The sequence below is a fragment of the Enhydra lutris genome, unplaced genomic scaffold (genome assembly GCF_002288905.1).
Source record: "Enhydra lutris kenyoni isolate GAN:26980312 unplaced genomic scaffold, ASM228890v2 scaffoldscaffold16, whole genome shotgun sequence".
Classification (NCBI taxonomy): domain Eukaryota; kingdom Metazoa; phylum Chordata; class Mammalia; order Carnivora; family Mustelidae; genus Enhydra; species Enhydra lutris.
The window spans coordinates 20,310,745-20,382,833 of NW_019154100.1; positions in this window are offsets into that span (position 1 = coordinate 20,310,745).

Sequence of the window (72,089 nt, forward strand, 5' to 3'; positions counted from 1 at the left end):
GAAATGGTTTGTGTTCCAAAACCGAGTAGTGGCTGAGAGTAGAGACAAATTGCATGGCTTATTTGGAACCTTGAAAAGTCCCACAAAGAAACTATTGCTTGCAAAGGATATAGAACGGAGAGGAGAGGCACCAGACCAAGATGTTTCATCACCAGAGAGAGAAACAGGTTCCAAACAGTGGCGGTCCACAGAGAGCTGTTGATGGCCATTGTGTCAAAGTTCTCATTCTTACTTTTCTCTGACAGGGAGCTGGCATGCCTCTCAGCTGTGTCAGGAAATGTGTTTTTGACATTTGAGAGGTGAGAAGAGAGTCAGGAAGGAGACATTGGGACCTTTTAAATGATTACACAACTTAAGCCAGATTCTTATTCTGTAGAAACAGTCATATTGAGTTATTATAAGTATGAAAATCTGGTTCCACCGTTTATTGTAGTCTCTGAAGAACTTAACATTTCATCTTATTTTAAATAGCAACAATAATGTACTTCACCTGCATTTAGCATTATAAAGTAGATATTTCATGGAATTAAGTAACTGGAGTTTTATCCTCTGATATAGCCTTTAATATTTATAAAAATCTTTATGATTACTGTTTTGGAATTATTTTATGTTCATATCAGCCACATTTGGCCAGTTCAAAAGGCAAATTGTGCCCTTATCCCTTTATTTCTAGATTCAACATAGTGTCGTGGAGTGAAAAAGTAAGTTATAATTCTGTTGAGGTTGGGTGTTATTTCAAGTTTAGTTTACAAGTTAATTAAAACTGCTTCAGAATTAGGTCAGACTGTTGTGCATTTGCTTTTGTGCAGTAATTTTTGCCTCTTGCTCTGTGAAAGGTTATGGGCTTAGTACAAGTAATCCCCTCCTCTCTCTTCATACTCTGTGATCAGGATGTAAACAAGAAGGGTATGCTGATTCAAGAAAACCATTTTTTCAAAAGGGCTACTGCCTGCTCTGCCCCATATGGACCTTTCAAAATAGTGGCCACAATTTTGGTTGGTCACAACAGGCTGGGAAAGTCTTCTTCCTAACAAGACACAAAGGTGGTATATGACAGTCAATCCCTAAGTTCAGCCAAAGACTGGTTAGAGATGAATTGAATTCACCCTCAACAGTTTTCTAAACAACCAAATTCAACTTTTAAGTTAAAAGAAATAAAAACAAAACAGAACAGCAAACAGACACAGCTGTTTACCTGCTCACTCACTGGAATATGGTCAGAGAACAGGGTCATACAGGACCCCCTTTGGTCTTCAGTCTGGCTTTGAGTCTTCACTTCCAGGATCTATACTGGCCCACACATCTTACAGACCCCCATGCTGCTCACTTCCTTGAACCCGAGCCCATATCCTCGTTGCAGAGTGTTTTATGTCTGCAATTGCTCAAATGCCATCTGTGAAGCGTTGAGCTATTGTACCTGTATTTCTACTGGCTCTAGTTATTTCTCTTCCTATTTTCTATGGCACAAATAAGTGCACTTTTTGGGAAACAGATGTTTTTTCAATGTGAATGATTCTGCTAACACTTAGCAAAAATCTATCTACTCCGAAAAGCCTTTTGCACTTGGGGTAAGTAGGATTTCATTGGCCTTCCTCAATTTGAGCAGGAAAAGTTAGGTTTTCATTTGTATATTTCCTGGAAGGAAATTTCTTTCTTATATTTCTCACAAAATTTTATTCTCAGGATGTCTCCTGCCTTTTGGTACTAAATACTCAGTAGAAGAAGCCTTTTGGTACTAAATACTCAGTAGAAGGGATTAAGATTGGTCTGCTTGTTTTCTAGATGGTGGTTTTGCTAGGAGGGTAGAAGTTGTATCTATCAGGAAGCTGGTCCTTAGGAGCTGCTTCAGAGTTTCCTGAAGATTAACATTGTTAACTGAAGAGTAGTAGTAGGATAAATATTGGCTACTCTTTTGGTACCCTGGACATAGTGTTGGTGATATGTAGGGACAATGGGGTAATATGTAAAATGAATAGGACAGTGTATGACACACAGTCTGTGCTATCTAATTATTACTGCTGTTGTTATTTGTATCTCTGAGCCTATAATGGAACTACTTATGTAGTAACCAGAGAACATGTATTTTCCCCGAAATAGGCTTATCATGGAACTCAAAGGAACAATTAGTGTTACCCCTGTCAGAACTTCAACTTGCCAATTATAAGACTCTATCTAATGAGAAAAAACTTCCCTCTAAAATTTTTCTCCGTGTAGTGCTTAGAAGTACTTTATTTGCCCTTTTTCTTCACAGAAAGTTTTCTCATGGAGGCTTTTTAGATGTGGCTTACATCTCTGAAGGTACAGAGGTGGTAGTGGAAGGAATAGGTGCCTGCTTTAGGTCACTCTCTTTATCTGTTATGAAACAAGGTAATATTTCAAATAGGCACAGCAGATAAAGGAACAATGGCACAAATGGGCTGATGTTTTATTTGAGTCAGTGGCAACTTGAAAGGTTTATTGTGACATAGCTAATACAGGTCTGGATTCAGAGTCTGAAGATTTAAGGGTTGTTCCTAGCTTCAGCTTTCTCTCCGTCACTTAACCTTTGTTTCTCTTGCTTAAGAAGAGTGTATAATTACTAACCCAAACCAAGAAGGGACAGAGGAATAGTTAATTATGTAGAGGTTTTGAGTATTGAAATTCTCAGAAAACATACTCTTTAATTACTACAGTTTCCCTGTAGTACTTGAAAAATGTTAATCATTTCCTTGCTCTCCAGAGTTCTGGATTGTGTTCTGTTGGACCCCATCAGTTATAACCCTACATCTTCCAAAAAAAAAAAAAAACCACACAAAACTTCAACATGAATATTATGAGGTGACAAGGTAATGAAAGCAGATAAAGCCTGCATCTAGTCAAGAATTTTTTTTTTAAACTTAACCATTTTGGTTTTGATTAGAGTTTAATAATGCCCTTTACAATTACAGGGTAATAAATAACTGATATTTATGTGATACTTTATTGTTTTGAAAATGCTGGCACATGTTATCTCACTTAACCATCTTTATGTGAAATTGCCTGAGGAATTTGAATTTCAGAGCTATTAAGTGGCTTGCCCAAGGGCACACAACTGGCAAGAGGTAGACCCAAACATGGACTTTCCAGCTGCAACTCCAGTTCTCTTCAAAGTCCACCATGGTTTCATCAAAGACAAAAAGATGTTGTCCCTCAGACTTGTATTGATGAACATTCTCATCAATATGTGCTCTACTAAGGCAAGACCTAATAGTGAAATTAATAGTAAAATAATGGTTTGGTCTTCCAGACAATCATCCCAACCACCCCTTCCCCCAGTCCCCTTAACCCCAAACTTTCTATTTACCTCTAATAGGCAAAATACTCTAATTCTTAATTTACTTGAGAATTATGTGGATAATGCCCTCATGTAATATGAAAAATGAATTTGTTTTTTTTTTAATACAGTCTAGAATTGACACTTTTTAACATGATGTTCTTATGTATCACAAAACAAATTCTCAAACATATTTTGGTTAAGAAGTGGAGAAGTGATTTCAATTATAATGAAGCTGGGAAAGCTGTAGGCATCATTGGTAATTAAGTCCAATTTGACATGTTTATCCTTTAATGTAAACAATGTTACCTTATCCAGTTTCCTTAGTTCTTGATATTTTACTGTGTTTCACCTCTTCAGTCTACTTACTGGTATTGATTATTAAACACTTAGCTCTTTAAACTGGGGGAAACTCTATAGAGCTGTCTCATTTGTTTCAGATATTTATCTGTGAGTTACCACATATATTGTTTCTATGAGCTCTGTCAGTGGAAAGAAATGAAATGGCTGCCATGAAGTCATCTTTGCTCTGTGTTTGAGGATGATTCTCTTTTCCTTATCTGACTTTAGCCTTGTAGAAGTGCCATCATAGCAATGTTCAGTGACTTCTAAGAAAATACAAATTCCAGGTCTGCTAGACTTCATGCAATGGATTTTCCTTTCTGGTTTGGCTTTACGTCTTTATTATACTTCACACATTTCCGAGCAGACAGGAGTTCTGGCTTAGCCCTTATCAGAACGCCCATTGCCCTGCATTGTAATTGGCTGTTCACTTATCTGTTTCTGTCTCTAGACTGCAGACACTTGTAGGAAGAAGGCTTTATTTTGTTAGAATTCCACTCCACTCCCCCAGCTCACAGAGTGGTATCTGACATAGCACAAGTTATTCATTAAATGTTTGGTGAATAAATGAATGAATATCAGATCAATGAATTCAGATAGCATCCCCGTTCTTCCATTCCTTGGGCTGTTTTCCTTGGGCATGATGCTCAGTATCCACCTAAAAAATGGAGACAATGATAGTATTATTCACAGAGATCACAGTAAGAATTAATTAGAGCATTCACTTGAAGTTTTTATATTGTGAAGTACTCTTCATAAGATGATTGTGCTGATTACCGCACGTTTGTATCTGCAGGTTTGCTTCCCATAATTATATCAGAACTACTTTTTTGCTGAAGTTCAGGTCTGGTTTATTACATCTATTAGTAATGTAACTAGCTTGTATGCTTCAATTTCTGCTCTTTATTCCACAGTGCACCTAGATAGATTAACCACTGAAATATTAGGTGGGATGGTCAGTTCTTCACTTCATACTTTTCAGTAGAGGTTTGTCTGTCTGGTACACTACCACATCCCCAACTCCCAGGCCCATGCCTGATATCTGCGCTTATAAGCCTCTGATAGTTATGTATCCAGTATTTGGGGGCCTCCAAAGAAGGGCACAAAAATCTTTCATCACATGCCTCCTGTGTATCTTCCCAGCCACCATTCTCACTCCAGCAAGAGTTGGATACCTGTCCAGGATTGTAGTAGTAAGAACAGTGGAGAATTCCCCGAACAGGCTATGCTCCTTCACACCTTAGTGCCTTTGCATATGCTTTCCTTTTCTTCCCAGGATGCAGTTTCCCTCCCCTGCCAGGGCACTTGACAAATGTATATCCCTTAAAATTCAGCTTGACTTTAGACTCATCTTCAAAGCACTTTCCTTTCACCCAGCAGAGTTTTCCTGGTTTGAGTTCTCATAGCACATTGCGTGAAAGCATGTCTATACAGTATGCAAAGAATTTATAATAATTGTTTGCATATGTATTCTCTTCACTAGATGATAGGCTCTTTGTGTGGAGCTGAAATGTAATGACTGTATTCCTGGCACCTAATGTGGCACTTGATACTCCATAAGCTCTCAGTAAATGCTTCTGAAATGAATTATTAGACAATCTTTGTAACTGTAGTTTTATTGGCAACAGTATATTCTACCATATACTTCTACCATATAGATATATATTCTACCATATATTCTACCATATACTTCTACCTTATAGAATTTACTCCACTATTCTGCTGTTGGAAACTTTAGAGATTCCCAATGCTCTGTATGTAGATTCTCAGTTGAATTTTTCACTTAGTGTAAATTCTCAGACAATGTGAATATTGAAGAATAAAGCTTCTGATAAATAATGCTTTGCAATTGTTAGGTTAAGTTAGAAAGGAAAACAAAAAGCACCTTTGCAAGCCTATTCACAGGCAGGTACTTTGCATACATAGTCACATGCTTAAACTTCTTAGTTATCTATGTAAAACATGGGGCCTTTATGTACACATTGGCTTTAATTTCTGTAATGAGTATATAAAATAGGAACCAAAATTGCAAAATGAGTAACTAGCATGACTAGGCAATTCATAGAAGAGGAACTATGAATGGCTTTCAAGTGTATGAAGAGATGCTCAATCTTACTAGCAATGTAAGAGATGCAAATTAATATATCAAAAATCACCATTCACCTCACTCAGAATAGCAGAAATTAAGACAGGGAGTCACTAGCAAACATTGGCAAAGTTTTGGGAAGACCCAATTTTTTGTACTGCTAATTAAAGCATAGACCTAAGTAATCTGGAAAGCAATCTTACAGTACTTAGCAAAATTAAGTCTTGTTTCTTACAGTATTATGGTGGTAGTAGGGAGGTGAAAGAAGACTAGATGTCTAATGCAAGCACACTACATAAGAAATGTGATAGATTGACATATTACAATGCAGCAGTTAGAATGACATACAATAATATAAATCATAACAGCATAATATTGAATGAAGGTAGGATAGAGAATGCGATTCGTACTTACTCTTTCTAATATGCTGTTTTCTTTCTTGTGCTTTAATAGTTAGTGAGATCATATGATTATAGTTTTGTCTTACCTTGTCCTAGCAAGGCAGAAACTTCTTTAGTAATGTTATGTAGTCATGTTACAAAGCTATAGGTATTTCTTTTTTTAAAAAGATTTTATTGATTTGTTTGAGAGAGAGAGTGAGAGAGAGCACAAGTGGGAAAGCCAGGGGGAGCCTGCTAAGCATGGAGTCCAACATGGGGTTTGATCTCAGGAGCCCAAACTCATGATCTGAGCCAAAGGCAGATGCTTAATTGACTGAGCCACTCAAGCTCCCCATTTCTTCCTTTTTTTTTTTTTTTTAAGATTTATTTATTAGAAAGAGAGAGAAAGCATGGGGGGAGGGGCAGAAGGCAAGAATCCTCAAGCAGACTCCAAGCTGAGTGTGAAGCCTATTGCAAGGCTCTATTCCAAGGCCCTGAGATTATGACTTAGGCCAAAATCCAGGAGTTGGATGCTTAACTGAGAGGAGGGAGAGAGAGAGGGATAGCGAGAATGCACACAAGCAGGAGCTTATGGGGCAGTGAGGGTCAGAGGGAGAGAGAGAGAAGCAGGTTGAGCAGGGATCCTGACTTGGGGCTCGATCCCAGGATGCGGGGATCACAACCCGAGCTGAAGACAGATGCTAAACTGACTGAGCCACCCAGATGCCCCTATAGTTATTTCTTAAACTACTACATAGCAAAATGAATTTATTTAAACAAACAAACAAAAAAAACTAAGGTAGTTTTTTTCCCTCTACAATGTGATTGTGAGATGCTATTCTTTCCTTAATATTTAAAAGTATATTATAAAAATGTCAGACTACTACATTTATAAGTATTTTTCTTCTCTCTGAGAAGGAATGGAAGTCAAAGGACTAAGGAAAAATAATTATAAAATATTTAAAGTTCCTGGTTTATTTGAGAATCCAAGAGATTACTTGTTTACTTTTCTGTGGTATTTTTTACATAGACTACTTTGGTAAGTGTTTTCCATTTCTGTTAAATGTGAGTTACCAAAGGTATTAAACTAACCGAATTTAAACTATCTTAAGGGTAAAATAGAAAGCAAAGACAGAGCATAATGAATGAAGGATGAGTGAAGGGTACTACAAAGTAGAGCATCTGACACCTAATTTTTTGGACAAATCTAGAAGTTTAATATATCTCACTGTTTCTGCCATTTATGTTTTTCCAATTAAAAGTTATTATGGATGGAGATGGTCCAAAGGTAAACTTCGAGTTGTAAAATTAAATAAGCTATGGGGATGTAATGTATGGCATGGTGACTATAGTAATACTGTGCTATATATTTGAAAGTTGCTAAGAGAGTAGATTTTAAAATTTCTCCTCATAAGAAAAGAAAATTGTAACTATGTGAGGTGATGGATTTTAGCTAAGCTTATTGTGGTGATTGTTTCTCAATATACACAAATACTGAGTCATGATATTGTATACCTGAAACTAATAAAATTTTATATGTTAATTATATATCAACAAAAAAATTATCATGGTTATTTTCAACTGGTCTATTTTATTGACTCTGAGATGTATCCAAGGTAAGTAAGTCCTGTGAAGCCTCCCTCCTAAATATCTTTATAATTAATCTCCTCTGTTTTACCCTAAATTCTTTAACTTCTTCCTTGGTTTACTGTAATGGCTTTCTTTTTCTACAGTCTCTCCTCACTACAATCCATCTTCCCAGTTATCCTTTTTTTTTTTTTTTTAAGATTTTATTTATTTATTTGACGGAGAGAGAGAGATCACAAGTAGGCAGAGCAGCAGGCGGTGGGGGGGGTGGATGCAGGCTCCCTGCTGAGCAGAGGGCCCAACGCTGGGCTCGATCCCAGGATCCTGAGACCATGACCTGAGCCGAAGGCAGAGCTTAACCCATTGAGGCACCCAGGAGCCCCTCCCCAGTTATCCTTTTTTTTTTTAAGATTTTATTTATTTTATTTGACAGAGAGAGATCACAAGTAGACGGAGAGGCAGGCAGAGAGAGAGAGAGAGAGAGGGAAGCAGGCTCCCTGCTGAGCAGAGAGCCCGATGCGGGACTCGATCCCAGGACCCTGAGATCATGACCTGAGCCGAAGGCAGCGGCTTAACCCACTGAGCCACCCAGGCGCCCCCCAGTTATCCTTTTTAAAATTGTCACTGAGTTCCTAGTTTCCCATTCCCTGCTCACTTTCTGCTTCAACTTCTGGCATACTTCTTCCTCTGGGCTCTCTGTGCCTAAAATCATACCTTCATCTGGTGAACGCAATGTGTTTACCACCCAACAGAAAACATTCCTCCCTCTCTGAAGATTTTCCAGGAAAAGTTGGGCCCATCCTGTGTGTTTTCATTGTGCTTTATCAGTGCATCTATTATAGCACTTATCTCAGTAAATTATACACATTGGTGTTGGAGTCTATCTTCCAAGGAAGAGCCCTACATAGACTGGCAGGGCTAGTATACATATTTAATATTTGTGTCCTTAGAAAACAATTGGGGTAGCCATCTTCCTTGGAAATGAAAAATCCCCACAATTACTAAATAATGAGAACCTTTCTTTGTGAGAACTGGGGTATCTATCGATTTACCTATGTATCATCATTTTATCTTTTATCAGTTTTTTTTTTTTTTCTGAAACAAGAGATCAGAATAGGTGATGGAGAAGGATATTTTAAATCCTCCCCCCTCCTTTCCCCAAATATATATAGGAACCAAATCTACGGATGTGCTTATGTCCAAAGCCTAAAGTTACTGATTTACATCGAAGAATACTGTTATTTATGCCAAGGGTCTTTCACCTTAAAATTAGCTTAATTATAGAAAAATTGGGCTGAGGACTTCTAAAGTCACAGCCATCGATATACAGAAAGGGAGTCAGATGTTTGAAAGTTCCATTGAGTTCTTTTTAAAATACCATGATTGTGTTACTTTATAATGAATTTAGATTAAAAATACAACTGTAGGCATGAAGGAATGTCCTTACTATTACTGTGATTTTGAAGTATAAACAAAATTGGGGATCAACCCATTAACTTTCTTATACATTGGTCCTATTCTAGCTCTCTTTTGGGTATAAATAAGACATTGTTTTATGTAATTTGGAAAGTTCTCTATAACTTTCATGGGGAAGATTTTTTTTTTCCTATCATTTGTTTAGACAAAAAGACAAAACTGGTAAATTTAGGATTCCTTTGTGGAAAGTCTCTGTAAATGAGACTAATGAATCTTGATTCAATAAACTTGAATGAATATGTATTTTGTCATAGTTGAATGATCTAAGTACTCTGAAGTCAGATGTGCTTTCAAAATACTCCCATAAATGTAAATTCTTAATTATGACCATTTTTTAGGGTATTTATCTGTCTTCTGGTGGTTGTTGCTACTTTGGCCCCTTTTATATGTTTTGGACAGAGAAGGAAACACCATGCTTGCATTCCTGTGGTTGCTATAGTAATGGAAAAACACTACAGCTGTGATTGTAGACTTGAAGGAAAAGACTGAGGTAATTTCAGCCCTGGAGACTTAGTAAATATTAATTGTGAAGAAGAAAGCTCTTGGTCTCATTCTTTAATACCATATATATATATATATATATATATATATATATATATATATATATATATGCCAGAAGTCATTACACTGAGATAAATTGTGACTCAATATTACTGCCTCTAATTGCATTCCAAAGGTAGGTTGAAATGTTAGCTAAAATTCTAAGCAGTAGGATTTTGCTTTCAATTAAATGCACTCTGGCTAGAGATGATACTCTGTGACACAGAAGGAAGAACTATGGTTTGATTTTTAAAAAGAAAAGTTGTAGATTCTCTCACAGAACAAAGAACTACAGTTTTCTCTCAGGTGCTTCTTGAGTAAATGTTTTGCTGAATCAGCATTCCATATGCAAGTGCTCTTTGGATGGCAGTTGTGGGTTCCATACAGACCAGACTCAGAGAAAATTCCTTTCTGTATTGCATAGAGCCCAGACATTGTGACATCCCAGGGTAAAAAAGACTGTAATCATAGTTGATGCCCAGTAAATGTTAACTCCTGTCTTTATTGTAGTTATTATTATCATTGTTGTCTTTAAATATCAGGTGTTACATTATCGCTGCTTTAGTTCCAGGGATAGCAATTTGAAAAGGGATCAGGGTTCAGAAGTTGAAGGTGAAAGTCAGGTGTCATAAAGACAGTACGAATGCCAACCTAGCAGGTGGAAGGACCTGACAGTAGTGAGTAGGTCTGCTGTTTACATGGGTTTTCATTAGCAGATATATATTCATTGAGTGTATATGATGTGTTGATCATTACCTTAGGAATATGGGTACAAGGAGATGTAAAACAATGATCTTTTCTGCCCAAAATGGGATCACAGAGGATTTTGGATTATATTACTGAAAATTATACAGTAATTATAATATATCGATATATTACTATATGTCAGTAATTTATATTATTTATATACTAATAATGATATATCTTATATCTCTACATTAATATTAATATGATGCTATATTATATTTCTATAACTATAGTATATATATGTATATCTGTATATATATAAATAAAATGTTACTATATATACACACATATACTGTTCTTTTACCATTATTTGAGAAGCATCACTCTGGAGGTAGGTATAGGGTGTATATATAAGCACAGAGGACGGTGAAATGGAATGAACACTTTATAGAAGCACCATTGAAATTGGTGGTTGGGAGTGGACTCTGGAGTCAGTCTACTTAGACTTAAATCTCAACCTTGCCATTTCTTCCCTGTGTAATGGTGGTTGTTATTTAATATCTCTTTGTCTCTGTTTCTTCTCACATAAATGTAGTAACCTAGTACATAGGATGTTATGAAGATTGTGCTTGCTAGAGATGGAGATGGAATGAATATATGTCTGCCGACCAATCTATCTGTCATCTTCTGTATTAGTACAGTACCGGGCATATAGCAAGGGCTGTATATATAGCAGTTGAGCTGTTATTGTGATAAAACGTGGGCCAGTAATATTTCTACTGGCAAACAGTTTATTTACATTAAGCCCAGGCCTTCTGGTTCTTTGGCTTCAGTGGATCTGTATAAGAATCTATGGGTCCCATAATGAATATCCTTTTAGAAACAGTGTGTAGATTACTTATACATTCTAATCTCACTGGGGTTGTTCTGGAGAATCATTAAACACTGTTTAAAATAATCCTGTTCTCACGGTCTTGAAACAGATTATGTAGAGTGTACAAATTCAAAGCAGTTTAATTAAATATAATGCAAATAAGAAAGGTTACTATTGAGACTTTCAGGGGTTTTGTTGTTGTTGTTGTTGTTTAGAGAGAGAGCCTAGTGAGAAGGAGGGAGGGGCAGAGGGAGAGAGAATCTTAAACAGGCTCCTCGAGCAGCACAGAGCCTGACGTAGGACTCAATCTCACAATCCTGAGATCATGACCTGAGCTGAAATAAGAGTCAGACACTTACCCAAATGAACCACCCAGGCTTTCAGTTTTAAGTATGAATTCGTACTTATTTATGGTCAGTGTATCTCTTATTTATTTTTTTCCAGTGCATCTTTTAAAATATGGCATATCCTTTCCAGTTGGCAGACATAAACATCTTGTTATACCTTATTACTTCCTCGAGGCCCATAGGAAAATCTGTGACTGGTATAAATCTATATTTTAATGGACATTTCCCAAATATGCCCTCTAAGTATAAGAGATGATACTTCTCCATTTCCTGAATTATAATTCAGGAAAGGTAGATGTGCCTGTGCTGTTACGACCCTATTATTTTTACTGCTCCTATTGTATAGGAACAGTGAACTGGAGGTGGGCATTGTTCTCACATTCCTGCAAGACACGTCTGATTTGATGTGCATTTACTAGTCGTAAGTACCCTTAGGCATTTTAGATTAAAAAAAAAATTGATGTATAGAGGACTGAAGAATATTTGGCCAATGATTTCAAGGTCCAATAAAGCTTAGCAGAGTTATTGCACTCAGGATTTAATACTTTGTCTTTCAAGTCTCATAAAATGATTTAGTTTTAATAGATCCTGGAGACATTTATGTCACACTTAATTGATTCCATAAATTCAATTTATGCGAGTCTAATTTATAAGGTAGAATGCAAATTTACTTTCCTCTGCAAAGAACTTCAATGGCTCCTAATTACTTATTGGGTAAACTCCAAATCTGTTGGAATTCTTTGCTCCATGATCTGACTCAAGCTACTTCTCAACCCCATTATTACGTTTTTTTCTAAATTCATGACCTTCAACTGGAGGGAAAGAAAATGCCGCTTAGGCCCTCAAGTCCTCCAGTTTTTCCAGTAAGGACTTTGAAATTATTGGAAATGAATCCTCCATTTCTTTTGTGTTCAGTCCTCCCGTGTAAGTCAGGTGTCCTCCCAGGTTGAGTCAGGTAGCATTTGATAGCAGTTGGTGGGTTTGATTAACTAACGATTAACTTGTATTCACATCTCATATACGTGGTCCAGAAATACATCTCGCTCTTAATTAGACATAGCAGTTCTTCATTATGCTGTCTTTGTATTGTTTAGCAGGAAGCTGTCAGTTGCTAATGTGCATTTCTTCATTTTGGGACTAATAATGTCCTCAGGGTTTTCAGGGACTCAGCATTCTTTTTAACCCTTTCTTGAAGGAAAAGGGTATCATCTGTCCTATTGCAAAAATTGAGCCTCTGTGGAAAACCTCAAATGTGTTGTGTTGTTGCAGTAACATAGAATTTTTTCTCTTTTTCTGGTCTATGTCAAATTATTTTTTTTTTCCTGTTGACCAATCCTTGAGATTGACTTTGAATTATTTTCTTTTGTCTGAATAGTTCTTCTGTGCTGTTTAGCAAATATTTATTCTCTTTAACGAGGTGGAGATTATAGAAGCATCTTTAAAACTCATCCACTTTCTGCATTCTGTAAAACTCTTGAATCATTGTGAGGGAGTCCTTTGCAGTCTTGGGTTTCAAGAATGGCTTCCCAGACTAGATTCTTGTGAAGTAATTCTTCAAGGATACGTGGAAATATTTTTCAATGAGAAAGGAAAGGAGGAGTTGCACGTGGAGGGAAGAGCATATTCAGAGACAGAGGAGTTGATTAGCAATGTGGCATCTTTGGGTCCTCCAAAGGGCTGGTTTTGTCTGGAGCTTATGGAACAGTGATTGTGGTATGAGATGAGACAGGGGATGAAAGCAGGTGCTTGGCAGGAAGGACCATGTATATCATATGAGGGACTTTAAACTTCATTTGAAGGATGTCAGTCTTGGGACTGATGATCAGTCTAGAATGAAGGGTCTTGCTAGATACAGGAAGATAAGACAGGAAGTGACGCAGAGGTCCCTGCGATGACATCCTGGAATAAAGCAGGAACAATGGTAATAAGAGATTTTTTTAGAAATTTTTTAGAAATATTCTTTAGAAATAAAGAATATTTTATTGGTTGAATCAGTAAGAATTAGTGGGTGACTGGATGTTGGTCAGGAATGTATTTCCTTAAAAATTTTTTAAGTTACTTTTAAAAATATTAAAATTTCATTATCGCATCTGTAGTAACACAAAACTTCCAAGTGGAGTTAATGTTATTTAACCTCTGTGTATCTCAGTTTGCTTATCTTTTTAAAATATTTTAAAAATTGTAGTAAAATACATATTGCATTAAACTTACCATCTCAATGATTTTTAAGTGTACAGTTCATGCTAATTACCTTCAGGTTGCTGCGTAATCAATCTCCAAAACTCTTTTCATCTTGCAAAACTAAAACTCTGTACCCCTTAAACAGCAGCTCTCTCTCTCCTTCCCGCCCCCCAGTCTCTGCCCTGGCAACCACTGTTCTACTTTCTCTTTCTAGAATTTAACTGTTCTAGGTACCTTATATAAGTGGAATCATGCATTATTAATATTTTTGTAGCTAGCTTATTTCCCTTAGCATAATATTCTCAAGGTTCATCCACATTCTAGCAAATGGCAGAATTTTCTTCCTTTTTAAGCTGGATAATATTCTAGAGAAAGAGTGTGTGAGTGTGTGTGTGTGCGCGCGTGTGTATTATATATCACATTTCATTGAGCCACTCATCTGTCCACAGACTCTGGTTGCTTCTACCTTTGGGCTCCTGTGAATAATGCTCTGGGTGTATCCATTTGCTTATCTTTAAAGTGCAGATAACAATAGCACCTATGTCCTGGGGGGATTTGTGAGAATTAATTAGTATTTAACATAATGATTTGCATGAAATAATTACCTAATGAACTTTATTATTTTCATTCTCTGGGTGAGAAAGATGGAACTACAGATTAGGAATAGGGGAGGGAAGGAGAGCACTAAACTAATCCAGCCTGACTGGGGAAACAGGATTGAAGTTGTGAAGTCAGGGCACCCTTCCATCCACTTCCCCCACTTCTGCTCTGATCTATTTCCAAGCTTACCATACAGCAATTTCATTATTCATAACTGCTTTTGATGTAAACCAAAGTTTGATTTTTAAACTAAAAAGAGGATCACATTGCAAAGTATTTTGGATGCTGAGGAAAGGTTATCTTACATGAAATTTTAGGCTTTTTCATTTTATGATTCAAGCACATTAGTGGTTGCAAGACCTGAAATAGACACATTTCAGTGAAAAAGCAGCTTAAGTGGTAGTTGCTTTCTGACAGATGGAGGAATTTAGTTCATATCTAAATATGAGCTTTGTTTATTTTTATCAGATTACCAGCTCTGCAAATTGGATTAATGTGTAATTTTAAGTACAGCAGGCGTAAAACTTAATAGATGGATTTTATATTTCTAGCATTTCCATCTTATTATTTTTTAATTTTTACAAAACTGATGTTGGGCAATAACGTATTTTTACTCTTTTTTCAAAACTGCCATATCAAATAATGCTATCGCTCTGATAGACTCTTTGAAAGAAATTGTCTAGGATCACATTTGCCTAAGTTCTTGGAGCTCACAGGGAGAGAAGCTCAAACTGTGCTTCTAGGAGTTTGGGGGGGTGGGGAAGAAAAAGAAAAAAAGGCCTTGGTGTTTTCCCATTCCCAAACCCACATGATTTTAGATCTGTGTTCAAGGTCACTGTTGGACCCTTTAACAAGCTCAGCTCTGGGCTTAAGGCCAGTGATTCCTGGGCCTCTGCCATCAGTCTGTCTTTTGGACTAGGGAATAGAAATCTTGAATTCAACATCTATGTAATCCCTTCCTCTAGCTTCGTGTGTCCCTATGCAACTTTTTTAGTTTTCCTTGTCATCTGGATATCAAAGTGACATCTTTTGGCACTTCTGGGTAGCGGTCCCTCAACTAATGACGTGTAAAGGTGTAAGGACCACCGCACTCCTTGCCCCTGCTCTCCAGCATCAGAAGAAAAAGTCTCCTGGGGGGGAAAGACAGAAAAGAGCATGAAAAAAAAATGGTTGCAGTAGAGTTTGAAAAACACAACTGAATATGTCTTTCCGTTAGGTAAGTTCAGAATTTTACTTTGGTTTCTAATTTGAAGGAAAACTGGCAACATAGCCCAGGCATAACAAATAGAACCGTGTCATACTGCAGAGTGAACATACATGATTTCACCCAGGTCCAAGCTCTGTCCCATTTCTTGGGAAGTCTCTGTTTGAACACCAAGGTACACACTGTGAAGGACTGAGTGGGGAATACCCTCTGTTCTCTGTGTGTTTCCCCATCGTGGGAGGTGTGTGGTCAGAGCCTGCCTGCCTTCTTCGGCCTGTCGAAGGATTCTTTTCCTTTGGTGCCCGCAGTTCTCGGTCAGGCTGCCTAAAAGGAAGAAGAGGTAGACCAGAGTGGTGGGCAGCAAAGTGAAGTTTATTGAGCAATGGTACAAAGTTCCCAGAGAGGGAGTGGACCTAGAGGGTTGCCAATTTGGCGCTTTAAATCTAGGGGTTTTTATGGGCTCTTTGGTGTGGGCTGTTTTAATCTGATTAACCCTTCATGTGCCTGTCACCCAGTCAGGGTTTTGTCTACCTATCAGGGAAAGCATGGAGGGCTTCTTCCAGGGTGATGCTTCCTAGTGTTCAGGACCAGGAAGGCTGGGGCCACCACTGCAGTAAGACATGCAGGCCAGCAGCAGGCCACCAGATCAAGGTCTTTGTTTAAATATGCTCCTGGTTGTTGACTTGGCCTCAGGGGCCTGGATAGGAACAACCAAAGCCATTGCCTTCCTTTCCTTTCCGTCAGGTACAAGTTGTAAGTCTTTCCAGTAAGAAGACTTAGAGCTGAGGCATTGAGTAAAGTCTAGAATAACAGGATGGGGTCTTTTTCCTGTTAAGGGTTGTTTCCTCTTGCCTGCCTTTCTTCTGACTATCTGTCTTTATTACCGCTCACTCCAGCTGTCCTACAGACTTTAGTAAAAACAACTGAAATGCTTTTCTTTCCTTTCTTTTTTCTTTCTTTCCTTTTTTCTTTTTCTTTTTTTTAAAGATTTTATTTATTTTGAGGGAGATTATGAGGAAGGGCAGAAGCAGAGGCAGAGGGAGAGAGAGAATCTCAAGCAGACTCCACACTGAGCATGGAACCCAACTCAGGGTTCCATTCCACAACGGTGAGATCAAGACCTGAAGTGAAATAAAAAAATCAGTCCTTAACTGACTGAGCCAACCAGGCGCCCCCTGAAGTGCTTTTCTGAGACATTCACAGCCCTTAGATGATCTAAAAACTGTTAAACATAGGTGTGATCCCTGCTAACTCCAAGACCTAATTGTGCAAATCTTTACTCGTGGTTGCAAGTTATACCTGGCAAAATGTAAATTTTCCCTGTAGAGTGGGAGCCTTATCAAACCTACGTGGCATAGGCATTCTGGGTGCAATCAAAGGCTTTAGGGATAATTTACAGTTAGAGTTAAATGGACAACCACGAAGCAGAATCTCCATTTTGTCAAGAGGGAAATCACAGTAATTATAAGAGTATCAAAATGGCAGATTCAGGGGCACCTGGATGGCTCAGTCCTTAAACGTCTGCCTTTGGCTCAGGTCATGACCCCAGAGTCCGGGGATCCAGTCCTGCATCCGGCTCCCTGCTTGGCGGGAAGCCTGCTTCTCCGTCTCCTGCTCCCCCTTTTGTGTTCCCTCTCTCGCTGTGTCTCTGTCAAATAAATAAATAAAATATTTTTAAAAAATGGCAGATTCATTGAATGCAATTCAATTATGATTCTATTGATCAAGAAATATGAGGTTGCAATTTGTTGGTATGGATATATGAAATAACATTTTATATTTTTGAAATCAATGAATAAAGATTATGAAATTGATTTTAAACATCTGAAATAATCTGGAGCTAGAGATCCTACCTAGTTTCCCATTTTTTGAATCAGTCTTATTTTAGCTGACTTCTGGCCTCAGTCTGTGTATAATACTCAGTTGTAGAACAATTAATTCAGACTTTAATGGAAATTCATTAAAAAATGCACAAAACTAGCTACAGTGCCATGTACATATTTTCCATACAACAGTCTATATTTACTGCCTATTTGCTGTCTTTTAAGCACTTTCTATGATTTTAAGGAGAATGTTGTGTTTTGTTTAAAAAATGGACATAAAAATAAGCCTAAAATGATTATCATATTAATTTTTTAGTCATAGTAATTATTACAATCCTAGAAAAAAAATATTTGGCACTTGTATCTGAAAAATGCTTTATTAACTAAATTTCTTTTTCATTATGCTTTAGTAATTATTCTCAGTAATTAAAGATTGTCTTATTGCTACAGGATAGCAAAGTGAATGTTAACAGATTAATATTCTAATTCTATAATATATATCAATCCTTTATGTATACTAATTTAATATTTTACTGAATGTGCACATGCTTTGCAAATACTCTCTTAAATTTTAAGTTTAGTTTAAAATTTGCGTGCACATTTTCAGAACATCTATTGATGAAACAATAAATGAAGGTTAATTTATTATTTAGTAATCTTTGGTAATTTATTGTTTAGTTTTATTTGACATATTTGTTTTAATGTATTTGCCATTATCATAAAAGTAATTCATATTTATAAAATTTAAAAAATATGAAAATAAATAGAAATGATAAAAACAGAAAAAATAGAAAAATAAAAAGAAATTAAAATCACTTATCACTTTAATAACCAGATAATATTTGGTTAGCATTTAGATACGTTTTACATGTCTTCCTAAGTAGGATAATCTTTTTTGATATCCATGGTTTCTTATCTCTACTGATCTAAATGTATTATGGATATGATATTGCTACAAATACATACATATATTTTTCCTGTTCCTGTGAGGCAAGACGATGCATGTCTAGAGCCATATAATATAACTTTTCTTTATTTCTCTCCTTTCCCTTGACCCCATACTCACACAGCTGATTAGGGTGGGTAAGCGGTCTAACCAGGGCCAACTACATGTTCATTTGGGGTATTTGGAATTGGATTAACAGATTCCAGCCAGTACTCCTTGGTCTGTTGAATAGAGGGAAACCAAACCTTTTCTGACATGTAGACCAGAAGGCAGAGGCAGTCAGGTTGCAACAGGCAAGGAGGGTAAGACAAACCAACGGAAAGGAACAGAATTCAGAAATAAGGAGAGGGTTCTAATTACCATGAAGGCCATGGTTAATGTAAATGATTAAAAAGCTTTTAGTCTCAAAGGGTATATACATGCTCCAGAAGAACTTCTGTTCCTCATATTTTCTGAGTCTTTCCTTGAAAAACTGAAGGCGTATATCACTGTCACTGCCTTAGGTATGAAAATGATGAAATTCCAATTCTTTCAACAAATCCAACAAATATTTATTGAGTGCCTAATGTGCAATAAGCACTATTTTAGGTGCTGACACTATAGGAATGAAAAAAATAAATACCTGCTTAAATGCAAAGTAATATTATTGTTGATGCCTGGGGACACCTAATAAATAACACTCCCCTTTCCCCAGCTGATTTGAAAACAACCAGTAGGCACAGGAGTTGGGAAAACTGGAGATTAAAATGTGTCCTGAATTCCGGACAAAACTATGGAGAATATAGCTTGGGTTGGTGGAAATAACAGGCTTCATATCACTGTATCCAATCTTCAGCACAATTACCTGCACACGCACGAGAGATTGTGGAAAGACAGAGGCCACCACCCCGAATATTCCTTACCAAGGAACATTGGACAGGATTCAGAAGGGCTGGGTGATGTATTCTTGGGTTTTCCCTCATAACTTTATCCTTCAGACAGAGGAAAGTATTTTACTCTAATAGAATCTTCTTCACAGAGAAACAAAAGAACTGGGGAATGGAAATTCTCCCCTAATGATATTACTAATAATCCTATACTAAGATTAAAAATAAAAAAGATGTTGTCATGTTGCTGCCTCATTTAACCTTACAATTTATTATGTGGCTTTTACTCTGGAATATTTTAGCTACTATTTGCAGACTCCTGCGTAGCTTTTCTTAAATGTAAATATGGAGTCTACTTAGAAGGTTGATAAAGAGGAATAGGAGGAAAAGCCAAGAAGAGTATCTGTATGCTACAAATTAGATATATATTTACTTAAATTGTGTAATAGGTTTGGGGTTTGAAGGAATACAATAAATGTTACTTTTGTTTTCCTTCTGAGTTTAAAGCCAATTTAGAGATAGACACAAACCATTTAGACAGATGGATATCACAATATGAGCTTAATGCAGATAAATGATATGTTACAGGATGTGGCAATGATAAAATACCTATTGTTGATCTTCAGAATTAGGCTTACCCACTAAGTTACAGACAGCCTTAAACAGCCACAGACTTTCCTCCATGGGAATTCTTGTCTTGTAAAATGTGTGGCTTGGAAGAGCAAACCAGAATGCCTACTCATTGTAGACAGGGAGGTTTTCAAAAGGAAGTAAGGTGAGGAGGTGGAGTTGCTCCTGGTCAATTTCTTGTTCCACATCTTCTCAGTCATGTACATCTTTCTATCCTCTGCTTCTCTCCTAGAGGATAGAGAGAGACTGGAAATGTTCAGTGGAAATCTTATCTTAGGGAAATTTGAATAGTGAGGGATAAATATTTCTTTCTAACAGCACATAAACTTAAAACTAAATTCTGGGGAGATATGCTGATAGGTGGCTTTTCAAAAGTAAAATAAATAAAAGTAAATAATTAAAGCAAAAGTAAATAAATTAACAAAAGTGAATAATTAAACTGGATCTTAGGATACTTAAAAAAGATGTTAGAATAAGCCTGAAGAATAGGGATAAGAAGTGTATAGGTGAGCTCTGTGTGTGAGTGTGGGCAGATGCATCAAAAATTAAGATAAACTTTTAGAAAAATATAGCATAGAGAATATGGTCACTAATACTGCAGTAATATTGTATGGTGACAAATGATAACTACACTCATCATGGTGAGCTTGCATATTGTATAGATTGTCAAATCACTATGTTGTGCTCCTGAAACTAATATAACATTGTTCCTGACACCTCAAAGATAAAAACTAAAAAAACCCCAATAGTTGAAATTACCTTAAAATATTAAGGTAAAGTTGCTGAAGACTTCTGTTGCCTGTTAACATGAAAGCAAATACTTTTGCCACTCAGTCATTATATGAATTTGATAAACTGTGCGTTCATAAAGACTTAAATTATCAATAACTTCAAGGAGAGTCTTCATGTTTAATGAAATATAATTCAATAAGTGATTACTCATTAGTGATTGAGATTTGCTACATGGCAAGGGATAATAATAAAGCAGAACTTTTGGGACATAATATAGTAAGTTTTGCAAAGTTTTTTTTTTTTTTTTAATGTATTTGACAGAGTGAGATCACAAGTAGGCAGAGAGGCAGGCAGAGAGAGAGAGAGGAGGAGGAAGCAGGCTCCCTGCTGAGCAGAAAGCCCGATGTGGGGCTCGATCCCAGGACCCTAGGATCATGACCTGAGCCGAAGGCAGAGGCTTTAACCCACTGAGCCACCCAGGCGCCCCAAGTTTTGCAATGTAATGTTATTTGTATCATTATTTAGAATCCAACATATGTATCCCTTTTCTCTAATCTCTGACAAGCAAGTTACCAAAAATTGGATCAGTATAAGTCCAGTGGAGTAGAGCTCAGGCTTCATAAATTTTCCAGGGAAGGGAGAATGTCTTTAACCCTTCATGAGATACTAATAGATGTATATTAGAATCATCCCTGAAACTTGTTAAAATGGATAATACCAGCTTCCATTCTAGAATGTTCTGATCCAGGGGCACCTGAGTGGCTTAGTTGGTTAAGCATCTGCCTTCTGCTCGGGTCATGATCCCAGCCAGGGTCCTGGGATTGAGCCCTACATTGAGCTCCCTGCTCAGCGGGAAGCCTGCTTCTTTTTCTCCTCCGCACTCACGCTCTCTCCCTCTCTTGCTATCTCTGTGACTATCTCTGTCTCTCTTAAATGAATAAATAAAATAAAAAAATAAATAAAATGTTCTGATCAAGTGGTTCTAGGCTGTGGCCATAGAATCAGCCTTAGTAACAGGCTCCATGTATGTTACTAGGGAAAGTGAGTTTCTGCAGGGACTGTGTACAATTGTCTTTTATCTTTGTGCTGTCATTAATTATGATCATCATCAACTCTTGGTCATTATTATGTAGTGTTTCCCTTGAAACAGTTTTAAGGGATGTGCTATGACATTCTAGAGCCACTCATCACATTTCTACCCCCAGAAGTGATAGATCATCTCTGGAAGAACATTTTCAAGGCTTTTCTTCTCTTTGAATTTGGGAAGTTTCTCAGTATTGAGAAAGTATATAGTACAAACAGTATCTCTCTGTTTATTGGGGATTCAATTAGTTATATTTTTAGATGCATGTTACCTTGACTGATGGGATGGTGAGGGACAGTAGTGATGCTTTTTTTTTTTTTAACGTCTATAGGAGAATATACTATTAAGAGAGTTAAAGAATTTTCAAAATCCCTTAAACTTATGTCAACACATCCAGGATGCTAAATGTCATAGAACAGAACAGATGGGGATTTGGGAGAGAAGATCAGATGCAAAAGTTCTTGTACTGGGGTTAAGCATTGAAGGGGGTGGGCAAACATGTAGGTATGACTGGAGGCTATGCATTGGCATCAGGGGTCTGCTCATTCAGGATTATCCAGAAAAGCTTCAGACTCTAGCAGAAACATAGCTTCCTGCTCAAGACCTGGCTACAATTGGAAGAAAAGGCTGACTAGATGGATGAACCAATAACTACACTCCTGGTCATAATCTGTTCATACCATGTGAAAGATCTACAAATTTCTGGTTGCTTGCAGGGGAGAAAAAGGAGCTGTTGAGGAGGCTGGTGCTGCAGAGTCACATATACCTTCTTGATTCCCAGTCACATCATGAAGAAAGGTAAGAAAGGAGAGAAATTGGAAAGACGAGGATATTCACAAAAGAGACTAATTTAAGTCACTAGCTAGCAAGCTAACTAACTAAACCCGAAGACACTGAGAAACTAAGATACCATTGATTGTATATTTAAACAGATTTCTCCACTAAACTTTTATTAGGCACGTACATTGATAATCTACCTCTAAATCAGCATATTCATTATGAGGTTCTAACATTCTATTCAGGGGCCCTGATATTATGCAAACTACCAGCCACGAGGTAGGAATTTCACATGGATTAGCTTTAAGAGTTCTTAGTTATTTATAAAAAGTGCCAATGTTCAGTACCAGCAGAATGTTGGCATTTAAGGAATGCTACCACCACCATACCACGAAACAGTTGCCAGGAATAAAGTAGCTTAATAAAAATACATGTTTTATCCACAAAGAGTTTCCATCAGCTTTCCACTATTTTTAATTTTTAATTTAATTTTTTTTAAAGATTTTATTTATTTATTTGACAGAAATCACAAGTAGGCAGAGAGGCAGGCAGAGAGAGAGAGAGAGAGGTGGAAGCAGGCTCCCCACTGAGCAGAGAGCCCAATGCGGGGCTCAATCCCAGGACCCTGGGATTGCGACCTGAGCCAAAGGCAGAGGCTTTAACCCACTGAGCCACCCAGGCGCCCCTAATTTCAGCAATTTTAAAAATAACATATGAGGGACGCCTGGGTGGCTCAGTTGGTTGGACGACTGCCTTCAGCTCAGGTCATGATCCCGGGCGGCCGGGATCGAGTCCCACGTCGGGCTCCCAGCTCCATGGGGAGTCTGCTTCTCCCTCTGACCTTCTCCTCCTCGCTTATGCTCTCTCTCACTGTCTCTCTCTCAAATAAATAAATAAAATCTTTAAAAAAAAAATAACATATGAGATTGTGAGTAAAACAAAATTGAATTATTGGAGTCCTAAGATATAAAGTAGAGCCCTTGAACTGAAAGAAGTTCCAATTTTTTTGACTCTGTGCTGGTAGACTTTAGATCCACTGGTGAGATTGTGTGGTGATGGTTCTCTCTTTTTCAAATAGTCATTTTCTCCCATTCATTTTAAAAACAATAGAGTGCCTAAAATGTGGCCACAAATTTGTGGGCAAATTATCCATATCACCAATATAATTTTCATTTCACTTTGGCGAGATGATTTTTTAAAAAAAACAATCTCTTACTGTTTTTGACCAATTACAAAGAAATGGGGACTGCAAATCTAGCTATACCATATGGTATAGTTTTAAAGATGGTTGCTCCTAGAAATAATGACTGCTATTTTTTCCATATCTAGATGTGTTCCTAACCAGGCCAAGGCACAGACTGTTAGACAGTCATCCTTTTCTCACAATGGCATTAATTACTTTTGAATGATCCTGTAGTGATCTTGATTGCCCTGCCACAATAGCATTTAGTAAATATGGGGAAAAACAAGGTGTGTGGAGAATTTTGTCCCTTTTATTTTCTTTTTAAAGGAGAGAGCATGAGATTTTCTTAATATATCTCATTCACAGATCTTACCTCTGTGGCGAAAGTGCTAAAATGACCCGAAAGAGTGGCTAGTATGTAAGTATCTACATTTTTAATAGCCATGTCATGAAATGTTATGTTTTAACTTTCTTTTCTCCTAAACAACCTATTGAGCTACGTCAGAACAGCATCAGACTCTGTCACACCTTATATTAATGGACCTCACATATTGCTATTTGCTGAACAAAGAACTTTCTTTTATTTATCTTATAATTTACACTGATGGAGTTGTGAAGAGTATCTCTGTTTCCATCATGTCACTGTTAAGACAGGTCAATGCGTACTTACTACATTATATAAGCTCTTCTTGTAAAGATACTTATGATTTAATTGAGGTTTCCCCTACCCCCAATCTGTGATGACCCGATCTTTAGATCCTTATCTATATCTGCAAAGACCCTTTTTCCAAATGAGGTCATATTGTAGGTACTGAGGATTAAGACTCGGGCATATATATATATATTGGCAGTTGTGTGGTGGAGCATATATCAATGTACTACATTAATTTAGTATGAGTTATCTGTGTATTTGTTAATGCACATTCTCATTCTCACTCCCCCTCCAGTTAGACTGTCAAGACCATGATAACAAAGATTAAATATGTTTTGATTATATCTGTGCCTTGACCACTTTTGGGCACACAATGGGAGCTTAATAAATATGTGTTGAATGAATAAAAGGAGAAACTGTGAACAAGATATAGGAGTTATAATTGGAGTTGAAAGTAGAAAAACCAGGAAAAGAGGACTTGGAAAAGGAGTCAGATTTGTGTGAAAAAATGCAAAAAATAAAGCCAAGACTATTTGCATCATGAGGGAGTGATTGCTAATGTCAAATATCAAGCTGAAAGAGGGATGAAAAGAGGCCTCAATGATTGGCTATTAGAATTCTTTAGGTTCTGATGAAGATCTTCATATCACGTGGAAGTGTGTCCACCGCTGAGGCAGATTTTGTTTATGTATTCTGTCATCGTTGTGGCTATTTCACTACCTTATTACAATAAGGTAGAGCAGATCAAGAAGGAAATAATTACTGTCAGTGGATTATAACTCACTGACTTTGTTTTGTAGTAATGTTCTTGTGGTCTCTCTTATCTTCTGGACCCACTGGCTTACCAGTCTACCTATCTGGTGTAGATTTGATGTTTGATAGTTATTGGAGCCTGTCAGTATGTGTGTTATTTCCAGACTCTACTTATTAAACTGGACATATGTTTTTACCCTCATTAGTTCTATTCTGCTAATTCCAATGCACGCGTTCTATTATGACAGTTTGTAACATTTCATTTCTATTGATAATTTCTGAATAGCAGAGTATAAAATAATTAAAAAAATTCAATTCAGCCTATTCTTAACAGAAACATGGAAGGTACTTCTAGTATATAATCAGCAGCACTTAGTAAATATGTAGAAGTATGTGTTTTATTCAATAACTATAAAAACTCATTAAGTCTTGGAGAATAGTGCAACATGCCCATAGGATGTCATTTGTACTTCTGCGGCTGCTTTTCTAGGGAAGAGAAACAGCTACAAAATAGTGTAAGCACTTCAACATTAACTACAATGGAGATGAGATGAGTTATTATGTGTAAAAGTTCCAAGTATTATTACCTAAAACACTTTGATAATTACAGTTTAATTTTTTTTAAGATTTTATTTATTTATTTGACATACAGAAAGAGATCACAAGTAGGCAGAGAAGCAGGCAGAGAGAGAGGGGGAAACAGGCTCCCTGCTGAGTAGAGAGCCTGATGTGGGACCCGATCCCAGACCCTGAGATCATGACCTGAGCCGAAGGCAGAGGCTTAACCCACTGAGCCACCCAGGTGCCCTACAGTTTAATTTTTGAATGTATGTGTGCTATATAATTCATATAACCCACATTTTATCTTGTACAATTTATCAAATGTAAAACTGTTCAATTTTTGAAAATCACTCCAGCCTATATTATGTGGATATTATACCTTTAGGAAGACAAATAATTTTCTTTAAAAAAATAAATCAATAAAAGCAATCATTCTTTAGTTCCCAGAAAATGGGAATAATTGCTTTATATGTTTTAATCAAAATAATTCAGTCACATTTCGAAATTTTTTTGTTTGAAATTATTGTTTTCCTTGGAATGACAGCATTTTATTTTCTCTTAGCATCCTCAAATACGACTACATTTACTTATTTATTTATTTATTTATTTAGAGAGGGAGGAGGGGTGGGGAGGGGCAGAGGGGGGAGGGAGAGAATCTTAAGCAGACTCCATTCCCAGTATGGAGCTCAATGCAGTGCTTCATCTCTTACCGCTGAGATCATGATCTAAGCTGTAGAATGCTGAACTGATTGAGCCACCCAGGCACTCCTCATTTATGCAATTCACAGTAACATTATTTCTTAATTATTTTATAGATATGTCAGTAACTATAGAGAAACATTGTTATGTAAAATACATTATATAGTGTATAATTATATAATACCCTGTTATAAATAGAGATACCTAAATAATTTTTATTCTACTGTGACCATTCTTTTTCTTTTCCTTTTTCAAATTCACAAGCTAGCTCTCTTTTTTAAAAATAAGAATATTTACTGAAGCACTACTTTTATCATTTTAATTTTAAATTTATTTATTTTCTAAGTGGGCTCCATGCCCAGTGTGGGGCTTGAACTCATGAACTGGAGATCAGGAGTCACATACTTCTCTTACTGAGCCAGCCAGGCACCCCGGAACCTTGCTCTTTCAAATCTATTTTTTTGTTAAGTCTGCTAAAATAGTCTCTCCGCTATGTCTCAGTTATCATCTTTGGAGACATCATAAGGCCTGTATCAGTGAGCTTTCTAGCATTCTGATCTTACAGCTTCTTGCCTACTTAAACCCTTTCCCTTCATCCTGCTTCATCCTCTTTAGAGCACAGAAAAGTTTTTGTTGAGTCTACTTTGCCTCTTTGGTGGGCCTCTGTTCCTGTTGTGCTGTAACTGATTGTTCCTCCAAGCATGTCCTCAGGAATGCTTCTTACCCACTAGGGTTTTACTTCATTGGCTCTCTGAATGCTGGCTTACTCCTCTGCATTCAGTATTTGCTTTTGGTATCCAAGTTTGGGCCATCCCTTACCCCCAGTTCATTAGCTGGCCTTCTCTCTAATCCCTTGGTGTTAGTTAGCTTCTCCCTGAAGCCTCAGATGAGAAGAATGTCACCATCCACTGTAGACCTTCCCATTGTGTTAACACTCTGACCCTTCCAGCAAGGGAGGGCCCAACCAAAACTCTCTTTAAACTCTAAATCATCTTAATCTCAGTGTTTTGCCTTCTACATTTGTACCCTCTAATCACGGATCTTTTAAGGCTTCACTCTGTGGACTCAAAATCCTCTTGGTCTTTTACCCTTGTTCTGTCTCCATGTGCTTTGTTGGCCCCATGATCAGTCATTTTCACAGGGCTTTCTCTAGTACTTGGGGATCCTTCACTATTGGTAACTCTCCTACTTCCAGAGTGTCAAGCATTAATAGGAATCACTCATGGAACCCTGCTCAGGAGATGGGTGCTTTCTGGCATGACCTTTCTTAGCTATTATCCTCTCCTTCTCAAGAAATTTGTGTATCTCCACCAACTGCAACACCTTTGACTCAAGACGAGATGTATCTCCTTGTCAATCAAGACTAAAATCCTCTAGATTCAGTTTGTCACCACTAAGACATGACTTTTCTTTTGCTGTCGTCCTGTACCTCTTCTTTCTTTCTGGTTTCTTTTTGCTTTCATGTTATCCGTTCCATAAAAATAAATAACCTAAAGAAATGCAATAAAACTTATTTAACCTTAACACTCATGTACATTAAACTATTTTTTCCTTAATTCTTTGCTTCATACACTGACATGAGGTAGGAACACACTAAATTGTTGCTCTAGGACCTCTCACGTTTATTGTTTTCAATTTATAATCTAGCTTTCCCCTCCAAACCCTCTACTGAAACTGAAATCTTAAAGATGAATGATAACCGTATACAATAACCCTAACAGAATTTCTTATTTTCTATCCTCTTCTATTCTGTTAGACAAGTGCCACTCTCTTCTATCAGTTTGTTTGTTTCTCTTTTCTTTTCTTTTTTCCTTTTCTTTCTCTCTTTCTCTCTCTTTCTCTCCTCTCTCCATCCCTCCCTCCTTCCCTTCCTTCCTTATTTCCTTCCTTCCTTTGAAAAATTTTCCTTTGAAATCTTGACTCACTTTCTCATGCTGCTGAGAGATGACTTATTTTTTTCTGGACATGCACACTCCTTTCCCACTGTTGCCCTTACTTATACTGTTTTCTCCTATTCTCTCAGAATTCTACTCACTCCTCAAGGTGATCTCCAGTTGGATGTGGTGTTTTCCCCTTTCCCAGCTCATACCACTTTGCATCTTGTATATTTATTTTCCTGTGTGCATGCACATGTTTTCTTTCTATAATTGTGTAAATTCCTTGAAGTGGGAACTGCTTTTCACACACAGTAGGTGCTCTCAATAAATCTTGTCTAATTGAGGTGAATTCCAAACTGGCAGTGCATTGTTTTCTTAAAAATAAACAAATACAGCAATCATATATTGCAAATACAGTGTTAGTAAAAAAGCAGTGAGAGGCAGAATTATTTTTCCTCACAATTTAGAGATTAATGAAACATAGACTGCATTAATATTCAGTTATTTCATGGCTTTTTAGTTCGCTAAATTTCTTTTTCGTTTTACTCAAGTGATTACTCTCTTATCCATAGGATAGGAGTTCCTGGAAAATCTTCCATATTAACATCTACAGTTTGTTGATAGGAAACAATTCCCAAATGGCAGTGAGCTTATTATATATGGTGGTATTTTAATATCTCTTTAATTTTTTGGTAATTCCCTCCAAATCCAAAGAAAGAATTCTAAGCCTGTTGTCAAACTTGCTTAATATAATTAAGCAACGTAACTACAAGAATCTGACCAAAAAGGTTTTTTGCATTTCCTGTTTTATTTTTAGTTTCTCCAGTTTCCAGTTTGGGAGGCCAGACTTAAAGCATTTTCATGGATGCATTTCCCACAGAGAGCCATGGGAGATTGGTGTGAGAGGGACAGCAGCCCGGGTATAAAGGAATTGTGTTTTGCCTTTCTTTTCTTTATTCTCCAGCTGCTGTTCCTTAAATACAATTTTAAAAATAACTTTTATAGGGTGGTGAATACATACCCTGTGGGGACAGGCTGCATTCTCAGCTGCCCAAAGTTTTAAGCAGGCTCTAGTAATTTGGATAAAGAAACAGGCTCTTGTCTTGAGTCTTGAAGAATTGCTACAGGGTCAAGGCCAGAGCACGGGAAGTGTGGGCACTGGTGAACTTGTACTCTGCATATGCTTCCCCAGGGGCTGCAGGAGAAGGAAGGGGCAGAGGTTAGGTGGTGAGGAGGAGTGGGACAGAGTCATAGGGATATTCCGAACTGTATGACAAAAGAGGGAACATCACAGTTTTTAAATTGAGAAGGTCCTGTGCCTTTCTCAAGTAGTTTATCATTCCTTGGCCCCATTTATTGAGTTAAACTTTGACATTTGGAAACCTATGGGAGTACAGCAGGTAGTATTATTATACCTCACTCTGAGTCCATCTGAAATCCATGTGTGTTTAAGGTTCCCAGTTTTCTTAGGGGAGCAAGCTGGGCAGAGGTATGTTGGAGGCTCTAAAGTCCCAGGGGTCCTTTATGTAAGCATAACTACCCTCTCAGCACACAGGTGGGGCAGTACTGTGTCCTGTGACACCTGCCTCGCTTACCCCAGGTAGTAAGCATTGAATCGGTGAAGCTACTGGTTTGGCTGTTTGTACTGCATAACCCACTGCCCTGTTCTGCGAAAGAGATTTGGCTTTCATGGAAAAATGCATACTGGAAGGTGGGGAAAGATTCTTGGATATCAACTCTCCTCTCCACCCTGCATATTTATTCCATTGCACACTTTACAAATGAGGGAATATATAGGGTATAAGAAAAGTGGACAGAAAATTTACATTTGTTAAGTGCCTTCTGTGTGCCAGGCACTAGTAGCGATCCGTGTTTATAGCACTTTATAAAAGGTGCTTTGACTTATGCTCTTTGTTTTTCATAATAGTCATGTGAGGGGTACAGAGCAGATGTAATTATTCCCACTTTGCTGATGTAGATACTAAAGTTCAAATATTTCAAGTGGTGCTCAGGGTTAGGTAATAAAGAGGTTAACCAGCATGCACCCCCAAAATGCTAGAACCTTTCTGTACACCAACAGCAAGACAGAAGAATGAAAAATTAAGGAGTCGATCCCATTTATAGTTGCACCCAAAACCATAAGGTACCTAGAAATAAATCTAACAAAGAGGCAAGGAATCTGTACTCAGAAAACTATAAAGTACTCCTGAAAGAGATTGAGGAAGACACAAAGAAATGGAGAAACGTTCCGTGGTCATGGATTGGAAGAACAAATATTGTGAAAATGTTTATGCTGCCTAGAGCAATCTACACATTTACTGCAATCCCTATAAAAATACCATCAACTTTTTTCAAATGGAACAAATAATCCTAAAATTTATATGGAACCAGAAAAAAAAACCCTGAATAGCCAGAGGAATGTTGGAAAAGAAAACCAGTGCTGGTGGCTTCACAATTCTGGACTCCCAGCTCTATTACAAAGCTGTAATCATCAAGACAGTATGGTACTAGCACAGAAACAGGCAAATAGGTCAATGGGACAGAACAGAGAGCCCAGAAATGGACCTGAAACTCTATGGCCAACTAATCTTTGACAAAGCGGGAAAGAATGTCCAGTGGAAAAAAGACAGTCTCTTCAACAAATGGTGTTGGGAAAATTGGACAGCCACATGCAGAAGAATGAAACTGGACCATCTCCTTATACCACACACAAAAATAGACTCAAAATGAATGAAAGATCTCAGTGTGAGACAGGAATCCATCAAAATCCTCAAGGAGAACATAGGCAGTAACCTCTTCAACATCGGCCACAGCACCAGTTAGAATAGCTAAAATTAACAAGTCAGGAAATGACAGATGTTGGTGAGGATGTGGAGATAGGGAACGTCTTACACTGTTGGTGAGAATGCAAGCTGGTGCAGCCACTCTGGAAAATAGTATGGAGTTTCCTCAAAAATGTAAAAATTGAACTATCCTGCAACCCAGTATTTGCACTTAGGTATTTATCCAAAAGATACAAAAATAGTGATTTGAAGGGGCATATGCATGCCAGTTTAGAGCAGCAATGTCCACAATAGCCAAACTATGCAAAGAGCCTAGGCGTCCATCAACAGATGAATGAATAAAGAAGATGTGGCACATATATACAATGGAATACTATGCAGCCTTCAAAAACGCCAAAATCTTGCCATTTGCAATGAGGTATTATGCTAAACGAAGTAAGTCTATCAGAGAAAGACAATTATCATATGAACTCACTGATATGATTAATTTGAGAAACAAGACGGAAGATCCTAGGGGAAGAGAGGGAAAAATGAAACAAGACGAAAATAGAGAGGGAGACAAACCATAAGAGACTTTTAATCTCAGGAAACAAACAGGGTTGCTGGAGGGGAGGAGGGTTGGGGGGAAGGGGTGGTTGGGTGACAGACACTGGGGAGGCTATGTGCTATGGTGAGTGCTGTGAATTGTATAAGACTGATGAATCACAGACCTGTACCCCCGAAACAAATAATATATTTTATGTAAAAAAAAAAAAAAAAGTCTTTCTTTTTTCCGATGACTTCACATTCAGGTTTCCCTCCCTTCCCCTATGATTCTCTGCACTGCTTCTTGTATTTCACCTACAAGTGAAACCATATAATTGTCTTTCTCCGATTGACTTATTTCACTTGGCATAATACCCTCCAGTTCCATCCACGTGGATATAGCCATTTACTTTCTGACAGTACTACAAGCCATGGAGAACTTACTTCTGTATACCTATATTGACACAGTAATATGCGTTTTAAAAAGGCAAAAGATTTAAATGATCTGAAGAGAAACCAGCGCTAATATGCATTTTAAGTGTGAAAGCATTCCTTTTCATTTCTAGAATATTTTTCATGTGTTTAATGATCTTGTGTTTAATGATCTTTTATATTTCTCCTCTGATTTGTTCATCTCTAATTGACTGCTTTTAATTTTGGATGTTAGTATATTTTTCCATATTTTAGAGCTCTTTTTACATCAGAAATATAAAAAATCTTCTGTATAGTTGTATCATATTTGCTGCAGGTATTTTCCGTGTTCATTATTTGATTATAATCATAGTAATATTGCATATGTATGAAAGACCAAGTATGGAGTTTTTTGTTGTTGTTGTTTTTGTAGAATTTTTATGTTTAGAATGTTTACCTTCCCAAGATGAATATTTTTATGGTTGTCTTATGCTTCATTCTAAAATTTAGTGTGTATTTCTTTTGGAATTTATTTTGGTAGATAAGGTAGTTTTATTTATGAATATTTGGATGCAAGTCACAAGAATTTTGGACCTTTCAAAAGTTAGATTGCTTCTTATTAATACCGGGGTGTTTCACAGAACCCATGTTTGGGATGCAGTAACCCTTCAGGTAGAGACAGGGATCCAGGGTGGGCATGCCATTGGGATTCTGCTGTTTTTCTTCTCTGGCCTGTGCCCTCATTGCATTTCCTCATCTTCCTCATGTGTTTTCTCTACTTCCTTCTCCCCGTGAATCATCCAGAGAAAGACTACCTCTGTACTCCCAACCCAAATTCTACTAAAGCGACCCTATTTTTCTAGTTTGGATATGGTACTTCAGTTTGCCCCGAAACAAGGGCACATTGGATGAACGCTGGCTTCAAGGAGCTCATTCTCTGTGGATTAGATTCCGTATCAAAGTACCAGGAGAATGGTAGTTACCAGGGAAGGGGAGATATTTTGAGCTGCAGGGGCAGTTAATAGGCTTGTGGTCATTACACAGATGAAGACCTCACTTGATTATTTCTGAAATAGCTTTCCTAACAAGTATTGGTGCTCTGTCCTTTCACTACTGATTTTTTCATATTTGTTTTGTCATATATTAAACTCATAAATGTGCTTGAACGTATGTATTCCTAGACTGAGATTTTCTGATAATAGTTTGTCTGTTGTTAAAACAACTTTATTACCATCCTTATATTAAGATCAATTTCCCTTTCTTCTTTCCAAATTTGTTGTATATGTATTCTTCCATTTATTCTTCTGGGGAAATTTTGTTGCATTTATGAATGAAATATTTTTATAATAACTATTCTAACTTATTAGGGAAAGGTATTATTTTTATCCATTTCTCTTATACCTGGCCACTTTTCTTTTGTTTGTTTGTTTGTTTGTTTTTGTTTTTGTTTTTTATTTTTATTTTTTTTAATTTTTTATTTCTTTTCAGCGTAACAGTATTCATTGTTTTTGCACCACACCCAGTGCTCCATGCAATCCGTGCCCTCCCTAATACCCATCACCTGGTTCCCCCAACCTCCCACCCCCCACCCCTTCAAAACCCTCAGATTGTTTTTCAGAGTCCTAGTCTCTCATGGTTCACCTCCCCTTCCAATTTCCCTCAACTCCCTTCTCCTCTCCATCTCCCCTTGTCCTCCATGTTATTCCTTATGCTCCATAAGTGAGTGAAACCATTTGATAATTGACTCTCTCTGCTTGCCTTATTTCACTCAGCATAATCTCTTCCAGTCCCGTCCATGTTGCTACAAAAGTTGGGTATTCATCCTTTCTGATGGAGGCATAATACTCCATAGTGTATATGGACCACATCTTCCTTATCCATTCGTCCTTTGAAGGGCATCTTGGTTCTTTCCACAGTTTGGCGACCGTGGCCATTGCTGCTATGAACATTGGGGTACAGATGGCCCTTCTTTTCACTACATCTGTATCTTTGGGATAAATACCCAGTAGTGCAATTGCAGGGTCATAGGGAAGCTCCATTTTTAATTTATTGAGGAATCTCCACACTGTTCTCCAAAGTGGCTGCACCAACTTGCATTCCACCAACAGTGTAAGAGGGTTCCCCTTTCTCCACATCCTCTCCAACACGTTGTTTCCTGTCTTGCTAATTTTGGCCATTCTAACTGGTGTAAGGTGGTATCTCAATGTGGTTTTAATTTGAATCTCCCTGATGGCTAGTGATGATGAACATTTTTTCATGTGTCTGATAGCCATTTGTATGTCTTCATTGGAGAAGTGTCTGTTCATATCTTCTGCCTATTTTTTTATATGATTGTCTGTTTTGTGTGTGTTGAGTTTGAGGAGTTCTTTATAGATTCTGGATATCAGCCCTTTGTACTGTCATTTGCGACTATCTTCTCCCATTCTGTGGGTTGCCTCTTTGTTTTGTTGACTGTTTCCTTTGCTGTGCAGAAGGTTTTGATCTTGATGAAGTCCCAAAAGCTCATTTTCACTTTTGTTTCCTTTGCCTTTGGAGACATATCTTGAAAGAAGTTGCTGTGGCTGATATCGAAGAGGTTACTGCCTATGTTCTCCTCTAGGATTCTGATGGATTCCTGTCTCATGTTGAGGTCTTTTCTCCATTTTGAGTTTATCTTTGTGTATGGTGTAAGAGAATGGTCGAGTTTCATTCTTCTACATATAGCTGTCCAGTTTTCCAGCACCATTTATTGAAGAGACTCTTTTTTCCACTGTATATTTTTTCCTGTTTTGTCGAAGATTATTTGACCATAGAGTTGAGGGTCCATATCTGGGCTCTCTATTCTGTTCCACTGGTCTATGTGTCTGTTTTTATGCCAGTACCATGCTGTCTTGGTGATCACAGCTTTGTAGTAAAGCTTGAAATCAGGTAACGTGATGCCGCCAGTTTTGTTTTTGTTTTTCAACATTTCCTTAGCGATTTGGGGTCTCTTCTGATTCCATACAAATTTTAGGATTATTTACTCCAGCTCTTTGAAAAATACTGGTGGAATTTTGATCAGAATGGCATTAAAAGTATAGATTGCTTTAGGCAGTAGAGACATTTTAACAATGTTTATTCTTCTGATCCAAGAGCATGGAATGGTCTTCCATCTTTTTGTGTCTTCTTCAATTTCTTTCATGAGTTTTCTGTAGTTCCTCAAGTACAGATCCTTTACCTCTTTGGTTAGGTTTATTCCCAGGTATCTTATGGTTCTTGGTGCTATAGTAAATGGAATCGATTCTCTAATTTCCCTTTCTGTATTTTCATTGTTAGTGTATAAGAAAGCCACTGATTTCTGTATATTGACTTTGTATCTTGCCACATTACTGAATTGCTGTATGAGTTCTAGTAGTTTGGGGGTGGAGTCTTTGGGGTTTTCCATATAAAGAATCATGTCATCTATGAAGAGAGAGAGTTTGACTTCTTCATTGACCTGGCCACTTTTCTAATTTTTCATAATTCTAAGATATGTTCAGTTCTCTTGGAATTCCAGTCACATAAATTATATAATGGTCAATAAGCATAGTCACTTAATTTTTTCTCTTCTAATTATATCTTTTATTTCCATTTTATATCTTTTAGAATTATTCAGAATATCTAGTAAGGCAATAATTATATTTATGAGTATTGTTATGAGCAAGAATAGTATTTGGTATCTACTGACACCATGTGTCAGGTGCTATTAGAAATTTGTGTGAATTATTTTATTTAATCCATTATTACTATTACTCTAATTTTGGTGATGAGGAGACTGTGACTTGGAGAAGTCAAATTAATTGACCAGAGTTACACATCTCATACATGGTAGAGCTGGCATGCAAAAACAGGTCTGTCTGACTCCAGTAACCATAATTGTAATGATTATACAGACTACCTTTTTTAAAAAGGAAAAAACAATTTATTATTTGAAGTTATATACTGAGAAAGCCAAGAGAGTTTCATAACAAAACATTAAATGTTTCTTGCATTTCTAAAGAGGTCACTGGTAGAACTTTGTATCTTTGAAATCTTTTGTGCAGATGATTAGTTAATACATTTTGCCGCCTTCTCCATCATTGATGTCTATCCGAGTTTTCTGTTTTTCTTTGGGTTAATATTGATCTACTTTTTTTCCTCCATAATTACACTGAATAGCCCTTGTGAATTTTTGTTTCAAGAAAGAGCTGCAATGTACATAGCTCTGCCCTTAGAGTGAAGTGCATAGGTAACAGAGGGGATTTCAAAAGTTCTCTTTTATTAATTAATTAATTAACTTTTTAAGTTATGTCATATTTTAAAATGAGAAGAAAATAAATAGTATGTAATTGTTAAGTCTATCTAAAGGATATCTTTTTTATTCTTGACTTAAGAAGGCTATTGTATGCAAAGACTGCCAAATCCATGCAAACTTGTTACCTTTTTGGCATTTGAGCACATCTTTTACATTATGTGTTGGTACATCATCATCCAAATATAACATAATAACTGCAGTTAGTATACTCTGTAAACAAATATACATATATTATCAGGCTGATGGGGAAAGAACAGATTAAGTGTGTAGGGAGAATACCTTTTAGAATATGCCAAAAATACAATAGGGTTGACTGTGTCAGTCTAGTTTGACATATACAGAGACAGATACAACTTTCTAGATGGGTCTGCCAGCATGCTTCAGACACAAATCCTAGCAAATTCAGGCCCACATTGAGTTATTTTCAGTGTGGTTGAAATGTAGTAATTAATGACTTTATCAATAAAGCAGATATAAATGTACATTCAATTTTGTAGCCACTCTAATTTTATTCTAGATACAACCTAATATAATGCATTCACCTGTTGGTATATGTTGTTTTGATCAAATAGATGGTATGCTTGAGAGTAGTGAACTTGGAGCCCAGTTTTGGTCTTACTTTTGATACTGATTTCAGTTTTAGATAGATAGTTTATCTCCTTGAGTTTTATTGCCTCATCCATGAAAGAGATAATGAGTGATGCCTATATGCAGTGAAAGAAAGAGAAAACATTATAAACTTATTTAAAAAGCATATTTTAGCAAGGCTCAAACCAAAAGTTCCAGAAAGGTTAAGCATCTTCCTCAGGACACAGAGCTTACAGTGGAATTTAGGCCATTATCCTCTACTGGTAGATCTAATTCTAGGTTCTGTATGCCTAGTGACTTTAACATGCTTTTAACTAAAGCTCTAGCAGCTGAACCAGTCTTACCCCATAGACAGGCTAATGATGCTATTAATTTTGTACGAGACATATGCTTTTGTTTGTTCTACAGATCTTGAAATATTCCATTAGTGACTAAAGGAACTTAACTCATAATATTCATAAAATGTTAGATTAACATATTTATATGTAAATATTACTTCATTATATTTGATACTGTATGTTTAGAAGAATTGAGTAAGAATTTAGGATAAATAATTAAATGTTTGTGGCCGATTGTGTTTTCCAAAGATGGCCACAGTACCTCCTATCCCATGCTTTGGTTTTACATTGTGATTTCGAGAAGGGAGTCTATATTACTTCATCTTGAACTTAAAGGGACTTGTGACTATACAGAAGTGACTTTTCTGTAACTTTTGAGGCTAGTCATAAAAGGTGGTGTAGATTCTACCTCAATGCCTTGCACACTCAGAGTGAAACCCTGTTTCTCAGAGCGAAACACTTCTCATGCTGTGAGGAAGTACCACTGGCCTATGTGGAAAAACTGCACAAGGAAGCCCTGAGACTGCAAGGAAACAGAGAAATATATGGCCAGTCCTCCCCGGTTGCAGCCCCAGTTACTGTCTGTCTGAAACCACAGCCCAAGTCAGAATCATTCAGCTGAACTCTTCCCAAATTTCCAAATTTCCTATGGTTGAGTAAAGAGACAAGTGTTGAATGGGATACTTTCTGAGAAATAGGTGGATGGAGCCTTTAAGAAAATGGTTGTGTCTAATTTTCTATTTGAAGTTATCTACATGGTTGTAATGTAAACTTTTCCCTCTCTTGAGGAAATATTCCTGTGAGGACAGACCCATATTTTGAATGAGTGGCTTTTGTTTTGACTTCTTAGAAATTACAGAATGTTGGGGTATCTGGGTGCCTGAGTTGGTTAAGCATTTGCTTTTGGCTCAGGTCATGATCTCCGTGTCCTTGAGAATGAGCAACGCAAGGGGTTCCCTGCTCACTGGGGAATCTGCTTCTCAGTCTCTCTCCTTCTGTCCCTCCCCTCTGCTCATTTTTTTCTCTCTTTCTCTCTCTCAAATAAAATCTTAAAAAAAAAAAAGAAAAAGAAAAAGAAATTACAGAATGCCCTGGATTTCCCATCTGGGTTGAAGTAGTGTAGACAGGTACAGAGCACTCAGAACATTCAGGTAATCCAAAACTGAGTTCATTCTGTGAAAGCAGCTGCTCGGAAAGACCAGAGGTTTGGGAAGGTATTACTCATCTAAAGGATGTGGAATGAGTGAGTAGTCAAATAATCTAGCTGAGATCTTAAGATGTGAGTGGATGACAGTTGACATCTGGGCTGCATGTGTTACACATGTTACTGATGTTCATCAACAAGCTATTATTTAACATCATTCTGAATGGCTCTCTAGGTGTTAATCCGTCTTAGATATTGGGACTGAGTGTTTTTTCCCCCTGACTTTCTGTAAAACTGATTGTATTTGAGTGGAATTGTCTTTAGTTTGATTGTTATTATATTTCTTCAAAACTGTTTATGAATTTAATCATAGAAATGAAATCTTCATTTATATTACTTTTCAATTTCTGCATATTAAGTCGAGCTGTTGAATACATAATATAAATCATAGCTACAAATATTCAAATCTTAATTACCAGTTTTATTTAAAAATTATTTTAAATTTTAAGTGTGCCACAAAACCTAGCTATTTCTACAGAACTTATCCCATCATATTTAGTAAAGAAAAATCTGAAAATAATACTCTACCTTATAATCACCTCCATAAAAAACAGCAACATAAAACTGAAAAATATAAGGAACCTCCTCAGATGCATAATGTTGCCATAAATAAAGCACTGACGTCATTTACAAATACTTTTGCAATAAATGCCAATAAAATACACCCCACACTACATTTCTGAAGAAACATTAATCATGAACTTACCTGAATATGCATAATTAAAATAGTAACTCTGGCTGGTGTTGATGGTTCCTGGGTTAAGCACTGGAGGGATTCATGTAAGCAAAAACATTTTATTTCCATATCAGCTAATCTTGACTTTAGGGAACAGTCTCTAATTCTTTACATCTCTAAAACATACAAGCCCTGTGCCACCTGTTACTTTATAGGGTGCTTATATAGGCTTCTGGCTTTTTCCTGAATTACATTTCCATTTAGAATTATGTGTGGCCTATGTATAACCTCACACCACAAGTTTTCTTTTAAAGTTTTATCTCATTTAATGACCATTTTTTGTACTGGAAGAAGTAATTGCTAAAGTAGTTTCCTTAATTTTTCTTTTTTTTTTTTTTTTTAGTACTTAATAACATACATAATATATGGTGAACTTATTCATACAACCATCACATTTCATTTGTGTGTTCTAATTTATCTATGATTTAATTTTCTGGCTTAGGAACTGTTGCTTTTTAGACCCCTCCATTTTCTTTTAATTTCTATCAACAGGGCTAGCTCTTTATTCTTTGGGATTTTCCACAGAACAATACTTTATTCATTTCACAAGACTATTGGAGAAGGGATAGGAATGAAACCTTGAAATCAGTAAACTGAAGTGAGGTATAGAAACTTTGGGTGGACACCAAGACTCACTACTACTACAGCCTCTAAGTCCAAGTGATTCAAATTATAACTCAGAAAAATATACCTTAGTTTCATAGCCTTTTAGGAATTTTTAAAGTTTCATTTTGTTTTGTTTTACTAATAGTTTAAATTGGAAAGATCAGTTGCTCAGATGCCGTGGGTCTCCTATAATTTTAGTAAAGACTTATATCAAGGGACTTAACAATAACTGGGAGTAGCAGCTAACAGTCTTGTAACCATTGTCACTAGTCAATACCTAAGGTCTGTCCTAATTGAGAAGTTGTTTCCCTTTCTTGTCATTTAAAGATGAAGAAAAAATGTTCATGCCCTCTAATTTAATCCAAAGTCTTGGAAGAGTCCTTCTGACCACTTTCAAAATCTGGTCTGGGAATAAAAATGAAAGTATTTTAAATTTCACACTGCACTAATTATAGGTGCAACTTTGAAATTTCTCCTTCTCTTAGATTTGACAAATGTTGCCTACTGTTTTCATAATGACATAACAGTTTTGTGTAGTACACAATCAAAATGTCATTATAGCATATTACACAACCGCTGAACATGCCATTCTTTGCCAGACAGTCTTTTCTTAGTACATGTGTTTCAAAAGCACTTACTCTGTAAATGAAAGATTAAGGCTTAGCTGACCTAGATGGAGCTGTGGGAATTTAAAATTAAGGGATCAATCATCTTGGGTCTACCTCAGTTCATTTCTTTTTTTCAACTTTTTGGATGACTCAGTGGATTCATTCCAATTTTCTGGACAAAGACAATGTTTCATGCTTGTTTTAAAAAAAGCCTCAAAAATGAAAACAAAACAAAACAAGGTGAAATAAGCAAGCATGATTAGATGATCCTCCTTTGAATAGGATACCACAAGTAGCTTCTATCTTACATTCTGCTGGTAGGAACTGGAAATTACATAGCTATCTCTGTATTTGCAGTGGAGATTGAAAAGCCCAAGCAGATATAGTTTCATTTGGAAATAAACCTTTCTTCATAAAAACATCTCCTTTTCACCTATGACATTTGATGACATTTAACTTCTCTTACTCTTAAGCCCTGAGATGAATGGAAAATTCTTTTATCCCTTATTTATGAAGAACCAACAATAGAAAGACCCAACATAGGTAGTCATTGCTCTTCTTTTTCTCTATGACTTTATGTCATATAATTAATGAAAAAACAAAGATGAAAACTTTGAAGAGTCCACAGTAGATATGGAATTTTAAAAATGTCATCCTTTATAGGGGAGTTCTTTTTAGAGGTCAGCATTATGTCCAATTCTGCTTGCATTTTAGGAAAAGGGAATTATTGAAAATACCTTTGGAATTTTAATAACTCAGTTTCCACTGGAAATGGAAAATACAATTGAACTTAAGAATACTTTTGACTCTGGGGTGCCTGGGTTGCTCAGTGGGTTAAAACCTCTGCCTTCGGCTCAGGTCATGATCCCAGGGTTCTGGGATCGAGCCCCGCATCGGGCTCTCTGCTCTGCGGGGATCCTGCTTCCTCCTCTCTCTCTGCCTGCTTCTCTGCCACTTGTGATCTCTGTCTGTCAAATAAATAAATAAAATCTTAAAAAAAAAAAAAGAATACTTTTGACTCTAAAAGAAAACCAGTCTTGTGTAACAATTTGACTACATATTAAGACATATTAAGATTTAATTATGCAATGACAATAAGCTTCAAAATACACTTGTTTTTCTAGCAGATCTTATTTGAAAATTTATTGTACATTGATAAGAACTTAAATAGAAATAAAAGACTTAAAATTTAATGTTATACTTTAAAAAAATTGAAGTATAGTTGACACACAGTGTTACATTATGTTACATAAATTAATTTTAGGTATGCAGCACAGTGATTCAATAAGTTTATATGTTATGCTATTTATGCTCACAAGTGTAGCTACCATCTGTCACTATACAGCACCATTACAATACCACTGTCTGTATTTCCTATCCATACCTTTTATTCCTTTCATTTAAAAGTTATACTTTTTAAAAACATTCAGTACCTTACACAGAAAAAGAAACAGTATAGAGTTCCTTTTTTCATTATGATGGAATAATGGGGTCAGATTTACTCTCTCACATTAAACAAGTATAAAACCAGACAAAATAGATGAAACGTTTGTTTTCAGGCAGTGGCCAAAAGGTATCACAGAATACTGATCCTTAGGAGAAGGAAAACAAAGTATGGGAATCTTACAAATTCCTTAACTCATAGCGTTGATTCCTGGGGTGCTGTGTTAAGAGAAACCTCAACAATGTTTAGAAGCCATGTGAAGCTGGGGAGAGAGAATTTGAGGAGCTCAGGTCACCTAGAATTTGTGGAGCAAAATAACAAATATGAGGGAGTAGGACAGACCTAGAACTCCAAATATATGCATGGGATCCTTTAGAGGTTCTAGCTGAGCACTGTTCTGCACATATTTGTGAGTAAAATACATGAAAGTAGGAAACAAACAGGAAGATGTAGACAAGGCAATCTCTGGAACTCTCACAAGACTGGAAATAATCCACATTGCTACCAGCCAAAGTGCGAAAATATTCCTAATTGTCCTAATATATAGGACATTGGGTAGAATAAATGTCCTAATATATAGGACATTGGGTAGAATTCTCAGAAGTGAGAATTAGTGGCAAAATAAAATTACACTCAAATAGAGGCCTTTCTCGAATTCTTCTAAAAAGATTAAAAGCAGGTCTCAAAGGTTAAAATGATTCTATTGAAGTTAGCTACATCCTTAAATTAAAATCAAACAATATTTAAAGGAATACAACAAAAATCCCAACAGGTAAATTTCACAATGCCTGGAACCAAATTAAAAATTAACCAGGCATACAAATAAGCTGGGAAATATGGTCCAGAAGGACTAGAAGAGTTAATCAATAGAAATAGACCCAGAAATGACCCAGATGACAGAAGTCACAGGGAAAGATGGAAAAACAGCTATTATAAATACACTCCATATATTCAAGAAGGTAAAGAAAAGAATATAAAGAAGAGAGAAACAGATATGAAGCAACTCAAATGAATTTCTAGAGATGAAAAATATAATATTTGAAATGAAAAATATACCCAAAGGCCTTGAAGAATACCAAGGTCAGCATTGTAGGAAACTTCTTTCAAATTGAAGACACAGCAATGAAAAATATACAAATTAAATTACAAAGAAAAAAATCTGTAAAAACAATAGTGCAAAATTGACCTTGGGATGTATTAAGTATTTTAATGCATGTATTTTTAAAGATTCAGAAGGAAGTGGTAGGGGAACAGAAATTATAAAAGAAATAATGACCAAAAATTTTCCAAATTTGTTGAAAACTATAAAACCATAGTTCCAAAGACTCAGTGAACTCCAAGAAGTGGATAGATGAAGAAAACCCCACCAGGTCACATCATAAACAAATACCTGGTAAAGAAGTAATGAAGAGGGATGCCTGGGTGGCTCAGTTGTTGAGCGTCTGCCTTCAGCTCAGGTCATGATCCCAGTGTCCTGGGATCAAGCCCCGCATCAGGCTCCCTGCTCAGTGGGGAGCCTGCTTCTCCCTCTCCCTCTGCTCTGCCTGCTTTCTCTGTCAAATAAATAAATAAATAAAATATTAAAAAAAAAAGTAATGAAGAGATAGCTTATGAGTAGACAGAGAAAAAAAGGCATTACACACATGGAACAAATACAAATATGACATCAGAATTCTTTTTTTTTTTTTTTTTAAAGATTTTATTTATTTATTTGTCAGAGAGAGAGAGAGAGAGCGAGAGTGAGCACAAGCAGATAGAGTGGCAGGCAGAGGCAGAGGGAGAAGCAGGCTCCCTGCTGAGCAAGGAGCCCGTTGTGGGACTCGATCCCAGGATGCTGGGATCATGACCTGAGCCGAAGGCAGCGGCTTAACCCACTGAGCCACCCAGGCGTCCCTGACATCAGAATTCTTGTCATGAACTGTGCAAGTGAGAAGACAGCAGAGTAACTTCTTAAAGCACTAAAACAAACAAACAAAAAAACCCTGTCCTTCTAGAATTACATGCAGCAAAATATCTTCCAGGAATGTGGGAAAATAAAGACCATTTCAGACAAAACCAGAAAGAACTCATTGTCAGCAGAACTGTACCGTAAGAAATGTTAAAAGTATATACAATGGAATATTACTCTGCCGTCAAAAAGAATGAACTCTTGGCACTTGCAATGACATGGATGGGACTGAAGTGTATTACGCTAAGTGAAATAAGTCAGTCAGAGAAACACAAATACCGTATGATTTTCCTCATACGTTGAATTTAAGAAACAAATAAAAGAGACAAACAAAAAAATCAAATTCTTAAATACAGAGAACAAACTGGTTTACCAGAGAGGAAGTGGGTGTGGGAAGGGATGAAATAGTTACAAAGGATCAGAGTATACTTATCTTGATGAGCACTGAATAATGTGTAGAATTATTGAATCATTATAGTGTATACCTGAAGTTAATATAACATTGTATGTTAATTATACTTCAATAAAAAATGTAGATTTTAAAATGATGGGTCACTGTCTTCTAGGTTTTTTTTTTTTTTTTTTTAAGATTTTATTTCTTTCTGAAAGAGAGAGAGCGAGGAACAGCATGAGCAGGGGAGGGACAGATGGAGAAGCAGACTCCCTGCAGAGCAGGAAGCCTGATGTGGGACTCAATCCCACAACCCTAGGATCATGACCTGAGTCAAAGGCAGGCGCTTAACCAACTGAGCCACCCAGGCACCCCCTTACAGGTTTTAAGAGAGACTGAATTAAAAAAGAAAAAAAATAAAACTTAAGTCATGTTCTTTTCTATATTATATACTTGATTTTTTTCTCAAAAATATGAAATATATGGGGCGCCTGGGTAGCTCAGTGGGTTAAACCTCTGCCTTCAGCTCAGGTCATGATCCCAGGATCCTGGGATCAAGCCCCGCATCGGGCTCTCTGCTCAGCAGGTAGCCTGCTCCCCCCCGCCCCTGTCTGTCTCTCTGCCTACTTGTGATCTCTCTCTCTGTCAAATAAATAAATAAAAATCTTTAAAAAAAATGAAATATATGACAATAATAAAATGAAGGATGGGAGAAAGTAAATGGAATTGTATTAAGATTCTTTCAATATATATGAAATGGTATGATATTTAGTGGTAGACCGTAATAAATGTGTATGATATAATCCTTAAAGCAACCATTAAAGAAATAGAGTTTAGATAAAAAGCAAATAGTGATGATAAAATGTAATCAGACATGAAATTTTTTCAATTAATCTAAAGGAAGACTGGAAAAGAGGGAAAGAAATAGCAAAGAGTAGATAAAACAAATATAAAACAACTAGTAATTTTCTAACCATTTCAGTATATACACTAAATGTAATTGTTCTGTACACTCCACTTAAAAGGCAGAGATTTCCAAATTGGACATAAACAAGAAGCAACTTCATGTTCTTCCCAGAGAACCTTCTTTAAATATAAAGTGATAGTAAGAGGAGAGGATCTACTGTGTATTTATATATATTACATATATACTATTTAGGTTACTCACTACTTTGATGTATTTTTTATCTTTTTTGTTTCATTTTCTATAGATATATATCTTCTTTCACATTCCCCCCTCCTTTTTTTTTTTTTTTTTTGGCATGCTCTACTTGTAATGAGGTTGGGAAATGTTCTATGAAAATCTTTCTTTTAATAAAAGTTACTCCACTCTATCTATTTCCTGCCCGTATATGAAGGTATTTTGCCTTTTAAGGCATTTCCATTGTTTGCTAAATGGAAAACATAGAGTACAGAAATGTATATAATAAGTAAAACATCAGTTCTCTCTTCTGGTGATCACCAGTTCTCTGTATTCATCGGTCTGCTTCTGTATTTTTTTATTTGTTTGTTCATTTGTTTTATTTTTCAGATTCCACATATAAGTAAAATCTGGTATTTGTCTCTGACTTATTTCATTTAGCATAATTATAATATATACCATATCTTCTTCATCCATTCATCTAGTGATGGGCAGTTAGGTTGCTTCCATATCTTGGCTATTGTAAATAATGTTGCAATAAATATAAAGAATTGTATTTTTAAGACATTGGTCAAAGTTAGTGGATCAGATGAAGTCTGCAATTTTGTTTTATTATTTTCATGCTCTTACCAATTTAGATAACTGTCATAGACCTTAATTACTATTGGCTTATTCTTTTTTTCTCTCTGAAGGTTGTGATCCTAACATTTATATTGTATTAGGGTACATAATATAAAAATAACTATCTTATACTATTACAGAAGTGGTAATACAAAACACTTCATGATTACAAAATACTCATCATACAGGGCCCTTGAAGAATGGTCTAATAGTTGCAAATTTATAAAATTTTCTTTTTAAAATATACTTATTTTTATTCAGAGAGAAGTACCTTTATTACTCAGGTGGAAGCAACAGTACTTTAGTAAATTAGAAGTTTCTTAAATGGAAAACACCCCTGTCCTCCTAACAAAGACTACATATCTCTTTTTCTTACTTTACTTCCAAGACTTTGGTTTAGTGGGACGAACATCAATTTCTTTTTTCTGATACTAATTACAGATTATTTACTAATTAGATGCTAATTACAGATCAGTTCTTAAATTCATTTTTTCAAATAAAAACTCATTTAAAAAAAACATATAAAATATGCAGACTTCCCCTAAGCTCTCCAGAGATTCCTATTCAAAATATGCGGTGTTATGTCCAAGTATTAGCATTTCTGACAACTCTGCTAGATGATTCTGGTGCTGGTGGTTCAAGGACACTTTGAGAAACACTAAACTAAACTTTCTGAGCTTGTATAGAACAGTGGTTAGTGATTCTTAAAATAACCTGCACCATCATGCTGCAGTGGTTGTCAGCACAGTTGGAAGGATTCTTTGATGAATGAGGCAATATTTTCCAATGGAATAAAACATAGCTGTGTTGTAGTTCCACTTCTTTTTAAATTAAATCACTAACTGCAGCTTGCAGGTGAACTGAATTCAAGCCTTCCTCCTCTCTTTCTTGCCCACTATTTAGAAATCAAGAGGGAGTATTCCTGATATAATACAACAAGAATTTATTAACATGAACCTGGAATAACTTTAAAAATGAGTTATCTTAAAGATATATCTTAAGATATATCTTAAGATAAACTCCCAAACTTAAACCTAATCACCATAATTAGTATATATCCTTCAGAAATTAACTGCCTTTAGTATCTATGAAGTTCACTAGAGATGTGCATTTATTTTTTATATCTAAGAGCACATTTTATTTATTGTGTGAAAAATGCATAAGGACTTAAAATTGTTTAAATGTGGATACTTTAGAGTAAAATACTGATCTCATTGCCCAGGTTATTATTATATTATTATAATTTTTTAATTTAACTTAATTTTATTATTTATTTATTATTATTTTATCATTTTATTTTTTATTTTAAATTTTTAAAAAAGATTTTACTTATTTGACAGAGAGAGATCACAAGTAGACAGAGAGGCAGGCAGAGAGAGAGGAGGAAGCAGGCTCCCTGCTGAGCAGAGAGCCTGATGTGGGGCTTGATCCCAGGACCCTGAGATCATGACCTGAGCTGAAGGCAGAAGCTTAACCCACTGAGCCACCCCGGTGCCCCTTATTTTAAATTTTTATTTAATTATTTTATATATAATGTTTTTATAATAATTATATAATTATATATAATTATTATAATTTTTTGTCAGAATTTCTTCAGACTTCTCATTTAAAAGAATGTCTACAATGATAGTTTGGTAACTTTGATTTTTATTGAATTATATAGACTAAAATATACATATCTATATTTTATGATATAGAACCATTCGATACTTTATTCTCCATTGTTTCATGCTTTGAAGTTAACTCCAAATTATTTCCTGAGGGTGTTGAGGGGGATGAAGACTAATGTACCTCTTAAGCTTCACTTTGTTTAAGAGGATATTAATATGGTCTCCTTTTAAATCCTAGAGATCTCCCTTTGACTGGCAGCAAAGTTGATCTATATTTCTTATCTTGTCACAGAGTAAAACCTTGGGACCTTTGCAGTCTAATATTAATCAAAGGGTCTATCTAAAGAAAAATGGAAATTATATTTATGGAGAATTACTTGAAAGGTGTGACTTTCATCCATTCTTCTACTTCTCTTTTAGGTGGCTTAAATGTCTCTTTCTTGTGACTTTAAAAAGTAATTTTATATAGTTTTCTTATTGGAACTTAAAGGTGTTCTGTTTCTCCTTCACATTTCTTCTTAAAACCAACTTAAGTTAATTATGAAATAATTTAGGTATATAGGACATTTCAGAGAATGAGAAAATCATTATTCAACCATACATGCATTTCTTAAATGCTAACATTTCCAGTCCTATTTGCTTCAAACCTTTTATGCTTAAAGGTTTAGGTATCAGAGATAAGTAGAAGCACCCTTTGTATTTCTTCTGAACCCGTTCTTTGCCCTTTTCTTCCAGATATAATGAACATCCTGAAGTTGTTTGTCTTCCTCCCAACCATCTTTTTGGTTTTTGTATTTTTATCATAAATACCATACCAAATATCATAAATCAAAACATATTTGTGTGTTTTACAAATAGTATATTTAATATATTTTAATTTTTATTAAAAACTAATGCAGATATACTATATTTTTTCCAGCAGTCTTTCACTCAACATTATATACTCTAGATGAATTTGTGTTCACTAATTTTGCATTATTTTTAATTGTTATATAGCATTCTGTGTATGATAAACTGCCTTTTTCATCTTTTCTTGTGTTGATAGACTTAGCTTTCAAAAGTTTTGATATTATAAGTGATCTGGTAAAAATCTTTGTATATATCCACTTGAGTAAGAAATATCCTGAATTCCTTAAAGCTATAAATCATTCGACCTGCAGTATTTCTGCATGCCAGGTTACAGTAAAAGAGTTCCTTTGGTTTTACTGTTATCAGCAGCCTATGAAATTGTCTCTTCACATCTTCACAAATACTCGCTTTGGTATACTTAAAAATTTTTGCCAACCTAGTGAATGTACATGAGTATGTCCCTGTGGCTTTAATTTGATATCTATGATTACTGTTATATCTGACTACCTTTACAGAAGTATTTTTCTTAATTAATTTGTGAGATTTCTTTGTGTTTTTTTTTTTAATAGTCTTCATTTGTGGGTTAGGGGTTGACAGTTTTCTCTCAGTTTTTGGATTATGTTTAAATTAAGTTTATGGTGTACTGAAGCTTTTCATTTTAACTGTCAGGTAGGGAAAAGAAAATGATTATGAAGAACATGGGCTTTGGATCAAGTCCTGGTTGCATGTAAACCCTAAGACCTTAGGCAACTTAACTCCTCTGGGCCTCATTTGTATGATGGGGTTAACAATATACCTACTTCATAGGTACTTAGTATAATGATACAGAGAAGGTACTTACTGTATGCTCAAAATATTTCTTTTTAAAATTTTTATTTAAATTCTAGTTAGTTAACATACTATACAACATTGGTTTCAGGAGTAGAATTCATTGATTTATCACTTACACACAACACCCAGTGCTCATTATAGCAAGTGCCCTCCTTAATACCCATCACCCATTTAGCCCCATTCCCTACCCTCCTTCCTCTATCAACTCTCTATTCTCTGTCAGTAAGAGTCTCTTATATTTTGTTACCCTTTCTATCTTTATCCCCTGCCATATGTTCATTTGTTTTGTTTCTTAAATTCCACATATGAGTGAAATCATATGGTACTTATCTTTCTCTGACTGCCTTATTTTGCTTAGCATGGTACACTGTAACTCCATCCATGTCATTGCAAATGGTAGATTTCCTTCTTTTTGAAAGCTGAGTAATATTCCACTGTGTGTGTGTGTGTGTGTGTGTGTGTGTGTGTGTGTGTGTGTACAACATCTTGTTTATCCATTCATCAGTTGATGGACCTTTGGGCTCTCTCCATAGTTTGTGTATTATCCATGATGGTGCTATAAACATCGGGGGCATGTACCCCTCCAAATCTGTATTTTTGTTTTCTTTGTATTTCGTATTACTAGGTAAATACTTAGTAATACAATTGCTGAGTCATGGGGTAGTTCTTTTTTTAACTTTTTAAGGAACTTCCATACTGTTTTTCAGAGTGGCTGTACCAGTTTGCATTCCCATGAGCAGTACAAGAGTGTTCCCCTTTTTCTGCACACCCAACAACACCTATTATTTCTTTTGTTGTTAATCATAGCCATTCTGACAGGTGTGAGGTGATATCTTATTGTGGTTTTGATTTCTGTTTCCCTGATATGACTGAAATTAAGTATCTTTTCATGTGCCTGTTAGCCATCTGTATGTATTCTTTGGAAAAATGTCTATTCATGTCTTTTGCTCATTTCTTTACTGGATTATTTGGGTTTTTAGGATGTTGAGTTTGATAAGTTTCTTATAGATTTTGGGTACTAACCCTTTATCAGACATGTGATTTGCAAATGTCTTCTCCCATTCCATAGGCCGCCTTTTGGTTTTGTTGATTGTTTCTTTCACTATGCAGAAGCTTTTTATCTTGATAAAGTTGCAATAGATCATTTTTGCCAAAATATGTCTTTATGAATTTTAGTTTTTATGGTATTAAATGTTTCTGATATTGAGGTCATAAATATATCCTCTTATATTTTCTTAGAAATTTTGATGTTCTGTTTTTCATATTGAGATTTATATTCAGATCATCTGGAGTTTACATTAATGGATGGTATACATTCAGAATCTAACTTTTTTCTCTATGATAGCAAACTTCTCTACCGTTACTTACTTATCCATCATACCCTTTCCTTTTTCATTTATAATTGTATTTCCTCTGTGATTTAATATGTCCTTATGTAATGTATAAGTATTTTTCTGTCCTCTGTTCTTACTGATTTGTCTAAAACATAAATATTATCAGGCATTTAAATTTTGTTTTAACTTTATAGTGAGGGGCGCCTGAGTGGCTCAGTGGGTTAAGCCTCTGCCTTCAGCTCGGGTCATGATCTCAGGGTCCGGGGATTGAGCCCCACATCAGGCTCTCTGCTCAGCAGGGAGCCTGCTTCCTCCTCTCTCTCTGCCTGCCTCTCTGCCTACTTGTGATCTCTCTCTGTCTCTGTCAAATAAAAAAAAAAGTTAACTTTATAATGAGGTTTGTTATCTAGTAAGGCAAGTCACTTTTGTTTTACTTCTTTAAATTTTTCTTGATTATTTTTGCCTTGTACTTTTCCAAAAGAATTTAAGAATAAGCTTATTATGTTGTGTACACACACACACACACACACACACACACATCTTTTTGTAATTATAATTGAAATTCACTGGACTTACAGATTAATTTGGGTAGAAACAGTATCTTTAACATACTGAATCTCTGAATTTTTCTATCAGAGAACATATGGAAACATATGAACATAGTATAAAACTTTCCAGTTATTCAAATAATATGTCTATCCTTTCTTCTATTATTTTTTAATAGAGAAATCCCAGATTAAATTTTTTAGAGACCTTACATATTTTTAAAATGGTCCTTTTCCAATTATTTGTTGTTCCTGTATAGCAGTGCAGTTGGTTTTTGCATGTTAACCTTTAGTTCAGAAACCTTGCTGAACTTTCCTGTGGTTAAAGAATTTCTCTATAGATGCTTATTCATCTGTTATGAAATCACATTTGTGTAAAAAGTAACACTTACTAGTTTTTTCTTTTCCATTCCGTATGTTTCTATTTAATTTATGTGTGTTGGCCATTCATTTTTGCAAAACTCTTGTCAACAATATACACGGATTTTCTTTTTTTTAAATCTAGGCTAAAATTATATATCTCTTAATGGATAAGTGACTTTTTAATACTTATTATAATTGCTGAGATGTTTGTAATAATTTCAACTATTTTTATTGTAGTTCCTGCTTTCTTGCCTCTGATCATATCTCCCTACCTTTTATTTCTATCTAGTGTTATAGAATTAAATATTTGTATATGACTCAAGAAGCCTGAATTTAGTCCACATTTTATTTATTTTTTTTTTAAGGTTTTATTTATTTATTTGACAGATGAGAATACAAGTAGGCAGAGAGACAGGCAGAGAGAGAGGAAGGGAAGCAGGCTCCCCACTGAGCAAAGAGCCCGATGTGGGGCTCGATCCCAGGACCCTGGGATCATGACCCAAGCCAAAGGCAGAGGCTTTAACCCACTGAGCCACCCAGGTGCTCCTAGTCCACATTTTAATCCTTCTCTGTTACAGTAAAAGAACTCAAGAATGCTTTTACTCTACTTTCCTCCTCCTATTTTCTACTATTTTTGTCAAGTGTATTAGTTTCCCCTTACTTTTATTTATTATTTATTTTAAAATTATGGCAAATTAAAAAAAATTTTTATTATGTTAGTCACCATATGGTGCATCGTTAGTTTTTGATGTAGTGTTCCATAATTCATTGTTTGCATATAACACCCAGTGCTCCATGCAATCCATGCCCTCCTTAATACCCATCACCAGGCTCACAAATTCCCCCAAATCCCTCCCTTCTAAAACCCTCAGTTTATTTCCTGGAGTCCATAGGCAAATATTTATATGCTTTTTCATGCAGCAAATATTTATGTATACCTATAGACAAATCATAGACATCTGCTCTGAGTTTGAAAGGGTGATCCAGGGTGGCTGGGTGGCTCAGTCAGTTTTAAGTGTTTGCCTTTGGCTCAGGTCATGATTCCAGGGTCCTGGAATTGAGTCCTGAGTTGGGCTCCCTGCTCTCTCCCTGCCCCTCCTCCCACTCATTCCCTCAGTATCTCTTTCCCAAACAAATAAATAAAATCTTTTTTAAAAAGGTAAAACTTTCTTTAAAAATAAAATATATATACATGAATGTTAAATAGGTATATAGACAGGTTTTTCTTTTTTTTTTTTTTTTTGCTTGTATTAGCAAAATAATGTGTTTATCATACCGAAAACCTTTGTACTGGGTCATTATAATAACCTTGTAGAAAATTGCAAATTAACTTGACTTCAGTGTTCTTTTTGAGTCACATACAACTCTTCTCCTGCTTTTTAAATTAAATCTGTGTTTTCAAGAGTCTTTTCTACTGAAGTGACTTAATATTTATCCACATTATTTTCCTTTTCATTTAAAATTGTTATAATAAAGTATTGTCATAGTTGCTGGTGTTTCTGGTGATTCTGTTTTGTGTATGTTGAATGTACAAGCAAGGAGCAAGCTCACCATTAAGTTTTGGTTCTAGTTTTACTTAAAGGCAACCATGGGAATTAAAAAATTGTTTACTCCTAAGTCTTTCTGTGCCTTATGCCTTGTATTTAAATTATTCCAAATAAATTACTATTATTGTTTTTTACGATTATTCTTATTACCAGTGAATACTTATTTAGATTTATTAACATTTTAATAATTTAATAATTATTTAATAATTTTAATTTAATAATAAATTTAATAATATTTAATAATAATTTATTTCTTCATCATTGCATGCCACTTCTTCCTTCTGAGTTTATTCTTATCAAATGGTTCTGTTGGGGAATATAGTAGTGAGGAGTAAAATTCAAAATAAAATATACAATTCTGTTCATCTTTAGTTACAATTTTAGGAAAAAGTAGTTTTAAAAATTTGAATTAAAAAGGTTTGTACTTTCTTTTTTTTTCTTTTTAAAGATTTATTTATTTATTTTAGAAGGAGGGCGAGAGGGAGAGAGGGAGTATGAGCATGAGCAGGGGAGGGAAAGAGAGAATCCTTAAGCAGTTCCCCACTGAGAGCAGAGACAAATAGGGGGCTGGATCCCGGACCCTGAGATCATGACCCAAGATCTGAAATCAAGAGCCAGTCACCTAACCAACTAAGCCATCCTGGCGCCCCAAGGATTTGTACTTTAAAAAAAAAAACTGTACAAGAACAATAAAAACAAAACGAAAACAAAATAATGTACTTTCAGGTTATATTCTCATGCTTGATCCCTCCCTGGAATTTTTTTTTGAATTTTATTTTTTTTAAACATATAATATATTTTTATCCCCAGGGGTACAGGTCTGTGAATCATCAGGTTTACACATTTCACAGCACTCACCATAGCACATACCCTCCCCAGTGTCCATAACCCCACCCCCCCTCCCAAACCCCCTTCCCCCCATCAACCCTCAGTTTGTTTTGTGAGATTAAGAGTCACTTATGGTTTGTCTCCCTCCCTATGCTACCTAAAGCAATCTACACATTTAATGCAATTCCTATCAAAGTACCATCCATTTTTTTCAAAGAAATGGAACAAATAATCCTAAAATTTATATGGAACCAGAAAAGACCTCGAATAGCCAAAGGAATATTGAAAAAGAAATCCAAAGTTGGTGGCATCACAATCCCGGACTTCAAGCTCTATTACAAAGCTGTCATCATCAAGACAGCATGGTACTGGCACAAAAACAGACACATAGATCAATGGAACAAAATAGAGAGCCCAGAAATAGACCCTCAATTCTATGGTCAACTAATCTTCGACAAAGCAGGAAAGAATGTCCAATGGAAAAAAGACAGACTCTTCAATAAATGGTGTTGGGAAAATTGGACAGCCACATGCAGAAAAATGAAATTGGATCATTTCCTTACACCTCCCTGGAATTTTGATTTCTCTGCTTCTTATCTTTTTTTTTTAGTTTTATTTTTTTTTTAGTTTTTAGAACCTCTCTAGATCTGGGTCAACAGCTGTGTGTTCTTTTTTCAAGGAGGAAGTAGATTTTCAGGCTGTATTAAAGATGATGTGCGCATCATGTTTCTCATCTCCTGAACCCATACCAACAGTAGAATTCTAGTCATCAGATTCTTGAACCTATAGATGGGTTGAAACTTTCGTGAGCTTTTATTTCTGCTTACTGCTTGAAGTTTGATTTATCTCCATAATTCTGGAGACCAAGATTTCCCTTTATAAGAAGTCTTTGTTTGTTTTAATATGATTATATTTTATACAAAATTCTTATATAAGAAAATCTCATGTGTATCAGTTTAGACATTCACATTGCCAGACAGCTATGACTAGTTTCTAATTAAGTAAGATGAATTTGATGGATGACTTTTTGTTTCAAGGTCTTTTAAAGGTATTTTTGCTTTCAGTGTGGTGACAAAAGCAATGTTTTCCTCGTGGGCAAAACCACTGTGAGCTTTCTTAAGTACATAGTGTTAGTAGCAATTTTTTTCACAAAGATAAAACTGATGCATGTAACTTTTAGATGGCTTTAAAAAACCTGTGAACTTGAGTCTTTAGTTATAATAAAATTGCTATGTCTCAACTATCATAAAGGCAAGTTTAGAGAAGAACCTCTCAACAAAAGAAGCAGTTTGTCAAGAATGACAGCTGGAATTTCTCAGCCTCCTGTGCCGGAGTTGACTTAAATCAAGTCAACAGCCATGTCACTGGTAGAATCCATGGGCTAAGTTTATTCACACAGATCATGGAGATATAAATGTTAAAAAAGCCACCCTTATTTATCATTTGAGTAGTGATTCTCAAATCATTCTGTTGAAGTATCTCTATCATGCTTTACTTTAAAATGTAGTGACCTCTGTTTTCTACTTCAGAGTTCTGTTTGTTTTAATTATTTAATTATTGATTTGCTTTTCTATATCCCCTTTTTATATGATTATACTTGTGCCTAGATATGTTACTGCTATTTTGTGGCATCATATATTCCTTTGGTATTTCTTTGTAGATACATATTCTGTTTGAAAAGATTCAAGTTTATTTTTTTTAAAGATTTTATTTATTTGAGAGAGAGAGAAGGAGCGGCACAAAGGGAAAGTCAGAGGAGAAGCAGACTCCCCACTGAGCAGAGAGCCTGATGCAGGGCTCCATCCCAGGACCCTGAGATCATGACCCAAGAGGAAGGCAGACAGCCAACTGAGCCACCCAGGCATCCCCCAAAATACTAGTTTAAATAGGACTACTTTATGATTGCTTCAGTCATGCAATGTTAAGATAGAAGGTTTTCTTTCAGAAGTTTAGATGAATTTACATATTCTTTGGAGTTTAAGGACCCTAGAAATCAGATCTACTCAAGGGACCTTGTAGGGGAAGGGGGAAACTTAGTCTATACTTGTTATGAAACACTTGTCTTAAAATTTTTATAAAACAAAGTAATTACAGAGTCAAAGAAATACTAATAGTGTTTATTAAATATTCTGTGTGCCAAGGCATTGTTTTAAATCACATTGTATGAATGAACACACTTAACTGTTCAGATCAAAACTATTATATGCATGCCCATATAACAAATGAGCAGTGTGAGGCAGAGGGAGGGTGAGTAACTTGCCTGAGATCATATGATCAGTAAGTCGTCATTTAGGTTATGAACTTACTTAGAGTCCAGTCTTCCCATGGTTAAGAATAAAATGAGAGGGGCGCCTGGGTGGCTCAGTGGGTTAAAGCCTCTGCCTTCAGCTGGGGTCATGATCCCAGGGTCCTGGGATCGAGCCCCACATTGGGCTCTCTGCTCGGCAGGGGGTCTGCTTATGCCTCTCTGCCTCCTTGTGATCTCTGTCTGTCAAATAAATAAATAAAATCTTTTAAAAAAAGAATAAAATGAGAATAATTGAGTAGAGGTGAGACTTCTATGATATCTCCTAACTTCTGATTTAGTGCTCTTTACTGGGTATCCATTTCTTGCGGATATTAAATATGTATTATTGATGTGTATTAGTTTCCCTTGCTAAATTGAAGGGCAAAGTAATTTATATTCACAAATCTGGGATTTGAAAGGCATTCCTAGCAACTTAATCTTCAGTATGTTTGATACGGCGCTTATAATGGGAATGGTGAGAATTTAACTGTCATTCATTTCTTTATCTCTTAAACTGTGCATTAAATTGCTGATGAAGCAAAGAAACTTAAGTGATTATATTTTCCAGTTCTTTGTATTCCTTTCTTTTTACATTTTGGTATGACTGCAGAGTTGTCTAGATGGATTTGTTTTGTGGTGTTTCATGGCCATTTTTCATCAGTTATAAACAATTATCAGTATTCTGTCAAATTCTGAAAGCAGTGCTTTATAAATTTCCAATAGAAACTAATATGGAACCATTCAGAGATGAGTGTGCCATGAGTTGGAATGAGAAATCGATGGTTCTTCGCATTTTACTCAGTTGCAGCTTTGTAACTCAGTGTGTTGTGAGCTTTTTCTCCTGACTTCTCAGTATTCACAGGAATGTAATCTTTTTGATAAAGTTCTATGACCCGTCAATACAATATTTCAATTGACTTACCATTTTGTTCTTGGTAAGCCTGTCTCATAAATAAAATTGTGGGTTATTGCTTAATGTTCAAGTTAATTTGCCACGTTTAATGTGAAAATGGTTGAAACTCACTGAGATTAAAAGGGCATTGTCTAAGATAGTAAGTCTACAGAGATCTGTTACCACAATTATATGGTAATCACATACTGGCCTGCACACTAGTAAGAAATGTCTTCGTTAATTGGGATCCTTGTACAATTGGTCAGGTTTTGGATATTCCTTCTCTTGAATAAGAGGGTATTTAGCTTTATTTATGATTCTGAAAATGCATCTTTCGATTCTCAATTGTAAACTGGCTACCACAAATGCTATGTTCATAAGTTCCTTAACCATTATGGTAACATTGATGTACCAAGAAAACTTATCATTGCCAAAACTGTACCACAGATCTAGAATCTATTTAAATGAGAGCTCCAAACCATTTTATTTACTTTCAGAAAACAAAAACTTAGAATATTGGCTTTGAATTTGCATTTTGGTTTAGATAATATGGTTAAATTTTTATACTTAAGAAGAATTTATTTTTTATTTTTTAATTTTTTTTTATTTGACACAGAGAGTGAGAGAGATCACAAGTAGGCAGAGAGGCAGGCAGAGAGAGAGAGGGAGGCAGGCTCCCCGCCGAGCAGAGAGCCAGATGCAGGGCTCGATCCCAGGACCCTGAGACCACGACCCGAGCCAAAGGCAGAGGCTTTAACCCACTGAGCCAAGAATTTAAATTCCATCAATTTAACTATTGTAAGACATTATGATAAAGATTCAAAACATTGCTTAAGGTTTAATATTGGCTAAAATGTATGTGATTTTAGTGGTTGATTTAATACTAACATATATGTGGCTGGATAAATAAGTATTTTAGGGTTTTTTAGGAATAAGATTTTTTGGATTAAGACATTTTAAAATTTAATCTTGATTTACTTCCACATCAACATGTTTATTTTGGAACTAGAGCATCCTCTATCCCATCTTATTTTTTTTCTATTTATAATTTTTTTTAAAAAAAGCTCTTAGAAAACTGAACAAATTACAAATTGAAAGGAAATGCTATGCCATCTTATTTTTAAATTTACAAAACATTCTTTTTTTTTTTTAAAGATTTTATTAATTTATTTGACAGAGATCACAAGTAGGCAGAGAGGCAGGCAGAAAGAGAGAGGAGGAAGAGGCTCCTTGCTGAGCAGAGAGCCCAATGCGGGGTTCGATCCCAGGACTCTGGGATCATGACCTGAGCCGAAGGCAGAGGCTTTAACCCACTGAGCCACCCAGGCGCCCCTACAGAACATTCTGTAGACAAACTCACTCAAGGAGTTATGGGAGCAGACCATAAATTCGAAAGTACATTTGGTTTCTTTTATATTCTTAAACCCACCTACTTGGGTTTACCTTCACCATATTTGATAGTTCTTTTAGATAGGATGACATATCAGGATAGCAGAACAAACTGATAATCTTGAGACATTATAGATGCTAGAGGTCCAAAAGGAAAAGTTCCCCATCTTCTATCCCATAGGTCCATAATAAAAACTATCAATGTGGGAGCCTATTATTAAGAATCAAGCACAAAAGTGAAAATTCTTATGACCTGATAGTAAGATTGACCACATGACTTATCATGTAAACCCAGAAATCTTTGAGAGTGAAATGGGGCATTATTAGTAAAATTGACCCTTGAAAACCCAGTGGTTAAGGGTGCAGTTGAAAATCCACATATAACTTTGACTCTCCCAAGACTTAACTATTAATGACTTACTATTGATGTAAGTCTTACCAAATACCTAAGTAGTCTTTTAACTCTAATTTCCTATGTTAAGGGTATTATATACTGTATTCTTACAATAAACTAATTTAGGGAAAAAAATATTATTAAGATAATCTTGTGTGAAGAAAATATATTTACAACCCTGTACTGTATTTATAGAAAAAAATCCATGTATAAGTGGATCCATGCAGTTCAAGCTTGTGTTGTTCAAGGGTCAACTAATTCGACTGAGATAATACACATAAAGTAAGTCTTTCCTGGATGTGTAGTTAGCTCATTTTTTAGTTTCATGAATCACAGTCACTGCCCTGTTATATAGTCTGTTTAGCATTCTGAATGTAAGATTTACTTAAGGCAGACACAAAATTCCAGAACAGCATTATGTGATTCTTTTGGTCAACAGAGGCCAAAGTTATGACTGAACAGACCCCTTAGTTTTGAGCTTAAGGCAGTATTCCTAAGGGTATAAATTATAGGCCTTCTTCGAGTTCATTTTAGCTGGCTCATAAAGGGTGGGGAATGCTTTTTAAACTAGTATATGTCAATCACCTGAGGATCTTGTTAAAATGCAGATTCTGATATGGCAAGCCTACAGTGGAGCCTGAGATTTTACATTTCTGATAAGCTCCCAGGTGATGTTTATGCTGCTGGACACTGGACCTCACTTTTAGTAGCAAAACTGTAAATTATGTTAGGCAATCCATACATCTAGATTACCTCTAATTTCACTAATGAATGCTCATTTCATCACTCAGATTAACAAGATATGTCACTAGTTTCACCAGTGAAAACCCATTTTAGATATTCAGTAATCAAATTAGCCAAACTTTGGCTATTGATCAAAGAGAGAAATTTTAGAGGGATGGGTAGCCACCTCTTGGCTTTGGCCCATTCTCATAATATGCTGCATCTTTTTGTGTTAAGACTGGGTGTTCTTGATTAGCTTGTTAGTTGACCACTTTGCAAATATGCTTTCTTGCTGGGCCCTTATGTATGCACTATATCCCATTTTTTATACTGAGGTGTTTTGAGTATATTTTAGGCATCATGACTCAATCTATCTTGCTTTTCATCTCTCCAGAGTCAATACATACTATTTGTGTAATTTTCTTTGGTGTGTGATCATCTGATGCTAGCATGAGGGAGAACACAAATACTAGGTCAGTGTTACATGACACTGACTCACAGTACGAAGATAGAGGTGACCTCCCAAGACAGGTCTCCTAAATTAGTGACACGAGTCTGAATGGTCATCTGAATTCCCCCTGACGGTAATGGGAGAAGCTTTCACGTCTTTTCAAAATGTACTTTTTGGTCAAATAGAGCCTGGCTTCTTTGGCACATTCATCTTTGACATGTTTGAGTTCTTAGGTCAGTCTTTTAATGTTTTTTGTCATTCTGTTTTTATTTGTAATATAACAAAGCATGTCACCACATTGCCAAGATGATTAAATGACTGATATATATTATATGTTCTGAAAAATTAAGGTGCATTAAGGATGCTGAATTCACCAGTTCACATTTAAAATAATATTCAACTAAAAAAAACAATATCCAACTCTTTATAAGTCATCACAAGTCACTTTTTGTGGTCAAAAACCCATGAAGATATTGAGAGAAATCAAAACTATCTTCTCTTATCTCCTGATGTCTTAAGAATTAGTGATATATTATGGTTGGGAATAAAAACAAATGTACCCATGTAAATCATAAGGATATGTATGGATTTGGTTTGTTCAGTTCTCAAAACTGAGAACACAGAGAATTTAGAATAATGAAGCTCAGATATTGCATCCCTAACATTAGAAAGTATAACCATAAAATCAAGTTTTCTTTGTGCTCTAAAGAAGGATTCGTTATCTTTTTTCTTTTCTAAGGTTTGACCCTCCTGCCTGGACAAAGAGTACTTATGCCATATAAATGACCATTTGTTTTAGATTTAAGTAGATGGATATTTTCTTTTCTTTTTTCTTTATAACTAGGATCATAGACATTATGGAAAGTCTCTTTGAAGTTTTATGCTAAGTACTTTCTGCTAAGGCTCTCATTTTTCTCTCTTTACTCACTGCCTTTCCATTATGATAAATCACTGAAATCTCATAGGCTTATCCTTACAACAAAACTATCATTCCTTTCTTCTCTCTTTTTATTTTTCTTTTCCTTTTATGAAGTTTTGATGACTTAGGTGACTTAAGCTATACATGCCACTTCTCAGAGTTATTTTATATAAATGTAGTTTTTCATCTACTAAGCATGGATTCCCCCTCCAGAGCATGTCACCTGTGAATCATATGGTAATTGTGAAATACATGTTAAATACTAGTAAAATAAAAGTAAAAAGATTCAGACCATTTGTCATTTACCTTAATCCCAACTTTTGTACTTTGTCACTGTATCCTTCACTTTCTTTACTTACATAAAACAATGCTGAGCTGAATCTTTAACTCATTTATGCTATTGACTCTACTGGACACAACATATAATATTTCCCCCCATGCATATTACCCAGAAGTTAATATTACTTGGTATAAAATCTTAGTGAGTTTTATTATACTTTTTCACATTTCTGGTCTTCAAAAGCTATATATTTTATTCTGCTGTCATTTGAATGAAGTTTTATATCACTTTTTATTTCTTATGTATGATATCAATAATAAACAATTAATGGGTGTGTACTGTGTGTATCTCAAAAAAAGCCTATAAAAAATAACATAAAATTTTGAAAATTAAGAAGTCAATTTGATTCACATTATATTAAACAATGTTTGCAAAATCACCATGAAATGGACCAAAGTTAATACTCCATTTTAAATAAAATTATATAAAACTGCCTTTATAAATCACTGAATAATAAGACTTAAAAGATATAATTTAAAGATTTAACTACTATTGCTGCAATTATTATTAATTTTCTAAGATATCAGCCTACAATGATAATTTAAAAATTATCAGATTCTGTGTTAGAGAATTAAAAAAAATTTGTATGCTGGGAATTAAGGTATCATTAACAATTCATTCTGTTCAATTGGTATAAAGAACATTTCAGAAATTTTCTGGAATTTCACTTGAATTGGACCAAAGAGAAAATTATTTCTATGAATTATACTCTATCAAGTTGCTGATAAGCCAATTTTCCAAGATACAAATGTGACACAAAAGAAAGCTTTAGCCTGTGTATGCTCTTTGTTGATAGGAGTCCTGTTTTATTTATTTTTGTATCCCCAGCATCTAATGTATCCTGGAATACAGCTGTTTCTCAGTTAAGTGCTTGATGACTAACCAAATAAATCTAAATGGCATATCCAGGCAAACACTAAATTGTGATTATTCTTTCTCTTGTAATTTTTCCTCAGAGAAGAGATCCATTTCATATGTAAATGTCCACATACAAATTTGAACATGAGGGTAAATATATTTTCCTACATGGTCACATTTGTAGTGGTCTATCTGTTCTGTCATATTTTCATATTTTTTCCCAATGGCACTATTGATCAAAAAGAATGTAGTGAAAAAGTACATCTTCCTATAAAAACATCACCTTTTTTTTTTTTTTAAAGATTTTATTTATTTATTTGACAGACAGAGATCACAAGTAGGCAGAAAGGCAGGCAGAGAGAGAGAGAAGGGGAAGCAGGCTCCCCGCTGCCCAGAGAGCCCGATGTGGGGCTCGATCCCAGGACCCTGGGATCATGACCTGAGTTGAAGGCAGAGGCTTTAACCCACTGAGCCACCCAGGTGCCCCAAAACATCACCTTTTTAATAAACATGATTATTATGCTCTAAATATTAAAAAACTACTGCAGTTTTTTGTTGATTATTAGCCAAAGAAATCTGATGCCTAACATGGTTTCTGAACACCTCCATAAATTAGATTAATCACAGTCGTGGGCTCATGATACTCTATCATTGTTGGTACATGAATGGGCACATTTTTAAAAAAGATTTTATTCATTTTATTTGAGGGAGAGAGGGAGGGGCAGAGGGAGAGGAAGAGAATCTCAAGCGGACTCCATGCTGGGCCTGGAGCGAGAGGAGGGGCTTGGTCTTCTGACCCTGAGATCATGACCTGAGCCCAAACCAAGAGCTGGACATTTAACCAACTCAGCCACCCAGGCACCCCTATTGTATTCTTGTTTATTTTTTACTTTTAGCTTAAATATGTATGCCTAAACAATACCTTATTTAATTTTAATTGTTTTTGAACTCATAAACAGGCTATTATAAGTACATGTAGTTTGACATAAATCAGAACTGAATTACTATGTGCTTGCTTTTAATTCATACATTTTTAAAGATTTTTTTTTTTTTTTGACAGATCACAAGTAGGCAGAGAGGCAGGCAGAGAGAGAGAGAGGAGGAGGAGGCAGACTCCCTGCTGAGCAGAGAGCCCGATGCGGGACTCGATCCCAGGACCCTGGGACCATGACCTGAGCTGAAGGCAGAGGCTTTAACCACTGAGCCACCCAGGCACATACATTTTTATTTCGACAGATATCATATTATATTCCAGGTATTTTGTTAGATTCTGTATATATGAACTAAAATTTGACAATATTCCCATCTGGGGAGATTCTGTCTATGGTGAAAATAGGCAAGTAAACTTACTGTTACTATGTGATTTGACAGAGAAGGAATATATTATATACTTTTTTTCCTATGCTGTGTACTTTAATGATGTGCATCAGAAGGAGGATAGAGTGGAGTCTTGAAGAATGAATAGGATTTACTTAAGCAAGGATGTCTGGCATCCCAGGATTTTTCTATGTTTGCATGATATATGTAAACTGGTGGCATAAAATAGAAAGATGTTGGAAAGGAAGGCGGAGGCCAGATTGTGAAAGACTTTGTAAGCCATTCAAAGAATTTGAATACTCCTCTGTAGATTATAGGGAGCCTGGAAAGATTTGAGGAAGGACAAAACAGTTATGTTATTCAGAAAAATTACTCTAGTAGCAGCTTGGAAGACAGGTTACAAGATGTTAGACATAGTTTCCAGATTATGGCAATGGTCAAGGTAAGAAATATTGAGGAGTCGATCTAAGACAGAGGGGTATTGATGGAAAAAAGTGAGAGATTAATAAGGAATTTTGAATAGAACATCAACAAAACTTGTTTACCAGTGTGAATGATTGGTGGGAATTATGCTGAAAGGTAAGAAATTTAAGAAGACTTTCAGCTTTTTGGGATGGATTACCAAATGACTGGTGAAACCATTAGCCCAGTCTAGGTATTTCGTGTAAAGAGAAATTTTAATGAGGGATTACGTTGGGGTGTGGGGAGAGTGTTTAGTCTAAAACATGTTGAGTTTTCTAGAACCTGTAAAACAACACCTAAACCCAGCTGATTATCTAAACACAATACACTGTGCTAAGCATTCTGGAAGGAACAAAATCAGTTTTGAGGCTCAGTTTTACTCTCTTGAAAGATATGATGCAAGGACCCAAGTATCTAAAAGATAAGACAGAATATCCTAGATGGCATCAGCTGGAATGTGCAGTGTTATGACTTTCCAAAGAGAGAAAGCTCTATTCTCTTTGAATGATCAGGATGGGCTACACAAGTGAGATGCTCCTTGAGGTTCACCTTGCCAGAGCATGAATCTTTTAGTTAACAGGGATGATAGTGAAGGAAAGAAGTACAGGAAACTAGAAATGGATGTAATAGAGAGGGGCATGGTATACGGGTAGGAATCATGGGGTATATTTATAGAACATCTAGTCCCTCATTTTGACTACAATTTAAGTTATTAAAAAAAAAGAACAGTGAATGATGAACTTGAAATAAAAATTGGGACCAGATGCAGAAGGGCTTTGAATGCTAGGTGTTATAGTTTATTTAGTTGGCAACTGCACTGGGAGTTGGAGCTTTATGCTTGAGAATGGTTTGAGGGGTAAAGTGACAATATCAGATTTTCACTGGGGAGGATAGAAAACAACTATGAAGATCCTGTTTAGGAACCTGTTAGAGCAGTTCGTACAGAGAAAGTGAAAGCCATAAGGGCAGTAAAGAGGGACAGAGTGGATATAATTTATTATTTTTATAACAAAATGAAAGGAAGGAGGGAATCATAGATGGTTCTAAGAATTTGGGGTAGAAATTTGATGGGAACGCTGGTGATAGCTCTGTGGATCTGGGATGATCCTAGATGACTCTGTGTTGGAATAAATATACGGTTCTGGGTAATCAGGAGGAAATGAGAAGAAACAATTACTAAAAATAGCAAAACCAGAAAAGACTAAGTAAAAATAATTGTGAATCATTCATTACCTTTGAAAGGATTTGTTAAATTTGTGAGCATAGAGGAAAGACTAACAAGGACATGGGATTTTCCCTTTATTTGTAATATAATTTAATTAGAATAAAAATCTTCATGTTTCTTTCCAACTCTAATGTTCTGGAAGTCTAAGATTCTGTGAATATTGAAAAATTTTGGAGAGATTGGGGAGTGGGTAAATAGAGGTGTTGTGTGTAAGGATGGTTTGATTGCATTTGTAAATTAAGGGCAGGAGTCCACAAGGAGTAGAGATAGTGCAGAAGTGAAAGAGAAGTGAAAAGGATAGAGCAGGACTTCTCAAGAGGGGGGAAGAGATGAGAGCTAAAGTGGAGATGGGGACAGTCCCTGGGGAGAGTTGGCACAAGTCCACAGCAGCCATGAGGAAGGAGAAAGTGGGTGAAGATAGAGGAGGGTTACAGAAGGGATTTGATAGTGTATGTGACTGGAGAATCAAACTCCTCCTTTTGGGGGTGCAAAGGGATATGGAGAGGGAACTGGAGCAGTCTGCAGAACATCTGCAAGTAGTTGCTCTCAGGAGCACAACTGACAAGAGGAGATGCACTGAAAATTGCCCAACAGCCATGAGGCCGTAAACTGCTTTGCGGCTCTTTGTCTGCAAGAACTCTGTATTATTTACTTGGGCATACAGTGCTCATTCAGAATGTTTTTAAAAAGACTATTTTTCTGGTGAGTGTAGGTATAGATAGAGGTACTTTTCTGTAGCCCTCTTCCAGTGAGATTCATTGAGGCTGTAGAGCCTTGGCGCATGTAGGCTCATCACCGGGAAAAAGCATTAGATATAGTTTGGAAGGGAGATACTGTTTCTTCAGTCCATTGCATTTCATTTACAGGAACAAGTATTACATAAATTCTTAGGATTTTCCTCTCCACCACCAGCTTAGCCCAAATTACCATAGTCAGCAGTGTCTTAGCTTTGGATTGAGGGTAAAGTGACATTCAGGGTGAGAAGCCCTAAGGCAAACCTCTTGTTGGATAATATGCAGGTTTAGAAAATCTCATGCGTTTAGACATGCAGTGCCTTAAAATATTAGCCGTGCGTAAAGATAATTTTTTTTCTTGAAGAAAGAGCTTATATAGATAACCTTATATTTTTCTAATTAGAAATTCATGCCTAGGTAGAACATAATAGTGGCAATACATATGTGTTCGGCTTTATCGAAGTGATTAAAGAGAATCTTCAAGAGGACTGTTGGAAAAATCTTTTCTGTCAGTAGTTGTCCCTCAACCTCTTTTACTTGCAGTCACAGTGGGAAACTGGAGCAGGGTCAAGGGCACATACCATTTCTTAGTGCCAGCAGATCCCAGTAATTGGACTTCAAAACGATGCTGAGTCCTTGTTCCTTGAAGACCAAACTGAGATTTGCGTAGCGTTTAACAACAAAATACGATTCCCTGGCCAAAATCAAAATCTCACAATGTAGACAATGTACAGTCTGGGACCTGCTCCACCTGCTTTTGAAAGCTGCCACGTATTTACTTTCTTCTCATTTTGTCCCGTGTTGTGTTTTCACTCATAACACATATTTTGCACCAAAAATAATTTACTGGCTTAGTGGGAATAGAGTCATAAGTGAGGAGAAAATGGAGGAACTGCTGGCTGGTGGAGCAGCCCACGATTAATAAATTGTGCACCATGTGGCTTGGCAGCTCTTTCAGTCACCAGCAGAGTCCCCTCCCTTGTAAATTCCAGTTGGCTTTCCCATACATTATTACGTGGATTCCTTATAACCACTTCCCTTTCTGATTTTCCAGAGACAGAGTATAAAGTTTCCCTAAACGCCAATAAAATGTGAAATCTTATCCCCCTCTTTAGGCTGGCTTTGTGCAGTCATCTTCTAAAATAAGAACAGCAAACGTCTTAAACGTTGCTGTTTGCTATTTTTATGTCCATTCATTAGTTGCAGTTCTTCGTAATATCACAGTTTTCATTTCAATAACAGTTTGTTAATTTGAGGGAGGGATTGATATGGAGCAAAATTTTGTATGTTTTCTTTTTTTCCTTTAGGAATAAAACTGACTTCACGTACCGCTCTGAAGATATGTCCATGTCCTTAAATTAGTATAAATTTTACACTCATTTCTCCACCCACTCAAAATCTGTAGGTGAATGGACTTGCGTTAACTCCATTAACCTCAAATCCTTCAACACATAATCTTGGTTTGCTGGTATATTCCTGAAACAACATAAACACACTGGGGTTTCAAGTGTTGATTTTGTTTACATAATCAGGGAATATTTGTTTTTTATGGAGGCAATAAATGCAAGCATTGTTATTAACTGTGACACATTAAAAACAAGGATTCTTTACTCTACCATTCTGAGACGTTTGTTGACAAGCTTTTAAGAGGAGGTTTTCATTTTGAGCAAAGGGGGAGTGGTGGAGGGATATAAATAGCTTTCATCGCGTGCAGTGTCTTCTGAGAATCATTTCTTTTTCTTTCTTCTTCTTCTTTTTTTTTAAATGGAACTTTGGCAGGGAAAAGCCTAAAATATATACATGGCATTACATCATTTGTATTAAATCATTTTGTGTTTTGAGTGCCTTCTAGATTCAGAGAGTAGAAATTAGTTGGAGTGAAAAGATAAGTCGTTCAATATGTCTAAAAGCCTCAGAACCCATGTTCCTGGTATCAGAAAAAGTTCATGGCATATTTATATCAGACCAGTAGTGTATAAGCCCTGAGTGTTTAAAAGTTGCCTTGAGAAGAAACTGGAGAAACCGGATTTGTGAAAGGAGTTTGGTAAATTTGGGATGAAGAGAATGTGGCTTCACTTAATTTTGATTTTTTATAGTTCCCCACTAAACTTAGGGAACACAAGTTAAGTTTTGGAATTTGTGGTATGATTTTCCCTTTTGTATTTCTAAATGCAAGACTTTTTTTTTTTTTTAAAGATTTTATTTATTTATTTGAAAGAGAGAGATCACAGGTAGGCAGAGAGAGAGAGGAGGAAGCAGGCTCCCTGCGGAGCAGAGAGCCAGATGCGGGGCTCGATCCCAGGACCCTGGGATCATGACGTGAGCCGAAGGCAGAGGCTTTAACCCACTGAGCCACCCAGGTGCCCCTCTAAATGCACGACTTTGATGCCAATGGCGCTTGGACATTTCCCTGTCTCTGGAGTTTGGGCTTAGTTGAAGGGTGGTGTAACGGTTAGACATATTTCTAAAAGAGAGAGGCTTAGACAATATTTAGCTGACTTTTTGCATGAAGGTGATAGGCTTGAATCAGGTTTGGGGGGAAGAGAAAGGGTTGTCCCCTTTCTCTTTAGCTCACATTAGGTATCAAAGGTTCAGGCTGGAGTATCCATACATGGATTTAGAGCTTGGTATAGATAGGATCCTCCTTTTGCTTGCCCAAGCAGGGCACTTCCATGGTGGAAAACAGTTACGACATAGAGAAATAAAAAGAAAACCTCTTCTGTCTGGCTTCAGGGAAGTGTGTGAAGGAAGGAGATGGATGTGGTTGATGAAGTGAGATCCAGTGGGCCTTTTAGGAGGGATGAGGCAAGCTATTCAGGGGCTGAAATGGACCATCACACCAAGGTCTGTCTGGAGACTTGCAGACATTTGGGTATGAAATCTGTTTTTTTAATTAATTAGTTAATTTAAGATTTATTTATTTATTTGACAGAGAAAGAGAGCGCACAAGTAGGCAGAGTGGCAGGCAGAGGGAGAGGGAGAAGCTAGCACTCAGCTGAGCAGGGAGCCTGATGCGGGGCTCAGTCCCAGGACCCTGGGATCGTGACCTGAGTGTAAGGCAGATGATTAACCTACTGAGCCACCCAGGTGCCCCCGAAACTTGTTTTAACTGAGGAGAAAAATCAACAAAGGTCAAGTGTTCCCAGGGGGAATCCATTTGGCCCAAAGAATGGAAAGAGAGCTAGTCAGCTTTGATGTTTAGAGACAGAAGCCAGCAGGGTGCCCAGAAACCAGGTGGACTGGGAACATTATCCTAAAAATAAGTGGACGTAGGCAGTATATAGGGTTCAGGAGAGGTGGAACCCAGGAATCACATAAGATGGCAACTACCACTCAAAGAGACTGTTTATATATGTGCATCAGATTGGATTTTAAACTGGATAAAGCCAGAGTTTAATTCCCCCGCAATACCCTCAACAAGCAGATGGGAGCTTGGGAAGAGTATCAACTTAATTAAAGGCTCAGTAAAGGAGCTGCATGTCCTCAGCATGTTCCAGGACTACTGTCCCTCCACCTGTACTTTGAGCAATGGTCTGGGCAAGTTGCTAAATTTGCTGGTTGTCTTTTGAGCAGCATCACTATACCTGAGATGCCACATGTGTCATGGGATGTCCTGTTGTGTCCTTTATTTACTCTGTGGGAAAGTGGCAGTAAAAAATTCATTCCTTATGCTTTTAAAAACCAAAATAATTTTTTTCCGTAATTCCTCTTTGCAGACATTGGAAGTCACAAACTAATAGTCCATGAACTGTGTCAAGCGTATAGATATGTTTTATTTGACCTATAAGGTGTTGTTGTTTTTTAATGAAGGTAATCTTTAAAAATTAGAATATTTCACAAGTTAATGGAGTTCTGGCTACTATTGAAAAGATTTGGAAGTCTGGCAGTGTGGTGTCTGGATTCCTAAATGTCCCTAATTGCTAGAGCTGACTATCGCGTGCCCATTTTGTGGGTGATGTACTCCACTTTTCCATATTTGTGTCTCTGCCAGGCTGGCTTCAATCATGACCTGTAGCTCCGTGGTACTCTTTGGCATTGGATTTGTGAGTGCTGCATCCAAAGAATAAATATGTGCTTTAATCTTATACCCCAGCCTCCCACAGTTGCCACTGAACCCATATTTTCTGCCTCACCTTTCATTATCTTCTAAGTTTCCTCCTCTTCAAACACAGCTACAATTTCTTCACTTGTGTTTGCCTGATCCCATTCCTTTCCTCATGATGTTCGAGGTCCTTTGCCTGCAAATCACACACAGGAATACTCCCAGTCTCTTCATAGCCTCACAGAACCCTTAGAGTGCAAGAGTTAAGTCAAACCAAGACCACAGGTATTTCCTTAAGATGCCACTATACACGAGGCATTGTGTTGGATGCCCCTGAGATCCATTCCCATGAGAAGATAACAGAATCTTGAGGAGTACCACGCGTAAACACATATAAATTAAATTAAACATCTGGGGCATTAAATAACTGATCACTAAAATAATGGAGAAGATACAATGATGTGGTATAACCTGTGGCACCCCAGAAGTCTGTCCGAGTTACCCAAATCATCTGTATCTCCTTAGGTCAGGGAATCAGAATCCTGGGTCTGTGTCAGAGAAGAATAGCTCCATTTCTTTCAAGGTTATCACTGAAATGTCAATTTAAAAAAATTATTCATTTAAATTGAAAACAAAATCTAAGCACAAATGCAATTTATATCAATTTACACCTTATTTTCATGCATGTATACACACATAAAAACACATAATGAACATTTAGTAGAGGTTAATAAAGACTAAAGCATACACTTAAATTTCATGATTCTTTGAATTTCTTGGTCTTCTGTGGTCCTTCAAAATTTTGCATTTTAAAACTTGGATAATGTTGAAACAGATAGAGTTGTTTTCTTATCACATAGTATAAATTAAAAACATGGTATTTTTCTCAGTTTACCGGAATTCTTCTAGAAGAACTTATTGCCATGAGAAATATGTTCTAGGAAACATGAGAAATTGTTTTTTCTCTTTCCTGTCACACTGTGAGGACTTGCTTCTTTCTGCTTAGACCTAGTTAAAAAATCACAAAGATATCCTGCTGGTAAGCAAGTTAACTGCTAAATAAGGCCCCAGGGCTAAAAGGTTAACAGGCATGGCTTCAACAACAACTTTTTATAATAGACATGCACCACACCTATTAACCTAAACACTCTATTATATCCATCATATTTGGTTGTATTTTATTTCAGTTTCCACCATTCCACCTAGGAAAATTGTTGGTCCCCTCGGATTCCTGGGACTAAGCCACTGTTGCCATTTTGAAATTAGTTATCTCTATTGGTGCCATTCACATCAGGCATTTAAAGTATTACTTAATTAAAACCAGTATGAAATAAGTTCTAAAGAGAATTTAGTTTAAATAAGCTGAATTAATGCTGCCGTCTCTTTCTTTTTTCTGATTTCATGAATTGCTTTAATTGGGGAAAATGAAGCAGCATCTACCAAGAGGTTATTGTACTAGAGTATACTTGGCAATCCATTTATTTCAACCAACCTAGTGATTAATTAATGTGGGTTGATTACTTAACCTTGCTGGATGGTATCCTATGAGGGTTAGTGATGAACACTCATCCATAATTCTGCCATTGCTGAGGCAAAGGAGTAAAGGCAACACAGGAAACTGGAAGGTTTAGAGTCTTCCAGTTTACATACTGTCATATTTACATACTGTGAAGAAAAACTATTCATGTTCCTATTTGAATAGCTCCACAGCTTTCAGTTTAAAAGAAGTGGAATAAAAGGCACAGGGGAGTTCAAGAATACTCCCTCTCTCTATCGCATTCCCAGGACACTACTGAAAGCTTATCAGGCCTTAGTTGAAAAATCCCTGGTCCTTGCCAATCTGTTGCTTAGCAACTAAATCATTCTCCCCTTCCCTTTTTGGTCTACTCACCTTGCAACCTAGAAGACAAAAAAAAAAAAAAAAAGAAAAGAAAAAGAAAGAAAGAAAGAAAAGAAAGAATCTATCCCATATGTTCAAAATAATTATAGGGACAGATTTTCATAGGTTTAGGGACATGTCAGGAAAGTAGCTAAACAGTGATGTCATCTAGGGTTTTACTGATGAAATGAGCTTTAAGTGGATTTGAATAGCAAAATTTTATCAACTGGTATAGTTATTTGTACCAAAATCATTTAATGGCCTTTGATTTCCAGATTCATTAGGAAGTACCTTTTTCCTCTGGAAAAAAGAGAAAGAGGGTCTTATGTTTCTTTTTTAGTGAACAACCAAAGGAATAATCTTACAATTCTTGAAAGTTGGTACCTAGAATAGGGCCATCGGTTTTCTTTACAATAGCTAAACTTTCCTTGTACTAGGAAAATGTATATGATTTCC